Source organism: Hyla sarda, chromosome 1, assembly GCF_029499605.1.
Source record: "Hyla sarda isolate aHylSar1 chromosome 1, aHylSar1.hap1, whole genome shotgun sequence".
NCBI lineage: Eukaryota > Metazoa > Chordata > Amphibia > Anura > Hylidae > Hyla > Hyla sarda.
In genome coordinates this window covers 172,295,741-172,367,829 of record NC_079189.1, presented here as the reverse complement: position 1 = coordinate 172,367,829, position 72,089 = coordinate 172,295,741, and the positions used below count along the sequence as shown (strand labels likewise).

General features: G+C 43.1%; 2 protein-coding genes across 6 annotated transcripts; one reads left to right on the top strand and one right to left on the bottom strand.

The window, feature by feature from the left end:
- Nucleotides 1–15,662: 15,662 nt before the first annotated feature.
- LOC130361259 (uncharacterized) lies at nt 15,663–35,255 on the bottom strand. Its single transcript, XM_056564039.1, has 5 exons — nt 35,011–35,255; nt 28,631–28,780; nt 20,327–20,455; nt 20,099–20,236; nt 15,663–16,201 (listed from the first exon to the last, which is right to left on the bottom strand). The coding sequence occupies exons 1-5, from the start codon at nt 35,011–35,013 to the stop codon at nt 16,112–16,114; spliced, it is 510 nt and encodes a 169-aa protein (XP_056420014.1). The 5' UTR covers nt 35,014–35,255; the 3' UTR covers nt 15,663–16,111.
- Nucleotides 35,256–35,324: 69 nt separating this feature from the next.
- Nucleotides 35,325–43,938, top strand: BBS12 (Bardet-Biedl syndrome 12). Of its 5 annotated transcripts, none has more exons than XM_056564004.1 (2): nt 35,325–35,454; nt 41,907–43,938. In XM_056564004.1, exons 1-2 carry the CDS (start codon nt 35,383–35,385, stop codon nt 43,899–43,901), a joined length of 2,067 nt encoding a protein of 688 aa, XP_056419979.1. In that variant the 5' UTR covers nt 35,325–35,382; the 3' UTR covers nt 43,902–43,938. The 5 variants fall into 5 exon arrangements, with proteins under 5 accessions (XP_056419979.1, XP_056419994.1, XP_056420003.1 ...); XM_056564019.1 differs by having other exon boundaries at nt 35,412–35,624; XM_056564028.1 differs by having other exon boundaries at nt 35,413–35,597.
- The last annotated feature ends 28,151 nt before the right edge of the window (nt 43,939–72,089 follow it).

Genomic DNA, 72,089 nt, shown 5'->3' with positions numbered 1-72,089 from the left:
TGTGGGGAGCTATACTGCACCTAATGTGGGGAGCTATACTGCACCTAATGTGGGGAGCTATACTGCACCTAATGTGGGGAGCTATACTGCACCTAATGTGGAGAACTATACAGCACCTAATGTGGGGAACTATACCGCACCTAATGTGGGGAACTATACTGCACCTAATGTAAGGAACTATACAGCACCTAATCTGGGGGAACTATACTGCACCTAATGCGGGGGAGCTATACTGCTCCTAATGCGGGGGAACTATACTGCACCTAATGCGGGGAACTATACTGCACCTAATGCGGGGGAACTATACTGCACCTAATGCGGGGGAACTATACTGCACCTAATGCGGGGGAACTATACTGCACCTAATGCGGGGGAACTATACTGCACCTAATGCGGGGGAACTATACTGCACCTAATGCGGCGGAACTATACTTCACCTAATGCGGGGGAACTACTATATAAGGATAGGAGTTATACCATACCACCATCAGTGTCTGGATCATTATATAAGGATAGGAGTGATACATTTCATAAAAAGGCCCAGAAAAATTCTCAGCACCAGGCACATGATGCTCTTTATCCTGAATAAAGCCAAACAGACTACTGGCCAGCGGGCACACTCCACTGTGTGATCAGGATGCTGACCCAGTAGGAAACAGAAATATAATACATGAAACTTCATAAAAACCTATAAGAAAACCAAACTCTACAATGTAGAGGAACTCTGGTCAGGATACTAGACAGGGTATTTCTCAAGATTAAAAACAGGATATTTTTCAAGATACAAGACAGGATAAATTCAAAACCAAACTCCACTAAGTGGAGGAACATGACAGGATTCTAACAGTGTGAACGCAGACAAAGAAGAACGGACATACATCCTAAAACCGACTAATGTAACACAGACTAAAAACTACAATAAACAAGACTATTTAACCATGGCTAAAAACTCAGATAAAATATCACAAGATAAATACAAAGGTAAAAAGCTCAAGCAGACCTAATCAGGTAAATTGCATAGACATCATAGCAGCATTATTGCACAACCAATCAGCTCGCTGCTTTCATTTTTAACAAGGCCTCTGCAAAATGAAAGTAGTGATCTGATTGGTTGCTATGGGCAACTGAGCAACTTTTCCTCTGGACAGGTTTTGATAAATCTCCCCCAAAGTGTATTGCACTCAATAACCAGCCACTAGATTACAGACTGAGCTGGAGTTAAATAGCCACACCCACCTAGCACATGGGTGAAAGGCTTAACTCTTCCATGCCTGGAAAGGAAAGCACAGAAATGCATAAAAAATAAGGTCTGAACAGAGCCTAAAACGGAAAAATGCAAAAACAAATAAACGAACATTAGAGAATCCCTCTGGCATGAAGTGTCCCTCAGATATGGCTCTGCTCCCAGCAGAGGAAGAAGGCCAAGAGCAAACAGACCTCCTAGGAACACTGCAGAGTGGCGGCTTCATGTGATGCCGCTTCATGCCTCTCTCCCCTCTGACTAGCCGTATTACCTTAGGTGTACAGTAATCTGAGGGGCTGTCTCAAGTGTATAGTAGCAGCCCAGTGAGGCCACTTATCCTCCATCTGTGTCCACAGGTAGCCAACAGGTCACATTACCACCACAATTTAAAAAAACATCATTGTAAAAATGGCACAGTTTAACCGGGATTACCAAAAAAAGTGGTTGTAATGTGACCTGTTGGACACCTGTGGACAAGGGGGAGGAAAAGTGACCCCACTGGCACAACAACATGCGGACACACTGATTTTTGTAAACTTTTCTTCAGAGTAATCATTAATCTCTATCATTAACCCCTTAAAGGAGTATTGTGGTGCAGTAAAACTTATCCTCTATCCAAAGAATCACAGTACTCCTTTAACCCCTTAAGGACCAAGCCAATTTTAACCTTAAATGGGCACTCTCATGAAAACTAATTTTTGCTATTGCACTCCTTATGGTAAATGAAAAAAAAATGAAGCTTTCTATGTTTTATTTGTGCTTAAAAAAGCTCAAGAGCACATTTTCCCCCAACTCATACACAGACTTTGGACCAAAGTCCAAACACAGGAAGTGCCGCCTGGAGTGCTGAGGGGGGGGGGGGGGGTCCAGCCTCATCCAATCATAGCTCCTCTCACACATAACTACCATATGCTGTTGGTTGGACCCCCCCAGCACTCCAGGCAGCACTTCCTGTGTTTGGACTTTGGTCCAAAGTCTGTGTATGAGTTGGGGGAAAATGTGCTCTTGAGCTTTTTTAAGCACAAATAAAACATAGAAAACTTCATTTTTTTTAAAACAAAGTATATTAGAAATATTTTTCATTTACCATAAGGAGTGCAATAGCAAAAATTTGTTTTAATGAGAGTGCCCATTTAACCTCTTAAGGACCCAGGACGTATGGGTACGTCCTGGGTCCCGGTCCTGCGATATAACGCGGGGTCACACGGTGACCCCGCATCATATCGCGGCGGGCCCGGCGTCATAGTGAAGCCGGGACCCGCCTCTAAGCTGAGCCACGCGGCTAAAAACTAAAGTCAAAGTTGCCGGTTAGCTCAGGGAGCTGTTCGGGATCACCACGGTATAATCGCGGCATCCCGAACAGCTGTAGCACAGGAGGAGGTCTTCTTACCTACTCCTATGCTGTCCGATCGCCGAATGAATGCTTCAAGCCTGAGATCCAGGCTTGAGCATTCAATCGCCGAAAACACTGATTGATCCATTCCTATGGAGATGGATCAATCAGTGTAAAAGATCAGTTAATGCAATGTTATAGCCCCCTATAGGAGCTATAATATTGCATAAGAAAAGTGTAAAAAAATCATTAACCCTTTCAATTATCCCTTCCCCTAATAAAAGTTTGAATCACCCGGCATTTCCAAAAATAAAAAAAACATTATGTAAATAATAATAAAAATAAACATATGTGGTATCGCCGCGTGCGGAAATGTCCGAATTATAAAAATATACCGCTTTTTAAACCACTCGTTCAATTGCGTACGCGCCAAAAAATTCCAAAGTCCAAAATAGCGCATTTTTGATCACTTTTTATACAACAAAAAAGTGAATAAAAAGTGATCAAAAAGTCTGATCAGAACAAAAATTGTACCGCTAAAAACTTCAGATGATGGCGCAAAAAATGAGTCCTCAAAGCGCCCTGAACACAGAAAAATAAAAAGGTTATAGGGGTCAAAACATTACCATTTTAAACGTATACATTTTCCTGCATGTATTCATGATTTTTTTCGGAAGTGATACAAATTCAAACCTATACAAGTAGGGTATTATTTTAACCGTATGGACCTACAGAATAAAGATAAGGTATCATTTTTGACAAAAAATGTACTGCGTAAAAACAGAAGCACCCAAAACTTACAAAATAGTGTTTTTTCATAAATTTTGTCGCACATTGATTTTTTTTCCTGTTTCACCGTAGATTTTGGGGTAAAATGACTAATGTCATTACAAAGTAGAATTAGTGACGCAAAAATTAAGCCATTATATATAATTTTAGGTGAAAATTTTTAAGAGTTATGATTTTTTTAAGTTAAGGAGGAAAAATTTAAAATGAAAAAACGGAAAAAGCCCGGGTCCTTAAGGGGTTAAGGACCAGGCCAATTTTATTTTTGCGTTTTCGTTTTTTCCTCCTCGCTTTCTAAAATCCATAACTCCTTTATATTTCCATCTACAGATCCATATAAGGGCTTGTTTTTTGCGTGAACAATTGAACTTTGTAATGAAACCTCTCATTTTACCATAAAATGTACGTCAAACCAAACTAAAAAAATTTTAGGGAGGAAATTTTAATGAAAACCACAATTTTGCACATTTTGGAGGGTTTTGTTTTCACACTATACACTTTGCGGTAAAAATTACATGTGTTCGTTATTCTGTGGGTCAATACGATTAAAATGATACCCATGGCTAGATACTTTTAGATTTTTGTACCGCTTAAAAAAAATCTATAACTTTTTGTACAAAATCAGTAATCTAAAATCACCCTATTTTGACAACCTATACCTTTTTCATTTTTCCATATATAGGGCGGTATGAGGGCTCATTTTTTGTGCCGTCATCTGTACTTTTTATTAATAGCACATTTGCATACATAGAACTTTTTGATAATTTTTTATACATTTTTTTTTTTAGAAAATGTGACAAAAAAGCTGCATTTTGGGACTTTTTTAATTTTTTACGTTTACGCCATTCACCGATCAGGATAATTAACATTATATTTTGATAGTACGGACATTTACGCTCGCGGAGATACCAAATATGTTTATTAAAAAAAAATACGCTTTTTTGAGGTAAAATTGGAAAAACGGACAATTTTCATTTTTATTGGGGGAGGGGATTTTTCCCTTTTTTTTACTTTTTATTTTTCAAATTTTATTTTACACTTTTTATGTCCCCATAGGGGACTATCTATAGCAATCCTTTGATTGCTAATACTGTTCAGTGCTATGTATATAACATAGCACTGCTCAGTATTATCGGTGATCTTCTGCTCTGGTCTGCTCGATCTCAGACCAGAGCAGAAGACCCCGGGAGACGGCCGGAGCAAGGTGAAGGGACCTCCGGCTGCCATGCTGGATGATTGGATCGCTGCGGCAGCGCTGCGGGCGATCTGATCATCCATTAAAAGTGCTGCACTGCCGCAGATGCCTTGATCTGTATTGATAACGGCATCTGAGGGGTTAATGGCAGACATCCGCGCGATCGCGGATGTCGGCCATTACCAGCGGGTCCCCGGCTGTTACTAGCAGCCGAAACTTGCCGTGTATGACGCAAGCAACGTTCTGATGCTAGCCGTCATAAACAGGACGTAAATGTATATCCTGGTGCGGGAAGTTCCGCCAAACCAGGACGTACATTTACGTCCGTGGTCGTTAAGGGGTTAAAGACTCAGGGCATATGCACTGCGCCTGCTTCCACTGTACTGTATGAATCATTATTCACCTTCTTTTACCAATTTTTTCTGCTTTCTGTGTGCTCACCCACGGCCTTTGTTAGCATTAAAATGAATGGGGGTCAATTGGGGAATATGGAGAAGACAGGGGAGCTTGGCCAGCCAGCTTCCCTGCCTCCAATGCACGCTGTCGTGCATTAGGAATAAAACTATTTACAAGCATAAAACTGCACCTAACCAATGGATTTCAGTAACCCCTCATTTTACAGCTCTTCACTTATACTATAACCCAGTATACCCAGTATGGGTTTAGTGCAAGTAAACTAGCTGGGAAATTCTTTTTAACCTAGCTCTATAAGGGGTTAAAAACGAAGTCATGCGCTTTCCAGTAAGACCCTCGTCTTACTGGAAAGGGCATGACTTAGTGAGAAAGGGCATGGCTTGTGTTCAACTGAAAATTGTGCCTGGCAGATCCCAGCAGTAAAGTACAGGGGTATAAGGGGTGAAAACTTAGGGGCTACTTAGACAACACCCTCAAAAGAGAGAGATTTCTTTCATTGCCTTAGAATTAAACAGTATTAGTTTTTTATATATCAACTGGATCCAGAAAGTTAAACAGATTTGTAAATTACTTCTATTAAAACATCTTAATCCTTCCAATAATAATCAGCTGCTGAAGTTGAGTTGTTCTTTTCTGTCTGGCAACAGTGCTCTCTGCTGACATCTCTGCTTGTCTCGGGAACTGCACCGAGTAGAAGAGGTTTGCTATGGGGATTTGCTTCTACTCTGGACAGTTCCCGAGGCAGGTGTCATCAGAGAGCACTTAGAACAACTCAACTTCAGCAGCTCGTAAGTACTGAAAGGATTAAGATTTTTTTTATAGAAGCAATTTACAAATCTGTTTAACTTTCTGGAGACAGTTGATATATAAAAAAAAGTTTTTTCCTGGATAACCTTTTTAATCTGTGCCAACATGTGCAAACTATAAAGTACATGGCAACAAGATCAGATTAGAAAACTACTGCATGGTGCCCATTTAAATCTAGTGTTTCTGCATTTATATGGCCGTATTCACATCTGCAGAGTCTGTTCCAGTGACAAAGAACAGACCTGGATAGTCCTTTATTTGATCTGGGTGCATTCTTCCTCCCTTACCGCAAGCTGCTGGGAAACAAAAGCAATCCTTATTTCTTCTGCAATACTTCATGGAGCCCTCCCACTCAGCCCAAAATGATGTCGGCACACTGCTATTGTGATCTGTAAATACTCATTTTTGTATTTACAGACATAGTGTCAGCGGTGGCAGTTGAAAAGAAATGGTAAAAAAATAAAAAGTAAAACAAAAATGACGGTGCTATGTGACCTAATATGGCATGGGCTTCATTGGTGATGTGGAAAAGGAAAAGGGGCCTGGCTTAAAAGTAGATGAAGAAGCTGGAATAGCGAGGCAATTGTTGCCTGTGCACTGCACCTGCTACTAATAAAGTTGTGTTGGACTGTTGATGAGTGCTGCAGTGTTTTCACTCTTTTCCAGTGTGTCTATTATTATTTTGTTGCTGCAGGCTGCAGCCCTACAGCACCTATTTTATATACACCCTGACAACAAAGAACTTTGAAACTTTGTCAGACACAGCCCTCTGAGATGTTTTGTCCCATCACAAGTCTGGGCTAATGGCTGTCAGATCTTCGTCATTCTGTTATAACCTAAAATTGAATATGAATCCCATAAGAAATAAAAGAAATGTGTTTTGTCTGTTCACTTATGATTTCTTCAAATATTACCAATTGCCAAAGGGAATGCAAACTTTTGAGTACCAATGTAAGTTGCACATTTGAGAACCATTTAGCAGTTTAAGGGGCCATTCAGGGACTGTGTGTTGTGCACAGGTTGTCGACATATATTGGAAACCCGTCAAAAAAGTTTGTTGGTGCATACAGCAATGTAATCTTGGCAGACTTTTGTCATTCATTGACCAAATGCAGTCTAAGGGTACTGTCTCACGGGAAATACGCTGCGCATTCTTCGCTACCCAGTAGCAGCCCTGTGTGTTTAGTGAGGTTTGAGGGTGGGGCCACGCGTCACACTCATGCCGCCGGCACGCTACATAACACTGACTAGATTTTGTCTGAGCAGGACTGAAATGTGCAGCAGACCACATGTTTGAGTCCAGCATAGAAATTGTACGCATTGTGAAACGTCAAATGGGCAATGGGTTTCTCTGAATGCATAGCAGTATACATCATCAAACCTTTTTGACAGGTTGCCGACAAATGTGGTGTAAATTGCCCCAAATGCTGACAATAATTGCTGAAAATAAATGTCATCTGGCATGTATTCTTTCCTGTTAAAGCTTGAGCCGAAACAGAGGAGGCAGCTTGTTGAAAGGTTCAAATAGCACAAAGTCTCCTGAGAACTGTATTTTAATGATGTAGGAAAAACAACTCATCACTGGAAACACACACGGAGGATGTTTTTGTCTACACATAAGACACTGACCCAGGAGGGCCAAGTGCCAAATTATATTTAGTCCACTTTTAATAGCCGTGCACTCAGGAAGCAACGAAACCTTGTAAAAGTAGCATAAGATCTGATGTAGCAAGGCTGTGACATTAAAATGTAATTATCCTCTATGACGTTGATTGTTTTGGAGCAATGCATCCCATTGTGTTTAATAAAGAGTGAAATGTTATATCTCCGGGGATAACCTTCATTTACACAACAGTTGTCTCTCTACTGAACATTTTTCCTACAAGTCATCATTTCTGCATATTCGCATAAGGACTGTGTGGGGGGAATCATTTCTGGTAAGACATCCACCCACACAGATCCCCTGCATAAAATAGAAAGTGGATTATTAAGGCTTTCAGTCTGATGAGTCACAAGTTTTTTTGTTGTGCTACCTTCCTAATGCAATATTCTAATCCTGAGTGAATACTCTCTCCATCTGGCTAGAAACCATCATTTCACAATTTCTAAAACAACTGACATAAAACGGCAGAGGTCTGCAACATAGGCGTAACTACCAGGTTAGCAGGCATAGCAGCTGCTATAGGGATCAACACGTAATGCCAATTTCTGCTTAAACCTAAGGTGCAGTTAGTGATGACTGTAGAAAGTGACATTGGTCCCCTTGCCTAGCAAAACAAAATCGATTAAAAAACAATTAAATTTGATAAAAAATTCATATGAATCTCCTAATTGTAAAAATAGGAAAGTAATTAACTGTTTTTCTATTCCTGAATAACCTACTGTGACCACAATGGCTGGAAGGCTTTCACCAGTGCTTTCACACTCCTTAAAAGGGTACTATCCTAAAGGGGATAATATGTCTGACCGTGGGGGGTCTGGCCGCTATCTTCGGGTTGGCATCATGGCGTTATGAACAAAGAAGCTTGGAGCTTCCGTGTTCATGATGTCACACCACACCCCCTCCATTCCTGTCTATGGGAGGGAATGTAACAACTAATACATAGCTGCCATGCCTCCTCCCATAGACCTACATGGCAGGGGCATGACGGCTGTGGTCGCCAGTCATCCGGCACCGAATGGCGTTCACTCCATGCACCGGATCACTGGGGTGGCATGCCAGAAATCGCGGGGGATCTCAGCAGCGAGACCTGTGATCAGACATCTTATCCCCTATCCTTCAGATAGGGGATGAGATGTCTAAATAGGGAGTATCCCTTTAAGTCAGTGCAGTGATTAGAGCGTTGCCCTTACTGATGGTATTTGTAGTTCCTCCTGAGTACTCCCTATCTAAGTGTAGTCTCTACAGCTACTAGCACAAAAATAACCTTTGGAACAATGTTTTATGCGGAAATAATCTTTAGTCAGGAATCCTGGAAAAATTCAAGCCCAGGGCAATGCATTGTAGACTGGTGTGGTACTGGGTACTGGTGTGAGTCCTGTTGTCTGTATGATCTTGTAAGGCCTTTTTACTTGTATTAGCACTTTCTGGTTTGCTGACTGTCATGGCTCGACAATCTTTTGCATTTTATGTACTTAAGAACATTACTGCAGCCAGCGATTTACTGAGCTGCAGTATGACACATAGGGCTGGGGTGCATTTATAGACAACAGTCACAGTGCAGCTTCAGGAAGACGATCGCTGTGAGGAACCTAAGCAGGACAACTGAGGCATTGCGGAATTGCTGAAGGTAAGTATTTTTTTTTTATATCCCACACAATGGCCATAATTAGAGAGAAAACAAACTCCCAACAGAGTTCTCCTTTAAGGCTCTTGGTAACAAGTCTAACTGGTGATCTAATGCAGTATTTAATCTGTTCCAACCCTCCAGATTCTGTGCCTTTAGGACTATGGTGTGGTATTGGGCCCATTGTACTGCTGGGATGCAATATGTAAGAAGCCCCAGGACTGGCATTGTCCCCTCATGGTAGAAGACCTTCTCATAATCAGGTCTGTTATTGTGGAAACTACCCAGTTTTTCTTTTGTGTTGGTAGGAAACAGGTCTGTCTCTCCGAGTCCAGAAGGATTCCCCGAAACTGACATTGGCTACTGGAAATTCATGAGGACTCTAGACCCAATAAAAATCCCCTCTAGCTATATTGCCAGCCTTTAATACCTTTGGTGTGGTTTGAAAATTGGCACATGGTTCCAGGCATCGTGCAGATCCAGTTTCGTCATGAAGCAGCCTTTGAAGAGATTAAGAATGGCTGATGGAATGATCTCTATCCTGATTTTTTGGTACTCTAGAGATTGATTCAACAATTTCAGATTTATGATAGTACAGAATGAACCATTCAGGTTTTTCCCCCTGAGAATGTAAAAAGCCGTCGCTGGGACTGAAATCAAGACATTTTTCTCTTGCAAAGATATAATTTCTTTTTCTAAGGCTTCCTGCTTCAATGGATTTCCAGGTAAATATTTTGTAACAAATCTTACTTCTGGATGAGAAGACAGAAAAATTCTTAATCCATTTTTTATTGTTTGCTTAATCCACACCCTTGAATTTATTGAAACCCTTTACCACTTCTGGAGGCTTTTATTTAGGGCAGCAATAGCTGGGAACCTTTTCTTTTTATCTGACGCTATTTCCAGTAAGGTGTCTAATTCTGATTCAAACAACAGATCCCATTGGAAAGGAATAGGGCAAAGTCTGGATTTGAATGTGACATCTCCTTTCCATTCTTTGAGCCAAAGGGCTCTTCCAGCCAAGTTGGGCAGCGCTGCTGTCATGGCCGTTGGGCACAGTGCGTGTGCTGATGCATCAGACAAAAAAAAAATCCACTGCACCACCTAGAATAGAGCTGGAAGCCAGGATCTGTTCTCACGGGGCACCTCTTCCAGATGTTCCTCTAATTCATCTATCCAGACTCTGGAGGCACCCAGCTACCAAGGTCGTGGCCATAACTGGCATGAAAGATGCAGCTGTAGCTTTCCGACTTTTTCTAATAAATCCGCTTTAGGGTGCGTTCACACGCTTTTACTAGCAGCAGGTTTCACACTGCGGGAAACCTGCTGCGAGTTACGCTACCATTGATTTGAATGGGTCCACAGACAGCCTGCAATAGTGTCAGATTTGTGGACTGTCCGCGGACCCATTTAAATCAATGGTAGCGTAACTCGCAGCGGGAAACTCGCTGCTAGCTATTAGCGTGTGAACGCATTCTGAAGGTGGATGGTACAAAAAAAAGTTTTATCCGGCTTTCTCTATTCGTTCTCCATAAGTCTGCAATGTTCTTTTGGATAGGGAAAACCTTCTACATTTTCATTTCCACAGGAGATGAATTATCTGATTCACATTCTCATTCTCCTTTTTCTCCCTAAGGCCATGGTCACATGGGGGAAAATGTGCAAAATGCCTGTGCGGACGTACCGCACATTTTCACGACCCGGCAGGCGCAAGGACCGCTAGTTGGAAATGCACCATCTCATAAACAGCAATGTATTTCCAAGCAGAATCCGCAGAAATAGACAGGTCTATTCTTTCTGTGGATGCCGGAATTGGGATTTCCACCGTGTACACTCTGCAGAGGAATGCCTGTGTGGAATATTTCTGCAAAATTCCACATTCTGCCGTGTGAACATACCCTAACTCTGATCCCTAGAATTTTATATGGAAACTTCTAGCAATTACTTAACTTGATTGCTTCTTGTAAGTACCACAGAGCTTCTTTTTGCATAACCCGCATTCCTTACTTTTAGTTCTAGCCTTTCTGTGAGCCTTCTTGTCCTGAAATTACAATAGTACACCATCAATCCCCATAAAAAAGTTTTTTTAGAGGTAGATACCCTCTTACCTCACCATGTTGAAGTCCGACCTTAAGGATAGCTGCCTGGGTCTCAGCGTGCCATAATTGGTCTTCCTAGCAATACAAACCAAAAAGTGTGTGCTTCATCTTTACTTCTCCAACCGATTATGCTTTTCTCCACTATTATTATTATTATTATTCAATAACAGAGTGTGTTATAATTAGGTCTAATGAGTGATGCAAAACAAAAACATTGGGGAGATTTATTGAAATCTGTGTAGAGGAAAAGTGCTGCAGTGGTCCATAGCAACTAGTCAGATTGCTCCTGATTGGCTATTATGCACAAATGCACCATTGTACCATTCTTGCTCTACAGATTTCGATAAATCTTCCCCCCCCCCCCCCCCATGGGGTTTCTCATGATTTTAATAGAAATCCCTCCAGATTTTGTGAAACTATACATATATAGCTGCAATAGCTGTCTTGTTTACTGTTTATGTCCTACTCTCCATAGTAACACTGTTAATTTAATAAAAAAGAAAAAGCATCAAACAGGTAAAAAGGCATTATAAGCATGCAAACATAGATATGTATGTGTAAGGAACAGCTTGTGAGCTCCTCCTACTGGATAATGTGGAGGCTACAAATAAAATAAAAAAAGGGATGAAAATAACTAATGTCCCACATGAGGTATTCTCACGTGGGAAATTTGGTATTTATGGCATATCCATAAATGTCAGGGGCAACATAGGGAAGAATGGAAATGCGCGTTGGGGTGTGTAGGGTTGATGGTTGCCATCGGTTCTGTATCTCCCTGGTTATATAAATACTACTTGGTGTTTTTGTGTAATTAACTCCTTTTTTTTTTAAAGTAATACTTTGTTTTTTTTACTGCTCTGTTTATATTTGTATGGCCAAAGACTAGTAAGAATAATCACGAAGGCGGCCGGAAGAAGCATCATCTGACAAGAAACAGTTTTGTCGTCTCGCTCTACCCCGCACTCTGTCTCCCTCCCTGCCCTTCCCAAAGTTGTATTCAGTTTTTGTACAGTTGAAAATGAAATAAAAGCAAAAAGAAAAGAAGGATGGTGAGAGCAATGTGATTATAGCTGCTATACATGCATTGCTGTGCTGAGGCATTGCCTGTCTTCCCTCTGTGATTTATATTTGTATGGTCCTTAAGAATATTGAATTGATTTCTACTGTATGAATTTCATGCACTTGCAGCAGTTCCTGTTACTTTTATGTAACCACTTTTAGGAACATTCTATTTACCATTTACTTTGTTGTTTGCTCTATCTCAAGCCGCCTGCATTGGCACTAAGGCTTGGTTTTATAATTGCTACTGATATCTATATACTTGGTAGCTTGGTATACAGCTTTTTATTGATACTATAATACAGTGTTATTAAGCATCTGTTTTGGCATGTAAGGATAGTAAGATAACTCTTTGCCATTATAACATTATATATTATTATACACACACATGGTGTAGTTGTCTGTTGTAGGGTACAACTCCCATTGAAGTCTATAGGAGTTAAGCAAACAGCATAGAGCAGTTTTTGGCTTCCCAACCACCTCCAGAAGCCACAAGCAAGCCAGAGTGGGCCAGGTAGCAATTTCTCAGATGGGAACACCCCTTTAGGATGGGGTCACACACAGCGCATTCACAGCATATTTTCCCAGAGCGACTGTAGAGCAAGCTCCCTGCTTCTGTGTGTCCACTAGTAGCAGCGGATTTCATGAGCTAACATACAGAGCTGCCCAGCCGCTGCAGGGTGCTCGCTCTTCAGTCGCTCTGTGACTGGCGGCAGCGCATAGGCTGCGTCAAATAGGCAGTGGATTTAATATCAACTATAAACTCTGCCCCCAGACATATACGAAGGTACAAAAACCAACAACATATAGCCCTAAGGGCTACAGAAACATTCAAGGTCTGAATATAAAACTTAGACTTTCATAAGATTATAACTTAAAGGAGTAGTCTGGCGCGCACTTTTCTCATTTTATCCCATCCGGGCTGCAAAATAAAAGAAAACAAACTTTCTCTTACCTGCCAACGAGCCCCCGGAGCTCCGGTACACTCCGGTACAGGTGTTCGGTCCCCGGGCTGTTTGCTTCCTACTTCCTGTTAGCCCGTCACGTCACATGGAGCTTCAGCCTATCACCGGCCGCAGCAATGTCCCGGCTGGTGATAGGCTGAAGCTCCGTGTGACGTGCCGGGCTAACAGGAAGTAAGAAGAATACAGCCCGGGGACCGAACACCTGTACCGGAGTGTATCCGAGCTCCGGGGGCTCGTTGGCAGGTAAGAGAAAGTTTGTTTTCTTTTATTTTGCAGCCCCCCTTTTGGGATAAAATGTGAAAAGTGCGCACCGGACTACTCCTTTAATATTGTATTAGTGAGTAACAAAAATAAGAATAAAACCCCAATCTACCATGTCTCCTATATTAGTGACAAATACGGGAATAGGAACAAATGGAGGTGGTACAATCCAGACACAAATGAGATTTATAGGCATTAACTAGCCTTATTAATATATACACTTGCAGAGTGTATATGCCACCTGTTTTAGACTGTGAACAACCACTGTGGCCTCAGCCACTATCGTATTGCTCTCTGAATGCATAATCTGACTAATACCTAATAGGAAACATGAGACTGTTGCTAAAATCTAAACTGCCTAACTACATGTTTCGCCACTTGATGTGTGGCTTTATCAAGGGGACATACTGACAAGGCTAGTTGTACATTACCACCTTCATTGCCCCTATTTCAGTATATGTCACTAATATAAGAGACATGATAGACTGTGGTTTTAAAAGGGGTACTCTGGCGAAAAACATCTTATCCCCTATCCAAAAGCGGGACCCCTGTGATCTCCGGCGCAGCACACCTGTCATCCGTGCACGGAGCAAACTCTGCTCCATGCCGGATGACTGGAGACTACAGCCGCTGCGCCCCTCCATTCATGTCTATGGGAGGAGGCGTGACAGTTACGTACTAGCCGTCACGCCCCCTCCCAAAGACATGAATGGAGGGTGCATGGTGTGATGTAACCAACACAAAGCTCCAAGCTTCCCTGTTCCGGATGCTGCCGGCATGGGGATCCCGGGGGTCCCCAGCAGTGGGACGCCCGAGATCAGACATCCAAAGATTAGGGGAAAAGATGTTTATTGCCGGAGTACCCCTTTAATCTTATTTTTGTTACTCACTAATAGACTTTTATTAGATTATGACTTAAAATTGTAAGTTTTATAATCAGACCTATTGCATTAAAGATTTCTGCAGCACTATGTTGTTGGAAACAGGCAGTGGATGCGCTGTGTGTGACCCTACCCTTATTAAGGTCTATTTACACTTAGTATTCTGCACAGGATTTGAATCTGCAGATTCTATACAGAAGCTTTTATTGTAAACTAATGGTTTGAACACTGCTTTAAAGGGGTACTCCGGTGGAAAAAAAAAATTTTCTTAATCAACTGGTGCCAGAAAGTTACTCTAAACAGATTTGTAATTTACTTCTATTAAAAAATCTTAATCCTTCCAGTACTTATTAGCTGCTGAATACTACAGAGGAAATTCTTTTCTCTTTTGGAACACAGTGCTCTCTGCTGACATCACGAGCACAGTGCTCTCTGCTGACATCGCTGTCCATAGCAGCATATGTTTGCCATGGGGATTTTCTCCTACTCTGGACAGTTCTTACTCAGTAGTATTCAGCAGCTAATAAGCACTGGAAAGATTAAGATTTTTTAATAGAAGTTATATACAAATCTACTTGTGAGTAGAATAGAAGACAATTGCACTCAATCTTCGTTTATGTGCTTTATTTCTTCAGAACGAGGGGTACAGTTTGCGGGTGCACCCGCAAACTGTACCCCTCGTTCTAAAGAAATAAAGCACATAAACGAAGATTGGTGAGTGCAATTGTCTTCTATTCTACTCACAAGTAGATTTACCAATTGCATTGGACTATCACGATTAGCACCACCATATTGTGCGCCATTTACCCCCACACCTGCATAATGGACTCCCTATGCTGCTGAATATACATAGGGAATGAGAAGTGAAAGTAGTGCCAGTTCACATCTACAAGAAGGTTTATTTACAAATCTGTTTAACTTTCTGTTACCAGTTGATAAAAAATAAAAAAAAATAAAGTTTTCCACCGGAGTACCCCTTTAAATCTGCAACTTCAAATCCTGCACATCAAATATGCGCAGGATATTGTACGTGTGAATAGACTCTTCGCGGTATGTTCACACAAGCATATATTGCTGCAGATTTTGCTGACTATTGAAGTTAATGGATAGGAAAATGCGCTGCAGAAAATACACACGTGTGAACATACCCTTAAACTGGTTATCCAGACTTAAAATTGATGGCCTATCCTCATGACACGCTATCAATATTATATTGGCAGGAGTCTGTCCCTTGGCACCTCCACCAATCAGCTGTTTGAAGGGGGCAGTGCTCATTCTGAATATTGAAATTGAGGCAACCCAGAACCAAACCAAGTTAAAAAAAGAAAAAAAAAGTTTATTACAAAATAGGTCAGGACAGTATTCTACAGTGCATTTTCACAAAAACAAGGCCAAGAGTAAAGAATAAACCACCTGCCAGTCATCCAATACAAAGCAAGAAGCAGGGGCCAACACACACACACACACAAAACTGGAGAACCCAAAAAGAAATAACTAAGCTATTGTCCATTTAAGGAAGTAGCGGAAGTTAATTCATCAACGTGTAGTTGACAAAACAAAACACAGCTAATAATATACATAGGATGTACAATACAGCCAGGCTCTGAATAATGGCACATTCCAAAGGATCCATTCAAAGGCCGGCATAGAACAACAATACATATAGCTTCAAAATAAACAAGTCCTGATGCAAATACGAGGACAGCTCATTCCAAATAGCTTTTTTTTTTGTTTACTTTCTTTTATATCTTCACAGTGTTAACATGTTTCCTACAAATAACTTAGTAAAGGCTTGTCTTTCTCATGATCCTAAGGAATTCCTGTTCATTGATTTCCCCATCTCCATCACGATCGGCTTCGTCAATCATTTCCTAATAAAAACATAAGAGTGGAAATTGTGAATCCATTGACCGGAGGTGTCGGCAAGATACAGCATTGGGTGGAAGCAACAAGTCTTAGACATTCAGAATATAGACAGCGGGGGAGGTTTATCAAACCTTGTGCAGAGAAAGAGCGGAGCAGCTACCCACAGCAACCAATCAGATTGCTCCTTTTATTTTTAACCCCTTGCCGGAGCTGGCAGCTTTTGCCTTAATTCCAGAGCCCTATTTTTCAATACTAACATGAGTAACTTTATGTGGTAAGAACTTTATATTGCATTTACCCGTGTAAATGATGCGGAGATTGTTTTTTTTCGTGACACATTGTACTTTATAGTAGTGGTAGATTATGGTTGATACATTCAACGTTTGTGAAAATTTTTAGAAAAAAATTTGAAACATTTTTATTCTACATTTTAAATTCTCTGCTTGTACAAAAGATAATTGTACCAAATAACATTAGTTATTGATTCCCATTTACTAGGGCCCAGATTTATCAAACTGTGTGAGAGAAAAAGTGGAGTGATTGCCCCACAGCAACCAATCACAGCTCAGCTTTCACTTTACCAGAACTCGTTAGCTGAGCTGCGATTGGCTGCTGGGGGAAATCACTTCACTTTTTCTCTCACACATTGATAAATCTCCCTCAATATGTCTACTTTATGTAAACCATTTATTTATTAAACATTTATTTTGAAAAGTTAGAGAGCTTTAACAGCCATTTTACATGTAATATCACTTATTTTTACGGAAGCAAGCGCAAAAAAATTTTTTTAGACATTTTTTAAAAGGAAAGGGATGGGAAAAAATTCATTTAAAATTAATTTTTAATAATGTGTGTGTTTCAAATTTTTTTTCTCTATGAATAGGTGTATATATACAGCAGTGCAGGGGACCAGAGAAGAGTGGCCGCATCTATACATTATACAGGAGGATTGCAACGGACCCGGGGCGATCTGTCAATTAGTACAGGTACTACTACTACTCACATCATGAAACAGTGTGTTCAATGCTGGGAGTAGTAGTACTACCTAAAAAAAATGTAAAAAATAAAGAATAAAAAGTGAAAAACAAACACACACTACATTTTTGTTATCGTCAGCTACATTTTTAGTGCCCTGCCCGCACCCATAAATTGATCCCCGTTTAAAAATGTGTTATATACAATTTTTTCCATCACTACTGTATCTTTTTATTATAATTTTTTTTAATGCTACCCTACTAAATTTAATTAAAAAGGTATCTCCATCACTTTTTTGGATCGCTAAAGTCCAAAAAAATTATAAAAACCTTCTGCAAAAACACCAAACACTCATGCCTGAGTAGAAATTAAAATCAGTTTCACATTGCCCGCTCGCCCGACGTTTTGCCACAAGCTGTGGCTTTCTCAAGGGCTAACAGGCAACTGGCGTGCAAACAAGCCGCACTGGGGTTTATGTAACCTCCTAGCCATGATGTCATCCATCCATGTCATTTCCTTATGGTGTTTATACTTTTAATTGGTTTATTCAATGACATGCAGGAGTAACAACCTATCACAGCATAAACCCCATCCAATTGTTTCGTACCATAATCCATTGCATCATAATTGTCACCTTGCTAGACCAATCGTATCAATCCTAGTCTCCTTACATGGTTGTGATACGTCCCAGTCACTCCTACGTAGCTGCGAAATATCCTGCACCAGCAGTTTGCGGACCGACGGACCGATTCACATGCAATTGCAAGCATGCAGTAGCATGCAATCACATATAGGTTTTTCAATAATGAGTTAAGTTTTAATCATGGCTCATTAAAAGTTATGTTTTAACATTGTTTATTTTTATTATGTTTACATGTTTTTATATAGGAAAAGGGGGTGATTTTAACTTTTCTTAACATTTTTTTATTTTATTTTTTTAACACTTTAATAGTATCTTAGGGGACTTTTAGGATAAATAATTAGATTCCTCATACAGGTCAATAGAGTTCTATTGAACTCCATTGATCTGTGTGCTCTGCAATCCATTGATAGAGCCCAGTCCAGCCAGGCTCTATAAATGACAGAGCCGGGACACCAAGGAACAGAGGTAAGCCCTCCGGCTACCTCAATAGTGGATTGACCCCCCCCCCCCACCACCACCACCATAGCACTGCACGGTGGGCGATCCATCCCACTAGCCCACCAGGGAGCATTTACATGTCCCTTTAAACACCACTGTCAGCTTTGACAGCGGCAATCTAAAGGGTTAATAGCCAGCCATGGCGATCGCCGCATGCTGACTATTAGCGGCTGCCCCCAGTTACTGAAATCAGACCTCTGAGCGCCGCTGTGCATGTCGGGGGGCCCTCAGGTTCGGCCCTGCTTGCTCGAAGCCTGAAAAATTCACCTGCCCGGCGCCAGGAACTGCTTGTCCCAGGCATCGGGCGATAGGAATTCCACATTCCTGTCCCTTACCAGTTTTTAAAAAGAATGCCGTGCTATTATTGCTGTCAAATTTGATGTAACTGCAGACAATTGCAGCAATAGTATTTGGTGCTGCAAACTAATGCGAACCAAAAGGCTATTCAGTGTCACGAACACTATCTTGCCAAAAACAATTCACTTCTTTAACTTTGACACAGAAGAGATAAATACAGGCATATGTAAGTATACACCTGCCACGTAAATCAAGGCAAACCATACAAATATATATTGCTACCCTAGTTGTAATAGCTAACCTTTTGCAAGAGACCTCATACTATTTTCAGAGACTTAATGGCAATCTGGGACAGTAGGCATGTCTTGTACTACTTATTAACCCCTTAAGGACGCAGCCCTTTTTCACCTTAAGGACTGAGCCCTTTTTCGCAATTCTGACCACCGTCGCTTTACGAATGAATAACTCGAAAACGCTTTTACCGAATACTCTGATTCTGAGATCGTTTTTTCGTGGCATATTCTACTTTATTTTGGTGGTAAATTTTCGGCGTTACTTGCATCTTTTTTTGTGAAAAATTTCATGAAAATTGCAAAATCTGAAGGGACAGATGTTACAGAACTACAACTCCCAGCATGCCTGGGCAGTCTAGGCATGCTGAGAGTTGTAGTTTGGCAACATCTGGAGGACTACCATTTGGGCACCACTGTAACAGTGGTCTCCAAACTGTGACCCTCCAGATGTTGCAAAACTACAACTCCCAGCATGCCCAGACAGCGTTTGGCTGTCTGGGCATGCTGGGAATTGCAGTTTGGCCTTCCTAGTGGTTGTCACAGTAAAAATCACTTTACTTTCACCTTCATTCCCCCCCCCCTGTTGTTTCCCTACCTGTACCAGCGACGATCGGGGGTCCCCACGCATCTTCTCCTCCAGGTACCAGCCTCCATCTTCTCCCCACGTTCCCCACGAAATCCTGGGGTGGGCAGAATGGGGGTTGCCATGGCAACCCACTGTCCTGCGCTGCCATTGGTCAGAATCAGTTCTGACCAATGGCAGGGGATAGGAGGAGATCGCAGCACTGCGACCTTGCTCCTAGCCCATAGGATTATCAGGGCTGTCACTGACAGCTCCGATCATCCCTATTTTCCGGATGATCGGGTCACCAGAGACCCAATCAGCCCGGAATAGCAGAAAATCGCATGTCTGAATTGACATGCGATTTTCTGCAATCGCCGACATAGGGGGGTCTCAGGACCCCCCTGGACGATGTGCCGGGATGCCTGCTGAATGATTTCAGCAGGCATCCCGGTCCGGTCCCCAACCGGCTAGCGGCGGGGACCGGAATTCCCACAGGCGTATGCATACGCCCCACGTCCTTAAGGACTCGGGATGCAGGGCGTATGCATACGCCCGGCGTCCTGAAGAGGTTAATGCAACAATGTATGCCACATAATCTTAACTCATCCTTTATCATAGTGCCATAACATACCTGTAATTCTTCGTCTGTCAGGTTTTCACCCAATTCCTTGGCAACTCTCTTAAGGTTTTTAAAGGAAATCTTTCCTGTGCCGTCATCGTCAAATAACCGGAAAGCTTTCATAATTTCTTCTTTAGAGTCCTTTTCACTCTAATATTAGACATAAATCAATGCAGAGTTGTAAAAAGAAGTTGTACAAAGAGAATACAACAAAGCCTAAAAACAACATCTTCTACTTACCATCTTATGAGTCATTAGAGATAAGAAATCCTCAAAGTCAATGGTGCCAGAACCATCTTTATCAATGTCTGCTATCATTTTTTTCATTTCCTCCTTCTTTGGCTCAAAACCTAGGGCACGCATGGCAACCTGGATGAAGACAAATATCATTTTTTTCAGAATTCTTCAGATACATCATCTGTTGTGGCACATCATAACTATGTTCACATCAGCATTGTGGAGCTCTACAACTGCTGATAACGGGGCTGGGACAGAGGTTGTGACACCTGACAGGTCCCATTCACTTTGAATGAGGTTCATCAGGGTTTTGTTAGATCTGTTCTGTTAATTGGTTCAAAGCGGACCATCGTCTGTTGAAACCATCGTATGTTGAGGGTTTCGTACATGGATGCGCAATTATACTCACATGTCCCCGCCACTCCGGCCCATCAGTTCACTGCTCCACTGCTGCCTTATAACTACGTCGCCCCTGCCCTGCGCCGTCGCTCTCCGTCATCACGTAACTGCTCACGCCACCCTTATTGGACGATGGGGCGGCGTTAGCAGCGATGTTCTGATAGCGAAGGAGAGTGATGGCACAGGGCGGCAGGGACATGTAAGTATCATTGAGCGGGGCACATTAAATGCATCTGTTTCCATCTACAGACCCATATGAGGGCTTTTTTTTTGCAGAATTGTACAGTGTAATATTTTTACACAGTGCACTTCAAGGTAAAAATGACATGTTGTTATCTCTATTATGTGGGTCAATATGATTATTCCTGAACTTAGGGTGGGTTCACACTACGTTTTGTCCCATACGGGAGCGCATACGGCAGGGGGGAGCTAAAAGCTTGCGCTCCCGTATGTCACCGTATGCGCTCCCGTATGTCATTCATTTCAATGAGCCGACCGGAGTGAAACGTTCGGTCCGGTCGGCTCATTTTTGCGCCGTATGCGCTTTTACAACCGGACCTAAAACCGTGGTTGACCACAGTTTTAGGTCCGGTTGTAAAAGCGCATACGGCGCAAAAATGAGCCGACCGGACCGAACGTTTCACTCCGGTCGGCTCATTGAAATGAATGACATACGGGAGCGCATACGGTGACATACGGGAGCGCGAGCTTTTAGCTCCCCCCTGCCGTATGCGCTCCCGTATGGGACAAAACGTAGTGTGAACCCAGCCTTATTCCTGATTCCCTCTATAATATGGCCTTACAAAAGCAGGAGCATGAGCAATAACTGCAGCTACAATGAAAAATGATTAGACCCATCTGTCAAGAGGAAAGCACACAACGAGTCCCTGCTATTACATCATCTGGATGTCTATGGATTAACACTTCTCACCCCAAGGCTCTTTTGGAAAACCATCTTTTTGCAAAAAAATTAATTAATAAATAGAGAATAAATTATATATATATATATATATATATATATATATATATATAACTCAACGTGTGTGTGTGTGTGTGTGTGTGTGTGTGTGTGTGTGTGTGTGTATGTATGTTCCAGCATCACGTCCAAACGGCTAAAGATATTAACATGAAACTTGGCACACATGTTACTTATATGTCAACAACAAACATAGGATAGGTGATTTAACCCTTACTCACCCCATTTGCCAGGGGTGTGGTTTATGTTTAAAGTCCCATACAAGTCAATGGGAAATATAAGTTACCGCATGACTTCCAAACGGATGGAGATATTTCCATAATACTTGGTCACGTTACTTATATGCCCACTTAAAGTATAGGATAGTTCATTTAACCCTTAACTACCCCAATTTGTGAGGGTCGGGGTTTTTGTTTAAAGTCCCATGCAAATCAATGGGAAATGTATGTTCCCACATAACTTCTGTACGGCTGGAGATATTTCAATAACTGGTCACATATTACAGGTCGGGATATGAGGTTGGGATAGGAGATCGAGATAGGAGGACGGGATAGGAGGTCAAAATAGGAGGACTGGATAGGAGGTCGGGACAGGAGGACTGGATAGGAGGTCGGGACAGGAGGACTGGATAGGAGGTCGGGACAGGAGGACGGGATAAGAGGTCAGGATATGGGGTTGGGATATGACAACAATATATGAGGACGGGATAGGAGGTCAAAAGCTTCCTCCTTTGTTTATTTTCCTCCCCAACAAGGATTAGGAAGGAAAAAACCGGGCAACGCCGGGTACTCAGCTAGTATATATATATATATATATATATATATATATATTTATAAAACTCAACGTGTGTGTGTGTGTGTGTGTGTATGTATGCATGTATGTTCCACAAAAACTTTCAAACGGCTAAAGATATTAACATGAAACTTGGTACACATGTTACTTATATGTCAACAACAAACATAGGTAGGTGATTTAACCCTTACTCACCCCCATTTGCCAGGGGTGGGGTTTATGTTTAAAGTCCCATACAAGTCTATGGGAAATATATGTTACTGCATAACTTCCAAACGGCTGGAGATATTTCGATAATACTTGGTCACATGTTACTTATATGTCCACTTAAAATATAGGATAGTTAATTTAACCCTTAACTACCCCCATTTGTGAGGGTCAGGGTTTTTGTTTAAAGTCCCATGCAAATCAATGGGAAATGTATGTTCCCAGGTCGAGATAGGAGGTCGAGATGGTCAGGATAGGAGGTCGGGATAGGAGGTCGGGATAGGAGGTCGAGACAGGAGGTTGGGATAGGAGGTCGGGATATGAAGTCAAAAGCTTCCTCCTTTGTTGATTTTCCTCCCCAACAAGGATTAGGAAGGAAAAACCGGGCAACGCCGGGTACTCAGCTAGTATATATAAAACTCATTGGGGTAGATTTATCAAAACCTTCCAGAGGAAAAGTTGCCCAGTTGCCCATAGCAACCAATCAGCTCACTTCTTTAATTTTTAACAAGGCCTCTGCAAAATGAAAGAAGCGATCTGATTGGTTGCTATGGCCAACTTTTCCTTTGCACAGATTTTGATAAAATTTCCCCCATTGTGTGTGTGTGTGTGTGTGTGAGTACGTATGTATGTATGTATGTGTGTATGTTCCAGCATCACGTTCAAACGGCTAAAGATATTAACATGACACTTGGCACACATGTTACTTATATGTCAACAACAAACATAGGATAGGTGATTTAACCCTTACTCACCCCGATTTGCCAGGGGCCGGGTTTATGTTTAAAGTCCCATACAAGTCTATGAGAAATATATTTTACTGCATAACTTCCAAATGGCTGGAGATATTTCGATAATACTTGGTCACATGTTACTTATATGTCCACTTAAAATATAGGATAGTTCATTTAACCCTTAAATACCCCCATTTGTGAGACTCTGGGTTTTTTGTTTAAAGTCCCATGCAAATCAATGGGAAATGTATGTTCCCACATAACTTCCTTACGGCTGGAGATATTTCAATACCTGGTACACAATATTACGGGCCGGGATATGGGGCTGGGACATGACAACCATATATGAGGACGGGATATGAAGTCAAAAGCTTCATCTGTTGATTTTCTTCCACAACAAGGATTAGGAAGGAAAAACCTGGGCAATGCCAGGTACTCAGCTAGTCATATATTTATTTATATATATATATATATATATATATATATATATATATATAAAAACTCAAATGAGAGCTACTAACACACACACATTTTTTTTTTAGGGATGCACCAAAATTATCAGCCGAAGATGCCCCTTTAGGCATTTTCAGCTGACTAAATTTCTTGCCGAAAATGTTGGGGGGCGTGGCTTAACCCCTTCTCGGCCCATGACATACATAAACGTCATGAGTCAGGTGAGGACATGACGTGGACCTGTGGGTCAAGTCCGTGTCATACACGGGAGATGCCTGCTGCTATCAGCAGCTGACATCTGCCTCTATTGATGGACATCAGAGATTGCTCAGGTGTCAGTCATCGACCATACCCCGCAGCTCCCTGCTAATTCTTGTAGCGGGGGGGGGGCACTGCTAACAGCTGACATGCAGCAATTGTTGCGGCTGGCTATTAACCCTTTGACAAAGTTGACAGTGGTGTCCAAAGATGCACTCTAGAGGCAGCCGGACTAAAAAAAAAAAAAAAAAAAAAAAAAAGTAAAATAATAGTTTAAAAAACACCCATTAACCCCTTCCATATTAAAAGTTTAAATCACCCTCCTTTTCCCATTTTCCATGTAAAAAATATTTTAAAAAATGATAAAAATAAACATATTTGGTATCGCCAGGTGCGTAAGTGTCCCAACTATTAAATTATTATGTTTCTGATCCTGCACTGTGAACGGCGTAAACGGGCGGGGCAATACATTTTCAGTTTTGGGCAAACACAGCCTAAATTTTTGGTTTCGGACAAAAATTTCCCTTTTGGTGCATCCCTACTATAATATATATATATTATATATGACAATGGAGAAGGAAGACAGTACAAGTCACTGTGCAAGTGACCATCCAGATGACCAATCCAGAATATCCACATCAAACAGAATAAAGGTCCCAGCAACGAAGTAGCAGGCTCCCAAATAGTGCAAAAGGTGTTGTATTTTATTGGTAATCCCAAACAGTACGTGCAACATTTCGGCTACATAATTATACTTGACAAAGGCTTTTGCACTATTTGGGAGCCTGCTACTTCGTTGCTGAGACCTTTATTCTATTTGATATATGTATGTAGGTATCTCAACATTGGAAGTTCCATCATGACTTCCAAATGGCAGAAGATATTTTCATGAAACTTACTACACATGTTACTTAGATGTTAAAGGTGTATTCCGGGCAAAAACATTTTATCCCCTATCCAAAGGATGTCTGATCGCAGGGGGCCTGCTGTTGAGACTCCCGCGATCTTCCTGCAGCACCCGCATTCTATGCGATCACACCCCCATCCCATAGACATGAATTGAGGGGGCGTGGCGTGACGTCACGTCCCCAGTCCCGGAGGTTTCCGAAACAGGAGATACAGCACCCGCATAGAATGCGGGTGCTGCAGGAAGATCGCGGGAGGGGGGGGGTCTCAGCAGTAGGCCCCCCGCGATCAGACATCTTATCCCCTATCCTTTGGATAGGGGATAAAATGTTTTTGCCCGGAATTCCCCTTTAACTAAAAATATAGTTTAATTAAATCAAACCCACCCCATTTGAGAGGGTGTTTTTTTTCTGTATAAAATCCTTTGCAATTCTATGAAACTTCTGTTAAATCTCAAAACTGTCAGGCAGGCAGGTGCAGAAAATAGTTAGTGCGGGGGACAGAATATGACGACAAGAATGTCGTTGTAGCTTATCCTGTCCCACAGGGTTTCGAACGGGCAACACCGGGTACTCAACATAATTCATGTAATGACGCAACCAATTGCTGGCCTCAGCTGTCACATGTCCTATATGCATGTAGAGATGACATGAGGCACACAACTGGCTGCAGCATCATGTGAACAATGCATGACATGTAATTGCAGAAGGCCTAGCAGAGGATAAAGGAGTGAGGGTTGATTAAGAGGTGAGTAAAGTTTTTCTTTTTTCAGGCCAGTTTCACCAATATTCAAAAAATCCTAGAAAACTTGCCGGTGGAAATTTTTTTTTTTTTAAATCAACTCGTCCAAGAAAGTTAAACAGCTTTGCAAATTATGGTGTCTGGCACTATTCACAGTCTTTGCCAGTGTCTGCCTGCAAACTCACAGGTTCCGGTAACAGAGGTGTTAACCAAGCCGTATTCCGCCCTGCCTGGCGGCAATCCTACCTTTAACCATCTCCCACAGCCTACACTTCCTACAGTCCAGGTCTCCACGTGGGACGCCATCCCTGGATCCCCCGCCGCTCCCGAGCGCACCATTGCCGCCGGACTTACTGCCGCTCCCGTGCTGACTGACACTCTTGCCGGAGTGTCACAATAATACCATCAACAGACAGCCAGTGAGCGAGTGAGATCTGCAGTACAGAACATCACATCACATCACGCTCCCCTGCCATCGGAGCCAGTGGCACGTAACATCATACTGCGCCTCCCCCTGCCATCAGGGCTGCAAGGGAGACTGCAGTGCCGCCGCCCCCCCCCCCCCCCCACTATCGGGACACGAGAGGAGTGCAGGGCTGTAACCCACAGTAAAGGGCTATCAAGCCGCCAGAAGCAGTGGTGAGAGATACTTTTAATATCATTTGTATCTTTTTTCTGGAGATTGACTTTATGTTACAAGCATACTTACTCTGCTACAAAACAGGACTTCAATTTTTGTTTGCGGTTTACATCCATTTGTATTAGTTTGATATCCCACGGGGCCCGGTGGGATTATCATATGGTAGTGCCAGTCAAATGTGTTAATTCAACATTTTATCCTTATTCTATTTATATTTAATTAAAAATAATTTTATGAGTAACACTGATATATCGCATTTTATTTCCACCTTTATCATTATGCACCAAGGTTGGTGAGGTCCTAGAGGTATAAGCTATTATTTTGAATACATTTTTACCTTGTTGCCGGTGGGGTCCGGCTATAGCTTTAATTACCTCGGTCCTTCTGTTGTGAGCTGCACCTAACTTTTAGTTTTCTACTTCTATTTAAAAATCTTGATCCTTCCAGTACACTACAGAGGAAGTTATTTTCTTTTTTAACCCCTTGCTGCAGAACGCCAGGTTTATACAGCGCTGCGGCACGGAAGGGTTATGAAGCGAGCTCAGGAGCTGAGCTCGCATCATTCCCGCACGGTCCCGGCTGCTATCAGCAGCCAGGACCCGTGGCTAATGCCGGACATCGCCATTCCGGCAGATGTCCGAAATTAACTCTTTAGTTTAGTTTTATTGCGATGTCCCGATCAGCCCGACTGAGCTGCCGGGATGCTTTTACCTTCACTTTTAGATGAGGCGATCAACTTTGATCGCTGCGTCTGAAGAGTTAATGCCGGACATCTGCCAGAACGGCGATGTCCGGCATTAGCCACAGGTCCTGGCTGCTGATAGCAGCTGGGACCGTGCGGGTATGATGACAGCTCAGCTCCTGAGTTCACTTCATAACCCTCCCATGCCGCAGCGCCGTATAAACCCGGCTTTTTGCGGAAAGGGGTTAGCTAGGACGCAGAGGGTGCCTTACCTGCCTCCTGCGCGTCCGAACGGCGACTGAAATCCAGGCTTGAGCAATCAACTGCCGATAACACTAATCAATATAAAGCTATGGCTTTGTAGTGATATGTGTAAAAGATCAGTGTTATAGCCCCCTATGGGAGCTATAACACTGCAAAAAAAAATAAGTGAACAAAAAAAGTTAAAGGGGTGTTCCAGGATTTTTTTTTTATTTGACTATGCAACAGGGGCTGTAAAGTTAGTGTAGTTCATAATATAGTGTCTGTACCTGTGTGTGGCGTTTTTTCTTCCATTTTGTCGCACAATGATTTTTTTTTTCAGTTTTGCCGATTTTTGGGTAAAATGACTGATGTAATTACAAAGTAGAATTGGTGGTGCAAAAAATAAATCATCATATGGATTTTTAGGTGCAATATTGAAAGGGTTATGATTTTTAACAGGCAAGGAGGAAAAAAAACGAAAGTGCAAAAACACTATGTCCTTAAGGGGTTAATTTCTTTTTTCTGTCTAACCACACTGCTCTCTGCTGACACATCTGCCCATGTCAGGAACTGTGCAGAGCAGTAGCAAATCCCCATAAACCTCTCCTGCTCCGGACAATTCCTGACATGGACAAATGTGTCAGCAGAGAGCACTGTGGTCAGAGAGAAAAGAAAAGAACTTCCTGTGGAGCATACAGAAGCTGATACATTCTGGAAGGATTAAGATTTTTAAATAGAAGTCATTTACAAATCTGTTTAACTTTCTGGCACCAGTTGATTTTAAAAAATTGTTTTCCACCAGAGTACCCCCTTTAATGATGATCTGTGGTATAGAAAAAAAATAAGAGTTTCATGATACAATTTTGTAGCCGCCCCTTGAGAAAGAGATTTTACTACTGGACTGAGTATGTGAAATCTTTCCTGAATATGTTACGTGAATGCTAGGCTATACGAGGCATGAATCCCAACCAGGGAGAGGGTAAATATGTGGCTGAGGGGGCATTTACACCGCTTTTTGAAATAAAATTACACACCCAGCTGACTATTTAGGGAAAAGTGTGCATATGTAAACAAAGATGGAGCCTATCCCATGCATGCCATATCAGAAAAAAAAGGTAAGAAGGCATATACAATAAGCTTTACATTGATTTCTAATAGTCTTTGCTGCACTATATAAGCAAAAAATAAATAAGTGAATTCTCGGAATACTTCTTTAAGTGTAGGCTTCTCTTTGTTGTAGGCTTCAGTGAGACAAATGCTAGATTTCAGAACTCACCTTCAGTTCCTTAACATCAATAGTACCGGACCCATCAGTGTCAAACAAATCAAAGGCTTCTCGGATCTCTTGCTTTTGTTCTTCTGTTAATTCAGGTTTGGCTCCGGTTTTCTTACGTTGGGCAAGACCAGGTTTTCTCGATACAGATGCCTAATAAGTAATGTTAAAATGTTGGAATATGTAAAATAAAAGAAAAAATTTAATACAAAGTTCCAGAGTGGAATACAGTGCAAGAGCGGAAACGATGCATGCCTCATAAGCCGTCACTTTAGGACCCTTTATGTATTCCCCCGAAACAGGCTGTTTCACGCTGAGGTGTGCTTCTTCAAGCCGGTATACCTCAGCGTGAAACATCATGTTCCAGTTTGCCCTTGTCTCTGCAATCGCTTCCACTTACAGATGACCGAATAAAACGGCAACGGATGGCGACTGCAGTCTCATTTCTTTCTCGCAGTTACAAATGTTTAACCCTTATTGTGCATTCAATATCTGGGTGTAGAAAATCCAGGGGTTACTGGCGCAATCCGGCAAAGATCACAGTCTGTGATGTATGGATAAAAAGTTCATTTATTCCGGTTCCATTGTGGACATTGCACCTCCGTGACCAACTATATTTCCTGAGACCCCAGTCCTTCCCTCTTATTTTATTCTGTATACCCTAGTCTTGCTAAAGCCGGGTCACTGTTTTCTTCACTTCATACAGTCCCATATATTTATGATGGGAAAATAATCCTATTTTAGCTTTTCTTAATTTAGAGCAATCGAAATTCACAAATTAATCTGAAATACAACACTCGTATAGAAAGACAGAGGTAGTTGTGTAAACTCTCCTGAAGACAAACAGCTTTGACACAGACACATGCTACTACTACGTGATACACTATACAAAGCTTATTACATAGACCAGTGTTTCCCAACCAGGGTGCCTCCAGTGGTTGCAAAACTACAACTCCCAGCATGCCCGGACAGCCTTTGGCTGTCCGGGCATGCTGGGAGTTGTAGTTTTGCAACAGCTGGAGGCACCCTGGTTCGGAAACACTGACATAGACAGAAAGCCTCAGAAGCCATGTCATGAGTTCCTGGGCTGCAGCTGGAAATCTGATATTCTACAGGCAATAGGATAACTATCATTACCATCAGCCCAGTCTGCACTCCAAAAACGGGGTGTGCTGGTCGTACTGGAGGCACAAAGAAACGAGGAGCAGGCACAGGATTGGAAGGATTCAGCACAGAAGATGAAGATCCCATACTGATTGACTCCTGTGATATCAGAAGCTGCTGACAGGCTATGGAAACCTAGTGCTTGTTCCCCTCATCCCCTGAGGCTTGTATACCCAGAGTAACATCATCAATCATTGTGCGGGCACAGTGCACATTACTACAAGACACCTTTACAGGGGTTTACTAACGAAACATATCAATCATTGAATATATATATATATATATATATATATATATATATATATATATATAAATAAATAATTATACCACTTATTGATATGTATATACAGCATATCACTCATTGCCAGGGATGTCATACCAATACACCTGTGGTTCGCAACTAGGGTGCCTCCAGCTGTTGCAAAACTACAACTCCCACTCTCACCCTTATGCATTGTTTCCCAACCAGTGTGCTGTTAAAGGAAAGTTGTCACCCGTTCACCCACAATAAACCCGATACACCGGGTTATAGGGGGAGATTTATCAAAACCTGTTCAGGGGAAAAGTTGCCTGGTTGCCCAACCAATCAGATCGCTTCTTTCATTTTAAACAAGGTCTCTGCAAAATGAAAGAAGCAATCTGATTGGTTGCTTTGGGCAACTTTTCCTTTGCACAGGATTTGATAAATCTCCCCGATAGTGCGGGTGAACAGGAGGCCGGTGCGGGGTTTCTGACCTATAAACTTACCTGCATTAAGGTTCCCAGTCCCTTTGAAGTTCGGCTTCTTCCAGAGCTGAATTGCGCGCTGGAGGCGGCCCCGCCGGCTGGATTTGAATATTCATGGAAGTTGGTCACGTGTGAACTTATGTCTACTGAGTGCTCGCTTGACCAGTGCCCATGAATATTCAAATCCAGCCGGCGGGCCGCCTCCAGTGCGCAATTCAGCTCTGGAAGAAGCCGAACTTCAAAGGGATTGGGAACCTTAACGCAGGTAAGTTTATGGGTCAGAAACCCCGCACCGGCCTCCTGTTCACCGGCACTATAACCCGGTGTATCGGGTTTTCCTTTAAGGCTGTTCAGGCATGCTGGGAGTTGTAGTTTTGCAACAGCTGGAGGCACACTGGTTGTGAAACACTGCCATGCACGATAACGGTTAATAATCTATTGTGCTTTATAAGAGAAAACCTGTAGTAAATGATACTTCACATACTGTAAACATGCTCCCATCCACTACACATGCCTGCCTCAGATACAGATCTTACTGGCCAACATTACAAATGTTAGCATGGCAGTCCCACAAAAAAAGGCATCGGTTATGCCAACCCTGCTGAGAAGTGCCCATTTTACTGTTGCTGTCTTGTTCCATGCTGTCCTGGGATGCTGCACAACAGTTGTCCACCTGTGGCTCTCCAGCTGCTGTCTAGGAGTGTAAGGGCATGCTGAGAGTTGTAGTTCATTGCTGTATACTACCATGTCTAATGCACTGTATGTATGATGATGACTGCTGTATACTATATCCTATGCACTGTATGTATGATGATGACTGCTGTATACTATGTCTAATGCACTGTATGTATGATGATGACTGCTGTATACTATGTCTAATGCACTGTATGTATGATGATGACTGCTGTATACTATATCCTATGCACTGTATGTATGATGATGACTGCTGTATACTATGTCTAATGCACTGTATGTATGATGATGACTGCTGTATACTATGTCTAATGCACTGTATGTATGATGATCACTTCCGTATACTATGTCTAATGCACTGTATGTATGATGATCACTTCCGTATACTATATCCTATGCACTGTATGTATGATGATGACTGCTGTATACTATATCCTATGCACTGTATGTATGATGATGACTGCTGTATACTATATCTGATGACTGTATGTATGATGATGACTGCTGTATACTATATCTGATGACTGTATGTATGATGATGACTGCTGTATACTATGTCTAATGCACTGTATGTATGATGATCACTTCCGTATACTATGTCTAATGCACTGTATGTATGATGATCACTTCCGTATACTATGTCTAATGCACTGTATGTATGATGATCACTTCCGTATACTATGTCTAATGCACTGTATGTATGATGATCACTTCCGTATACTATGTCTAATGCACTGTATGTATGATGATCACTTCCGTATACTATATCCTATGCACTGTATGTATGATGATGACTGCTGTATACTATATCCTATGCACTGTATGTATGATGATGACTGCTGTATACTATATCTGATGACTGTATGTATGATGATGACTGCTGTATACTATATCTGATGACTGTATGTATGATGATGACTGCTGTATACTATATCTGATGACTGTATGTATGATGATGACTGCTGTATACTATATCTGATGACTGTATGTATGATAATGACTGCTGTATACTATATCTGATGACTGTATGTATGATGATGACTGCTGTATACTATATCTGATGACTGTATGTATGATGATGACTGCTGTATACTATATCTGATGACTGTATGTATGATGATGACTGCTGTATACTATATCTGATGACTGTATGTATGATGACTGCTGTATACTATATCTGATGACTGTATGTATGATGACTGCTGTATACTATATCTGATGACTGTATGTATGATGACTGCTGTATACTATATCTGATGACTGTATGTATGATGACTGCTGTATACTATATCTGATGACTGTATGTATGATGACTGCTGTATACTATATCTGATGACTGTATGTATGATGATGACTGCTGTATACTATATCTGATGACTGTATGTATGATGATGACTGCTGTATACTATATCTGATGACTGTATGTATGATGATGACTGCTGTATACTATATCTGATGACTGTATGTATGATGATGACTGCTGTATACTATATCTGATGACTGTATGTATGATGATGACTGCTGTATACTATATCTGATGACTGTATGTATGATGATGACTGCTGTATACTATATCTGATGACTGTATGTATGATGATGACTGCTGTATACTATATCTGATGACTGTATGTATGATGATGACTGCTGTATACTATATCTGATGACTGTATGTATGATGATGACTGCTGTATACTATATCTGATGACTGTATGTATGATGATGACTGCTGTATACTATATCTGATGACTGTATGTATGATGATGACTGCTGTATACTATATCTGATGACTGTATGTATGATGACTGCTGTATACTATATCTGATGACTGTATGTATGATGACTGCTGTATACTATATCTGATGACTGTATGTATGATGACTGCTGTATACTATATCTGATGACTGTATGTATGATGACTGCTGTATACTATATCTGATGACTGTATGTATGATGACTGCTGTATACTATATCTGATGACTGTATGTATGATGACTGCTGTATACTATATCTGATGACTGTATGTATGATGACTGCTGTATACTATATCTGATGACTGTATGTATGATGACTGCTGTATACTATATCTGATGACTGTATGTATGATGACTGCTGTATACTATATCTGATGACTGTATGTATGATGACTGCTGTATACTATATCTGATGACTGTATGTATGATGACTGCTGTATACTATATCTGATGACTGTATGTATGATGACTGCTGTATACTATATCTGATGACTGTATGTATGATGACTGCTGTATACTATATCTGATGACTGTATGTATGATGACTGCTGTATACTATATCTGATGACTGTATGTATGATGACTGCTGTATACTATATCTGATGACTGTATGTATGATGACTGCTGTATACTATATCTGATGACTGTATGTATGATGACTGCTGTATACTATATCTGATGACTGTATGTATGATGACTGCTGTATACTATATCTGATGACTGGATGTATGATGACTGCTGTATACTATATCTGATGACTGGATGTATGATGATCACAGCTGTATACTATACCTGATCACTGTATGTATGATGATCACAGCTGTATACTATACCTGATGACTGTATGATGACTGCTGTATACTATACCTGATGACTGTATGTATGATGATCACAGCTGTATACTATACCTGATGACTGGATGTATGATGATCACAGCTGTATACTATACCTGATGACTGGATGTATGATGATCACAGCTGTATACTATACCTGATGACTGGATGTATGATGATCACAGCTGTATACTATACCTGATGACTGGATGTATGATGATCACAGCTGTATACTATACCTGATGACTGGATGTATGATGATCACAGCTGTATACTATACCTGATGACTGTATGATGATCACAGCTGTATACTATACCTGATGACTGTATGATGATCACAGCTGTATACTATACCTGATGACTGTATGTATGATCACAGCTGTATACTATACCTGATGACTGTATGTATGATGATCACAGCTGTATACTATACCTGATGACTGTATGTATGATAAACACAGCTGTATACTATACCTGATGACTGTATGTATGATGATCACAGCTGTATACTATACCTGATGACTGTATGTATGATGATCACAGCTGTATACTATACCTGATGACTGGATGTATGATGATCACAGCTGTATACTATACCTGATGACTGGATGTATGATGATCACAGCTGTATACTATACCTGATGACTGGATGTATGATGATCACAGCTGTATACTATACCTGATGACTGGATGTATGATGATCACAGCTGTATACTATACCTGATGACTGGATGTATGATGATCACAGCTGTATACTATACCTGATGACTGGATGTATGATGATCACAGCTGTATACTATACCTGATGACTGGATGTATGATGATCACAGCTGTATACTATACCTGATGACTGGATGAATGATGATCACAGCTGTATACTATACCTGATGACTGGATGTATGATGATCACAGCTGTATACTATACCTGATGACTGGATGTATGATGATCACAGCTGTATACTATACCTGATGACTGTATGTATGATGATCACAGCTGTAAACTATACCTGATGACTGGATGTATGATGATCACAGCTGTATACTATACCTGATGACTGGATGTATGATGATCACAGCTGTATACTATACCTGATGACTGGATGTATGATGATCACAGCTGTATACTATACCTGATGACTGGATGTATGATTATTAGTGAGGTCTGCGCAGAAGCGTTCCATCCACTACTGTATATATGAATGAGAAGATAACGTACCATTCCCTGGAAAGCTGCTGCGGTGACGCTGTATGATCCGGGAGAGGAGTCCTGTTGTACTGGCGTCTGTTACTGGGATACGACTCTCCAGCCCGGCGCCACACTCTGCCCCCCGGGACCCGCCCAACCTTATCCCTAGTCGGACCCGCCCACAATCATACAAGTGTCAGCACAATGGGCGCCGCGTTGCCCGCCATTCCAACACACCGTTAGCAAAACAGACGCCAATTACAACGTTTCCATGACACCACCGGGCCCCTTTCTAGAAGCCACACCCCCAGTCGTGTCGTCATATTATTGGGCGGTGCCATCTTGCCCTTTCCCTACGCGCAGGGCCCTCGTAACAAACAGAAAAGCTGCGTCCCCGTTACCATGGATGCCGAATGGTTACGCACATGCGCAAATGATTTGATTTGCAGACCATGTGATCAGACGCGTTCAGAGGTGGGAGGTGACCATTACAATCATTTCCGGTTCACCAAGGACAGAGGGAAATTGTAACCAATCAGGACTGTGTTTCCATCAGCTCATCCGCTCTGCTTCTTGATGGGATCCCGGAAGCACATGTCGTGGTTATCATGACAACGGTAGAACGCTTGATTTTTGGAGATCGGGTGAGAGTGCTGGACGCAGCAGTGTGGAGGGGGGCTGGGAGAGGGTTACAGTGCTAATGGGCAATTTGATATTCACCATCACCTATTGTTAGTAGTGTTGGTTTGTTCCATGAGGTATTGGGCATAATGCATGAAAATATTGGACGAAGAAGGAGCGGAAGTGAATTGGGCTTAAAGCAACACAAGGTGGTAATGAGGAAAGTGCTCAAGATTATGGCCAAGGTTGGTTAATGCAGTGTTTTTCATACCATGTGTCTTCAGCTGTTGCAAAACTACAACTCCCAGCATGTCCAGACAGCCTTTGGCTGTTTGGGCATGCTGGGAGTTGTAGTTTTGCAACAGCTGGAGACACATGGTATGAAAAACACTGTTTAGAGCACTAGTCATTGGTTGTTACAGCTGCACTTAGAAGGGATACATTGACCCAGTATATGAATCGGAGACAGAAAGCGGTTTGTTTTGGCCAATAGCAGCCAATCACAGCTCAGCTTTCATACTCAAACAATAGAGACAATAGAACAGAGGAACATTAAAAGCTGCAGCCCTTCTTATTGGTTACCCTACCGGCAGCACAGATGTGGAAAAGATAAAGTCACTATATATATATATATATATATATATATATATATATAATATTATATTGTGTGTATATGTAGTGCCACTGCATATGATGGCATGTGTAGGGTGCTTCACCCATTTACCTTCAAGACTTTGTTCTCGGACACTGATTTTGCCAGATTCTGGAACAATGTTCATCTTTCAGAGCCACAACCTTGTGGGACAGCAGACTGCAGAAAGACTTGACCCTCAAGAACCAAGACCATTTTCACCTTAACCCCTTAAAGGGTAGCTCCCACCGTCTTTTTTTTTTTTTTTTTCTGTCCCTGCCTATTGCCCATCTATCCCTAACCCTCTCCCTGCCTTTAATTTTACTATATAAAAAATGCCTTCTGTCTGCCTGGCAGTGTGCTCACTACCAGGCAGACTTCCCCAGCAGGCACCACGTCACTGATGCCTGCTGGGGGGGACTTCCGCCCTTAGTTCATCTACACAGGGTGCCTCCAGCTGTTTCATCACTACAACTCCCAGCTTGGCCTGACATCTATTGGCTGTCAGGGCATGCTGGGAGTTGTAGTATTGAAACAGCTGGAGGCACCCTGTGTAGATAAACTATTAAGTTACATGCGGCGCTAGCCCGTCCCCTCCGTCTCCCTCCCCCCCCGCCCCCCGACATACCCCGTTCCCTCCATCACAACACCCCCCCTCCCCCCCCCCCCCTTTACACTTACTGCAGAGTCCGGCAGCGGGCGTGCAGGGACAGCGGCGGCGATGTGTGGGAGGAGTGGCCTCCCAGCCAGTGGATCAGACAGGCAGGGAGCGAGCGCAGGCTGAATGAAAAAGGACCGATGCCCGGCCAGGCTGCAGCCGGCCACTAAGAGGGAGACCCCTAGTGGCCGTTTTTCAAATGTAAATTAAACTATTTTAATTTAAAAAATAATAATAATAAAAGTATATTAGAGATATGTTGTAGTGCATAAGTACTACAACATATCAAAAAATAAAGTTGGTGACAGTGCCCATTTAAGGACTCGGGCTTTTTCCTTTTTTTTAATTTTCAATTTTTCCTCCTTAACTTAAAAAAATCCTAACTCTTTACAATTTTCACCTAAAATTCTATATGATGGCTTATTTTTTGCATCAATAATTCTACTTTGTAATGACATTGTCATTTTACCCAAAAGTCTACGGTGAAACGGGAAAAAAAATTAATGTGTGGCAAAATTGATGAAAAAACACTATTTTGTAAGTTTTGGGGGCTTCCGTTTTTACGCAGTAACTCTCTGCTTGTAAGGAACATAGACATACCAAATAAATTATACATTGATTCACATACACAATGGGGGACATTTCCTAATCTAGTCTATTCTGGGTATGCTTATAGACCAGCGTATGTGATAGTCTCCTGTCTATTGTGCTCCTAATTTATCAAAGGTCTCACAGCCCTTGATAAATTCTGTGCTCAGACTTCAGGGTCTACAGCTTAAACTGCATTTAGACCTGCTCCAACATGGTCTGACATTTCAGCGTATTTTGGGCAGATGCTACTTATCGCACTTGATAAATTCAGCACCAATGCATTTCCGTCTAAAATAGACTTGCATGCATCATGGACTAAAAATCCTCTACAGCAAAAGTCGGGAAAAAAATTGCACATATTTAGACTGCGACTTTCTGTGCGACAAATTTAGACAGGAAAAACCAGTCTAAATCATTTGATAAATCTCCCCCAATATGTCTACTTTTATGTTTCCATCATAAAGTTGACATGTTTTTACTTTTGGAAGACATCAGAGGGCTTCAAAGTTCAGCAGCAATTTTAAAATTTTTCACACTTTTCGAAATCTGAAGTTTTCAGGGACTAGTTTAGTTTTGAAGTGGATTTTAGGGGCCTTCATATTAAAAATACCCCACAAATGACCCCATTATAAAAACTGCACCCCTCAAAGTATTCAAAATGACATTCAGAAAGTGTATTAACCCTTTAGGTGTTTCACAGGAATAGCAGCAAAGGGAAAGAGAAAATTCAAAATCTCCATTTTTTACACTAACATGTTCTTGTAGACCCATTTTTAAATTTTTTTTACAAGGGGTAAAAGGAGAAAAAGCCTCCAAAATGTGTAAAACTATTTCTCTTGAGTAAGGAAATACCTCATATGTGGATGTGAAGTGTTTTGTGGGTGCACTAGAGGGCTCATAAGGGAAGGATCGACAATGGGATTTTGGAGAGTGAATTTTGCTGAAATGGTTTTTGGGAAGCCCCTGTGGTGCCAGAACAGAAAAAATAAAAAAATAAAACACATGGCATACTGTTTTGGAAACACCCCTCAAGGCACATAACAAGGGGTACAGTGAGCCTTAACACCCCACAATAAGCCTTTTCACTAAAATGCAGTTTTTCCCCCCAAATATACATTTTTACAAGAGGTAATAGGAGAAAATAAGTTCAGCAGGCATCCCAGTCCGTGCATGGTGGGGACCGGAATTCCCACGGGCGTGCAGGTACGCCCTGGGTCCTAAAAGGGTAAAGGGGGTACTCTACTATTTTTAAAAATTTGTCTGTAGGATAGGAGATGTGTCTGATCACAGGGAGTCCAACCTCTAGGACCCCCTAGCAATCTTCAGAACTGGACCCCTGTGCATTTAGCGGTGTCTTGGCATGCGCTCCATGCTTTCTCTATGGGAGTGCCAGAGACACACAAGCATTGTACTCCCATAGACAGTGCATGGAGCCTACACACTTCTGATGGAGATCAGACACTTATTTCCTATCTTGCGGATAGAGGATACTTTTAAAGCACCACCTTCATCTGAATTAACGTCAGCGCTGAACCTTTTACTTCATAGATTTATACAGTGAAAGGGTCAGATTTGATTGACAGCCAGGGAGAGGGGCTATAGTAGTGAAACCTAGTGTGATCTAAACTTTTAACATGTCTGGACACCATGAAAAATGTATAAAATGACAATAGCACTTTAACGTTACTGCTAACTCAAACAGTGACTCCGCTCGGCTCATTTTTGCCCCGTATCCGGTTTTGTGACTGGACCTAAAACCGTAGTATACTACAGTTTTAGGTCCAGGCAAAAATGAGCCAACCGGAGTCACTGTTTGACTCCGGTTGGCTTATTAAAGTAAATGGGTTTCAGCGCCAATCCGGCTGGGGTATGGGAGCGCCTGGTTTTCCCGTTCCCCAGCCGGATCCAGCAGCCGTAGGCTGCAGACATGATTTGAATGCAGCCTTATTCATGTGATCATGTTGTCCATGTGTGCACTACAACCTTCTGCTAGATCAAGCCTTTATGTATAGGTTGTTAAAGCGGACCTCTCAGATCCCGCAAAAATGTTTTACTCAGTACCTAATCCTGACCATGTACATCTAATTTCATGCCTCTGGCACCTATACAGGTATATATAAAACTCAATGTGTGTGTGTATGTTCCAGCATCACGTCCAAATGGCTAAAGATAGTAACATGAAACTTGGCACATGTGTTACTTATATGTCAACAACAAATATAGGATAGGTAATTTAACCCTTACTCACACCCATTTGCCAGGGGCGGGGTTTTTGTTTAAGGTCCCACACAAGTCTATGGGAAATATGTTACTGCATAACTTTCAAACGGCTGGAGATATTTCGATAATACTTGGTCACATGTTACTTATATGTCCACTTAAAATATAGGATAGTTAATTTAACCCTTAACTACCCCCATTTGTGAGGGTCGGGGTTTATGTTTAAAGTCCCATGCAAATCAATGGGAAATGTATGTTCCCACATAACTTCCGTACGGCTGGAGATATTTCAATACCTGGTCACATATTACAGAACAGGATAGGAGGACGGGATATGGGGTTGGGATATGACAACCATATATGAGGACGGGATATGAAGTCAAAAGCTTCCTCTGTTTATTTTCCTCCCCAACAAGGATTAGGAAGGAAAAACCGGGCAACGCCGGGTACTCAGCTAGTCTATATATATATATATATATATAATATATATATATATATATATATATATATAACTCAATGTGTGTGTGTATGTATTAGGGATTGACCGATTATCAGTTTGGCCGATATTCACGATTTCGGACATTATCGGTATCAGCAATTACCTTGCCGATAATGCCCTGCTCGCCTCCCCGCCCAGAGACCGCCACCACCGCTGCCGCCCCATTGCCTCCCCCATACCCGGTTTTATAATTACCTGTTCCCAGGGTCCGCGCTACTTCTGGCTCCTGCGACATCCTGTGGCGTGCTGCGCAGCGCAATGACGAGTGACGTCCTCAACGCGACGTCACCGTCAGTGCGCACAGTGACAGCTCAGGACGCTGCCGGAGCCAGAAGTAGCGCGGATCCCGGGAACAGGTAATTATAAAACCGGGGATGGGGGAGGCAATAGGGCAGCGGCGGTAGTGGTTGGACTAGGGAGGACCCCAGGACAGGCAGGGGGAAGCGGGCGGCGGCGGGGGTCTCTGGCCCTGCAAAAGCCGCTGCAGTTCATTGATTTAAAGCACCCACATTAAATCATTGATCTGCAGCGGCTTCTGCCGGGGTGGGGGGGGGAGAGTTAGGGTAGTTGTGCTGGGAAATGGCCGATAACTTATAAAAGGTCATAGATTATCGGTATTTGCCCTAAAAAATCGATATCGGTCGATCCCTAGTATGTATGTGTGTATGTTCCAGCATCACGTCCAAACGGATATTCCATATCGGAATATCGGTATAAGTTATTGGCTATCGGCCTGAAAGGTCACAGATTATCGGTATCGGCCCTAAAAAATCGATATCGGTCGATCCCTAGTATGTATGTGTGTATGTTCCAGCATCACGTCCAAACGGCTAAAGATGAAACTTGGCGGACATGTTACTTATATGTCAACAACAAACATAGGATAGGTGATTTAACCCTTACTCACCCCCATTTGCCAGGGGTGGGGTTTATGTTTAAAATCCCATACAAGTCAATGGGAAATATATGTTACCGCATAACTTCCAAACGGCTGGAGATATTTCGATAATACTAGATCACATGTTACTTATATGTCCACTAGAGATGAGTCTCCTAGGACTGTATCCACCTTTTCCAGCCCACGGGAGCACCTGAAAGCTGAACTAATTAATGCAGGAAAAGTCATCAACTGCCAAGCCAAGAAGTCGAATCGAATTTACTGTAAGTTCGCTCATCTATAATGTCCACCCTTAACTACCCCCATTTGTGAGGGTCGGGGTTTTTGTTTAAAGTCCCATGCAAATCAATGGGAAATGTATGTTCCCACATAACTTCCGTACGGCTGTAGATATTTCAGTACCTGGTACACATCTTACACGTTGGGATAGGAGGTCGGGATATAAGGACGGGATATGGGGTTGGGATATGATGGGATATAAGGACGGGATATGAAGTCAAAAGCTTCCTCGTTTGTTTATTTTCCTCCCCAACAAGGATTAGGAAGGAAAAACCGGGCAACGCCGGGTACTCAGCTAGTCTATTTATAAAAATATCTTTTTTTTTTTTTTTCTTAGCTCACAGTGTTAAAAGTGTTTTTCTTCTCCTATACTTGCCCGGCAGCTGAAATCTGCATCACAAAACAGTGACTGTAGGCATACAACTGATTGCTGCTCGGCAAAAACAACCTCATGTACCAACACGCAATTGGAAAATCTATTTACAGCTATTTATGACCAATAAAATAAATGCATTCTGTTTAACCTTAGGCCATGGTGTCCGCAGTGAAATTGAGAGACCACTTGGAACTGATTGAATTATTCAACATATCAACATCAGTGAAGACCCTCCTAGGACCACGGAAATCATACAAGTTTATTTACAATGAAGATACTCAAGAAAGCACTTTAACTTGCTCCTCCTTTAGACTTTTGGAGAGTCTAGAGTTATCTAGTGCAGCGGGACAAATCTTTAATGAAACAATTCAAGCCCATCATAAAGAGTACAAAACTGGTACGACAACTCTGTTTTTCCTTGTCGGAGTATGGAGTAAAGCTGTCCTGGAATGTCTTCACCACGGAGTTCCCATTTCATTGATCGTCTCAGGAATGTTAGAAGGTCTAAATTCCTGTATTGAAAGTGTTAAGGAATTATACATACCAATTGATAATATAGCTACTATAAAGCAGAACACACGTCACAGGACTTTAGTAGCAGATGAAAGGAATGGTCATGTTTCTCATAATGAAAATCATTGTTTCTCTTCTTCTAGAGGTGGAAACATTGGCCCTGACACATGTCCAGGACACATTGCTAACACTGTAAAGCACATAGATGTCACTCCGCCCGGTAAAGGAAACTTAAATAGTAAAAGTTGCCAGATGAGCAAACTGTCTCATAGTAGACACTTCTCTATTTCGAAAATAAGCAGCTTTCAGAATCCTTCCCAACCCAGTAGCCACAGTTTAGAAGATCTAACAAAGTCTTTGAGTCATGGGAATTGGGAGGTAATGGAACTTGTGGAGAAGGCTGCCACTCTTCTGTCTGAAAATTCTCATGAAACATCTCTGACCAAAGATGTCTTCCAGGCTTCCTGTCTAAATATTTGCTTTGTAAAAGGTGTATCAGAAGTAAACTCAAGTGCTGCATTTGGATATGTGACTTTAGTAAGACCAGAATATGTTACAGTTGTCAAAAACTTTGAGGGAAAACCCTTGAAAGTTCTTCTTTTAGATGGAGAATTGACAGAAAACTATAGACATATTGGCTTTAATAAGGCAACAAATCTAAAATTGGTGTCTGAGATAGCAGACCATGAAAGATCAGCTGAGGATTTATGGATAAGTACTGCATGTCAGAAAATAGTTCAAGCCAGTATAAACTTAATTTTAGTGAGGGGTGATGCCTGTCCACAACTCATAATGCAGTGCCTTCAGAGAAATATTCTTATTATTACTCATGTAAGGTCAAATGTTCTTCAGGCTTTTAGTGAGTGCACAGGGGCCGAGCCCGTGGCTTACCTCACAGAGATGAGTCCTCATAGCATAGGCTGTGAGGTGTATGCCACACTTTGTCCACAATGGAGTTCACAATCAAGCCAAACTGCTGCTATAAGTCTCCATGCACACAAGATAAATCTGGCCACTGTAGTGCTCAACTGCAGACTAATGCCCAAAGTGCAAGTGATGGAAGACCAGTTTTGGGCGTGCTCTTACAAACTACATAATGCTTTTTTTGACCGAAAAGTATTTCCTGGTGGAGGTGCAGTTGAACTTTTCTGTCTTCATCATCTCCAAAAGCTTGAGACAATGCTAGAATCTGGGAGCCCATCTCACAGCGGTTCACAGTCCTGCATGTCCTCATGGTTGTCGTCCTCTGCCATCCATTACAAATCTTCTGTCTATAAGTGCCTTGCCAAGGGCTGGATAAAATATCTTTCTACTCTTCTTTTTAATGTTTGTCAATTTTCTTCAGAATTAGAAGCTATGACCTTCATACAGAATGAACTCCAAAATGTTGGTACTTACTCGTCTCCTTCTTTGTACATGTTCAATGAATACTCCAGAAATGTTCTATTTATTGATGACTCAGGACTTCCCATTGAACATAGACAGGTACCAGTGTATGATAATGTTATTCCAAAGGTTGAGGCATGGCGTAGTGCTCTGCATCTAGTTCTCACTGTGCTTCAGTCAGATGCTGAGATCATTACACGTTCTATTAAACAAAAAGATTCCTTAGGTGGGGACTATGTATTCCTCTGATACTTATGTAGCATACCATCATTAAATAATATATTAAAACAGATGACTATTGTCCTGTGCCTCTTTTTTATTTTATTTATTTATTATGGCTGGTAGTGGGAAATCAATAATTCCTTGCCTCACCACAAATTTTGCAGGAAGGAACACAAAGTAAGAAACATGACCCAAGCTTAGAGCTGAACAGTGCACGCCAGGAGTTGTAGTCCCCTCCCAGCTCCTCACAGTCAGTTCAGTGCGGATCGGACAACACTTCCCAGAGACGCTGTGCGGCCGGACATTTCTCTACGCCATCATGCATTGGAGTTGGTTGCTGTGGAAACGGTATTGCGGTATGTGAAAAATTCATATCGTAAGGCAAAAACACACCGGTATTTGGTATGAGCAGTAAACCGCCCAGGGGGTTATGCATATGGATGAGCTGGGCGGAGCGAACGCCCGGCCGAAGATGACGTCGGAGTGCCGGGACCTCGGGTCCAAGCTCCGCCCATGCCCCCAAAGAGCTAATTTGCATACCCCGAAAAACAAGCAATAACGGCGGAACGGTGTGGCGATTTCAGATGCCGTAAGTATAATTTTGATCAGTATCACCCGCACTACAAGCCTGTATGACAGGTAAGGTTAAAATGGGCTGTGTCCTTAAGGGGTTAAAATAATTCACAGATTACATTATTCACCTTTGTCACTAGGTAAAATAGGTTTGATGAGAGACACTAGATGCCCAAGGCATCAGAAAGAGGGGGCAGGATAAGTTCATATGTCCCTTAAAGGGGTACTCTGCCCCTAGACATCTTATCCCCTATCCAAAGGATCGGGGATAAGATGTCAGATTGCCGCGGTCCCACTGCTGGGGAGCCCTGGGATCGCTGCTGCGGCACTGGGCTATCATTACTGCACAGAGCGAGTTCGCTCTGCACGTAATGACAGGCAATACAGGGGCTGCAGCATCGTTACGTCACGGCTCCGCCCCTCGTGACGTCACGGCCTCAATAAAAGTCTATGGGAGGGGGCGTAGCGGTCGTCACAACGGGCCGTGATGTCACGAGGGGTGGAGCCATGACATCACGCTGCTCCGTCCCCTGAACTCGCTCTGTGCAGTAATGATAGCTCGGTGCCGCAGCGGCGATCCCGGGGCTCCCCAGCAGCGGGACCGCTTCGATCTGTCTGACATCTTAGGGGCGGAGTACCCCTTTAAGTGTGAGAAGCTACAACAATTTGGGTAATAAGTACTTGAAAAAATGAAAATAAATTTTTCAGTTGTGATTCCTTGGGCTGCAAGAACTCTCATCTTAAATATCGGGCTGGAAGAGATTAGAGATTATAGAGATATTATTATAAAACTTTTGGGGGTTGGCCAGACTGATAATACTAAGGGTAGGTTTTTTGCCCCCCCCCCCCCCCCTTCAGATTATGAAATCGTTGAAATAGGTGGATAGAGTGAATACATTTGAATTAATAGGATCCAAAGGAAGGTATACAAGAGACTAGAAAAGAACTGGAACAAGTGGAGACCTTTTTTTTTTTTTTTTGTTCTCCACTAGTGTAGAAGGGGAGGGGGGCTAAAAATATGTGGAATTTTTAGATTGATATTATCATATGTATTGTATATTATTTATATGTGGGGAAAAAAATAATGAAAGGGCCAGGGTGGTCCAGAAAGGGCACATAAGTACACCCAGTGGTAGTAATTTGAGAGGCTAAGCGGATGGTAGGCAATCCTACAGGACCAAACCCATTGGAACCTGTCTTAGGGTAGAGTCACATGTAGCCCATCCGCTTCGTATTTGACACTGCGGATGCCCTACTGCCCGTCCCGGGGTGAGCCTCCAGCTGTTTTCCCTGTGTTCGTAGCAGCAATCCGCCACTAGGAGTAGACACAGAGGGAGCTGCTTTGCAGTTCTCCAGGAATCGCGGCCTCTCCCCCTGCTCCTTGACTTAGTCCGAGAGTGGCCACAATGTCTGGAGTGCAGTGTGCATGCTCACGCACGACTTGGGGCTCCCTCTGTGTCTGCTCGTAGTGGAGGATTGCTGCTGCGAGCAGGACATGGGGAATACAGCTGGAGGCACACTACAGGGACGAGCAGTAGCGCATCCGGAGCATCAAATATGCACTGGATGTGCTATGGGGGACCCTATCCTTACTCTGTCTTGTGTCATCTTTAAAAATAGAGAGCAGTGTTGTTCAAACGTTTGGTGGGAAAGTATGGAAGTTTACATGCACAAAGGTCTGGGCAGCCAGTCAGTACTTTGTAACACCTTCTTTCTAATAATCACAGCCAACAGTTTTGGTTGTCAGTCTTTTTCAATAAGCTTCAATTCATGGGACTAAAAAAAGGCCATTCCACAACCAAGAGTTCCCAGAGTTACATAAACAGAGTAGTTCACTGGGCTATGTTGTTTGCATAACTATTATTTAATTCAGTGGAGTTACACATATTGCATAACTCGCCTGCCTGCGCTGTTCTTGACGTTCTGACCACCTTCAGTGGCCAGAGGGGGGCAGGTGAGCCTCAATCTTTGCAGAGCTGGGACAAACATCCCTTATCTAGGGAACATTTATGGCGTATACGGATACACTATGAATTGCCCAAATTGGAATACCCCTTTAATATGCAACTGTCGTTATAGAAAAAAATATATATTAAAAAATCTTGATTTTAAGACTTTTTGTATTTATTTTATTAGCTTATTTGGCACCCTTCTACTAGAAGATGGTATATCTATGTGTATGTAAAATTGTGTGAGTGTATACAACCTAGAGCCATAGAATGTAAAAACAATAAATGCACCTCTCTAGGTCAGTGTTTCCCAACTAGGGCACATACAGCCGTTGCAAAACTACAACTTCCAGCATGCCCAGACAGCCAACCCTGGTTGGGATATACTGCTCTAGGTATTTTTCTGGTCCTCTCTGTGTACCCATTCACATGAATGTACATACTAAAGAGGCAAGCCATGTGGCTGCTCTGGGCCCTTTGGTAGGGGTAGCATTATCCACATGCCCTTGGTAAGACAACCCCTTGGAGCTATATACCTGAAAAACAAACGTGCAATTATGAAATGAATTTGCACAAGATTAAGGACTTATTTTTGTTAAATGCATTAGATGTGTTCTGCCACTAGATGGCACACCAATCTATTTCCTTAGCTTTTACCATATGTTGTGCCTCATTTGCCTTGTGTTTTTTCAGCTCCTCTATTTTTACACTATAAACATGGCCACATACCATCAGTTGTTTCTATTATAAGGCAATTTCCATTTTTGTAGAATGTCATTAAAATCCTATTAATCATGTTTTAAATGCTTTCTCAAGCAAACCTTTTTTCTTTTATTACTGTACTGTGAAAAACAAGATGCAGTTTAGGCTGAGTTTACACTTAAATGGTACATGTCACCATTGATGAAATTTAGCCTATTTGAATTACCTTTAATTCTAATATACTTCTTAATAACATTTTGTAACTTTATGTGTTAAATTAACCCTTAGAAGTTTGACCACGTGGGATCCTTCTTTTGGTCCTGCTTGTAGATTATCTCCTGGCAGAGACAAAAGTCAGGAAATACAGGCAGGACCTCAGCCCAGCACAGTGTACAGAGCTAAATATTTCAGCTGCCTTTCCACAAGCTGAGCTAGACTGTAGGGCAGAGCTTCCCAACCAGGGTGCCTCCAGCTGTTGCAAAGCTACAACTTCCAGCAAGCCTGGACAGCCGAAGGCTGGGAATTGTAGTTTTGCAACAGCTGGAGGCACCCTGGTTAAGAAATACAGCTTTAGAGTCATGATGCCTCTAGAGTCATGAGCTTAATATTGTGCTAAACATTGTGCTATGTATTTCTGCTCCCTTTTGCAGCTGTAGAGAGACTGTAGAGTTCAGTTAGAGTTCAGAGCTGAGGGGGGGTGGGGTCTCAGCCAATCACAGCTCATCACACACTGAACTGCTCTTGGCCAGTGGTTCTCAACCTTTTTCGCGACTGTACCCCAAAGGGTAAAATTATGTCCGTGGGTACCCCTCTAGTGTAAGTTCATGCGGAACTTACGTGCGAGGGTTACTCGCAGACAAAAGAAGCCATAAAAGTACTTCATTTCATAATGGCATGTGCTTACCTTTTTAATGTGATACTTAACCCCTTAATGATGCAGAGTATTTTCCGTTTTTTGCATTTAAATTTTTTTCCTCATCACCTTCTAAAAATCATAACGCTTTCAATTTTGCACCTAAAAATCCATATTATGGCTTATTTTTTGAGCCACCAATCCACAGCAAAACGGAAAATAAAAAATAATTGTGCTACAAAACTGAAGAAGAAAATCCATTTTGTAACTTTTGGGGGCTTCCGTTTCTGCACAGTGCATTTTCCGGTAGAAATTACACCTTATTCTGTAGGTCCATATGGTTAAAATGATACTCTACTTATATAGGTTTGATTTTGTCGGACTTCTGGAAAAAAAATCATAACTGCATGCAGGACAATGTATACGTTTAAAAATGTCCTCTTCTGGGGCGCATGCGCGCGGCTCACGGAGTAGAACGTAGGTGATGTGAGCTCCGCGCCACATGCGTCTTTAAGCCTCACTTAGCGCCGAAATTCGGCTCCAAGACGCTGATCCACTTACCCATCGGTTCCTGAATATGCCCCGGTCAGGCAGAAGGGGATCTCTCCGCAATTCTCAGGTCCTCTCTCAATCAATTCCGGACTTATTCCGCTCCGGGGCCCGCTCCAAGATGGCGACGGTGAGAGACGCTTCTCCGGCAGGCCTTTCTGATGGGGAGGAGCTTGCAGAGCCCGCTGACTTAACACCAACGGCCATGTTTCGGAGCATTAAGAAGATGTTCCACTCAGCTCTGTCTAAGGCGGTGGATGATTTTACCTCCCAGCTGCAGGACTTTGGCAGTAGAGTTTCAGACAACGAGGCTAAACTGGATGTGCTGGCGGACGCAGCGGAGGAGGACAGGAGGGACATTGATGACGACACAGCTGCGGGACTTTGAGCTCAAATTAGAGGACCTCTAAAATCGCTCACGGAGGGCTAATTTGCGGATACGCGGTCTCCCTGAACCCGATGTGGACCTTACTAAAACGGTAACAACTTTATTTTTTGAGCTTGCCCCACAGTTGGAGCCAGAAATGCTCAGTTATACAGGGCGTCCTTTACCACTAAGTGTAGAGGAGTTGCTATTTTCTTGCACAACTCCCTTCCACTTGAAGTGATGGAGGCGAAATATGATCCTGAAGGTCGTTATCTAATCATTTTAGGCACTCTGTATGGGAAGAATATCTGTCTTGTGAATACTTACGCCCCCACCGACAACCCTATTTTATTCTTTAGAGATATGTGTTCCATTCTTGACTCCCTGACATATGAGACATTGTTGTGGGCAGGTGATTTTAACTTTGTTTATAATGGCAAGTTGGACTGTTCTAATACAGTTCAGTTTCGTAGGTCGGGGACTCAACAACGCCTATTATCCAGTCTGTTTGCTATGCACTCTCTTGTGGACACATGGAGGGAACATAACGGTACCAGTAGAGGTTACACCTATTATTCCCCGGTCCAACACCACTACACGAGGATAGACTGGATCTTGGTCAACGCTGCGACGGTGTCTCAGCTGGTCTATGCTCGTCATGTACCCGTGTCATGGTCGGACCATGATCTGGTATTGTCAGTCTTAAATTTTATCTCCACTCTCATATTACCATTTAGGTGGAGACTTAACGAGTCTTTATTGACTATGCCTAGAATTAAAACCCAATTGGAGAGTGATATAGCTTCCTACTTCTCTTTAAATAGCTCCCCACAATCGTCTCCACATTGGACGTGGTTGGCCCATAAGGCTTACATCCGCGGACGCCTGATCTCTACGGCCTCGGGTATTAAGCGAGATAGGTCTAGAGTCCAGGCGGCCTTGGAAGCCAGGCTGTCTAGATTGGTTTTTGCCCATCAGCAGGATCCTACCCCCTATCTTTATAAGTCTATTGCGGATACTAGGTTGTAATGGGATGCCCTGCTTTCTACTAAGGTTGAGAAGGCTTTGAGGTGGACGGGTGAAACCTATTATAGGTTGGCTAATAAACCTGACAGGTTGCTCGCGGCTATGCTTAAGAAAACTTCCTCGTTTAACCGGGTGCATAGTGTTCAGTTGAGACCTGGCCTCCGCACATCCCACCCTGATCGTATTTATGAGGCTTTTTCTTCCTTCTATTCTCACCTCTACTCGGCTCCTCCTTCTCCCCCTAATTATTCTGCTTCTTTTAATGCCTTTTTCTCTCAATTGTCTCTCCCATCTTTATCTGCTTCGGACCGGGAGGCCTTGAATGGACCCATCACGGTGGAGGAGGTAGAACGGGCCATTGACCATCTTAAATTGGGCAAGTCTCCCGGCCCGGACGGATTTTCTGCCTCCTACTTTAAAACCTTTTCCTCTTTGCTAATTCCCCATCTTGTTTCCTCTTTCAACTCTCTTTTTTCTGGTGCCAAACCTCCCTCTGAATTTCTTGATGCTTTGATCACTGTCTTGCCTAAACCCTCTAAGGAACACACTCTACCCTCTAACTATCGTCCTATCTCTCTTCTTAATGTCGATTCTAAACTACTTACTTCTATTCTTGCTTCTAGACTTAATTCCTATTTGCCCTCTCTTGTCCACCAAGACCAGGTGGGATTTATCCCAGGCCGACAAGCCCCAGATAATATTAGGAAGATCTTGAACCAACTATTCAGATGTAACTAAAACTCCCATGCTTGCCCTAGCGCTAGATATAGAAAAGGCCTTTGATACCGTCTCGTGGCCCTACCTGTTTCAGGTACTGTCGAAATTTGGCATTTCTGGTCCCTTTGTTAGCATGTTGCGTAGCATTTATTCTGCCCCAACGGCCTACTTGAAGCTGCCCTCCACTTCACCCTCATCTATATCTATAGGGAGGGGAACGCGCCAGGGATGCCCCCTCTCAACGGCGCTTTTTGCACTCGTGATGGAGCCCTTAGCGGTTGCTATTAGAGACAATGTTAACATTAAGGGCCTTGTGGTGGGTTCGATGGAATATAAAACTAGTCTATTTGCAGATGACCTTTTCCTGACGTTAACGAATCCTTTAGTTACTTTACCTAATTTACTCACTCTCTTGGATAGGTTTGCTGGGCTGTCGGGGTTGAAGGTGAATGTGGCTAAATCGGAGGTTATGTATTGCAATGTCCCACCTTTGACTCGTCAATTGATTTCATTAAATTTTGGGTTTCATGATTCCTCCCAGGGCCTGTCCTATCTAGGTGTTAATCTTACTACATCCCTTAAAACTTTATATGCGGCGAACTATCCTCCACTATTTCGCTCTATTAGAGCGGATCTCACTAAGTGGACAGTACCCCATATCTCGTGGATAGGTCGCATAAATGTATACAAAATGGTTATTCTTCCACGCATCCTGTATTTGTTCCGTTCCCTTCCCATCCCGGTAGTGAAAAAAGACATATGCTATCTTCAACACACTATTTCCCATTAAATCTGGAATGGTGGACGACCCCGCATTAATAAGACTGTTATGCATTATCATAAAAGGGTGGGGGGTCTATCGGTTCCCAACTTGCTGAAAAATTACTATGCTGCTCGCCTAGCCCAATTGGCCCTAACACACGCCACACAGAATGCCCCTAGATGGGTGGGGTTGGAGGCGTCCCTTATCTCTCCCTATTCTTTTTCCGCCTTGATGTGATCCTCTTGTCCTGTCTCAGCTCTTCTCTCCTCTTTGGCGCAAATCACTCTGTTTTCCTTGTCTTTTTGGCGTCTGGTCCGCTTCAAATTCCGTCTGCAGTCCCCTATACCTCCCCTCTTCCCCTTTCTTTCTAATCCCTCTTTTCAACCTGGCATTTCCACCGCCTTATATTCCTGGTGGCGCTCTGCTAAACTAACTAAATTATCTGACCTGCTGGTGGGTAAACAATTGATCACCATAACACAACTCTGCTCTATACATACACTCCCGTCTGGGGAATATTTCCGGGCCCTTCAAATCCTATCATATTACTCCTCGTTGGGACCTAGGGGCTTTAGGGTGAACACTACATTCTATAAAGCAGCCTTGCTTTATGGTCCTACGTTGCCAGGCATGCTTTCTCGCATTTATGCTCATCTAAATGCCCCCCCTACTGATACTAAATTGCGCTTCATGGTAGCCTGGGAACGTGACCTACGTGTGACCCTATCTTTGCCCCAATGGCATGCTTGTTGCACGGCTATTAGTAAGGATAGTTGGCAGGTCTCCTTAATGGAGACATCTATTAAAATCCTACATAGAGTCTATACGGTCCCTTCTAGATTGCACACACTTTACCCATCGGTGTCTCCTCTTTGCTTCAGGGGATGTCAGACTAATGGTTCTATGCATCATATTTGGTGGAGCTGCCCTACAGTAGCACAATTGTGGAGAAGGGTTCATACGGTCCTGGTAGATTTATTTGGTGAACGCATGCCTAGTTCCCCATCTTTTTGTCTTTTAAGCAACAGACCCAGTAGGATGCCATTCCGCACCTTTCGAATGGCTCAATTCATTCTTATGGCTACCAGGATACATAAAGCGGCCCAATGGAAATCCCCGTTATTGTCATTTCAGAAGGTTATCGATAGAGTTAACTTTATTATGCTTTGTGAAAAACTGTCTGCCATTCGTGAGAACAGGGTCGAATATTTTGATAAATTATGGGAAGAATGGCAGGCCTCCTCTTATTGCCCACCTATACAGAATTGCCTTTCTCTATATTGAACTGGGGGGCGGGGAATTTTCCTAGGTATTATATGTGCTTGAGGCGACAGTTTGGGACGACCGATCCTGCCATTAACCTGTATCTGTATTGTTTCTATGCATATGTGATATATTCTTTGTTTCTGTGCGAAGCAATGAGATGATGTAACCTCCATGTTCTCTGTTTTATCTGTTATTATGTGATTTTATGCCTGAAGAGGCATTTTACTATTTAAATTTTGCCTTTTGTACTGCTATCATTATTCTTTTCAATAAAAGATTCTTGGTTTGACTGTTAAAAATGTCCTCTTCTGACCCCTATAACTTTTTTATTTTTCCGCATATGGAGATATGAGGGCTAATTTTTTGCGCCGTGATCTGACGTTTTTATTGGTATCATTTTTGTTTTGATCGTACTTTTTGATCACTTTTTATTCACTTTTTTATGGTATAAAAAGTGACCAAAAATACTTTGAACTTTGGAATTTTTTTTACGTGTACACCATAGACCGTGTGGTTTAATTACTATTATATTTTTATAGATCGGACATTTACGCACACGGCGATACCACATATGTTTATTTTTATTTACACTGTTTTATTTTTTTTATTGGGAAAAGGGGGGTGATTCTGAATTTTATCATGGAAGGGGTTAAATGATCTTTATTAACACTTTTTTTTCAGGGTTATAGCTCCCATAAGGGGCTATAACACTGCACACACTGATCTTCTACACAGATCAATACCTGGCAATAGCCGGGCATTGATCAGTGTTATCGCTGCTCGACTGCTCCTGCCTGGATCTCAGGCTCAGAGCAGTCATTTGGCGATCGGACAGCGAGGAGGCAGGTAGGGACCCTCCAGCTGTTCAGCAAGCTGTTCGGGACACCGCGATTTCATTGCAGCGGTCCCGAACAGCTCCACTGAGTTAACTGGCAAAGTTTACTTTCACTTTAGACGCGGCGATCAACTTTGATCGCTGCGTCTGAAGGGTTAATACCAGGCATCACCGCGGTCCCCGGCCATTGATAGCCCGGCCATTATCCTCCCCCTCCATCTTTTTATCCAAACGTTTATTTATCAGATTTCAATAAAAACAGCACAATAATGAAAATAAGAACAAGGAACAACAAGGATAGGGGGGGGGGCGGAGGAAAGCAAAAGAAAATAATAAGGATATGGGGAAAGACAATAGGACATAAGGACATAAGGTACACCAAAATACACAACAGTATAGTGCACAACAAAGAATGGGGGATGATAACAGGTATGCACCACAAGTTAAAAAGGACATTTGGTGAGGCATAGGTAAAAATCGTAAGGAAGATCTGTGCAGTTGAATCACACCGCCTTAAGACACCACTGTACCATCAGGGTCTCGAGAGTTCCTCCAATAGTCCCATCTTATAAGGAATTGTAGCTCACGTCCAGTACGGTTGGCTATAAGATTCTCCATGGAGTAAGAGAATTCCACCCTTGCCCTCACTTCAGGAACACCTGGAACCTCCCTGGATTTCCAGAGAGCTGCTATGGAAGTCCGTGCAGCAGAAAAAATATGAAAAAGAATGGTTTGGGAGTCCGCAGGTAAATCCTTCAAATTGAGTGCGAGCAATGCCATGCCTGGATCTTTCACGGGGGGATGGGGTAAGATTGTGGAGAGAAATGCGTATATGGAATCCCAGAAAGAGGCAATCAAAGGACAGGTCCACCACACATGTAAAAACGAGCCTACTTGATCACCACACCTCCAGCATGTAGGGTTAACAGTGTTGTAAATATGAGACAAACGTTCGGGGGTATAATACCACCGGTATAGCATTTTAAGGGCAGATTCTAGATGAGTGCTACATTTAGAAAGGTGTAGTGGTATATTATAGATATCATGCCACTGCTCTGCATTAATAGAGATACCCAGATCCCGCTCCCAGGCAGCTTGAAATGAGAATGACTCCGGTGCCAAGGAGGACTGCAACGCTTTATAGGAGATCGATATTCCGCCCTTGGCACCAGAGTGTCGGAGGAAAAAGGCATCATACGGTCTAGGAGTTAACTCAGAAGGCCACTCATGGTATGAAATAAAATGACGTAGCTGCAAAAATTTAAAAAAGTCCCCAGCTGGTATGTCGTACTTGGACCTAATGAACTCAAATGTGCCTAGGGAACCCAGGGGTGAGACATCACCCAAACATGTAACCCCACTATCGATCCAATTTGAGAAGGAAGTATGCGGGAGGAGAAGAGATAAAACAGAGAACGGAGTAGACTGGAAGGAGACAAGAGATAGCAACTTAGAGGACAGAATGAAGAGCCACATATGCAGAGAAGCGGAGACTGTGGGACTAAGGGTGTCCACAGTCTTACGTGTAATCGCCACTGACCACAAGAGGCATCGAAGAGAGGGCACACCCACAATCTCTCTTTCCATAGCCACCCAACGGGCATCTGAATCCCCCCTCCACCACTGCTGCAAGTAGACCAAATGAGCCGCTCTATAATAGTTAAGCAGATCTGGGCATCCCAAGCCCCCCATATGTGTAGGTAGAAACAGTAATCTAGCTGAAACTCTCGCCCTAGACCCCTGCCAGATGAACCTCATTAGAAGGGATTGAAGTCTCTTAATAGAGGAGAGGGGGAACCTGACAGGTAAAGTGCGAAATAGATAAAGGATAGACGGCAAGAGGAACATCTTGGCCACAGCAATGCGGCCGCACCAGGAGAGAGGAAAGCGAGAGTATGCTTTAGTGTCTCGGGCCAGCTGTGTGGAAAGGGAGGAGAGATTAGAGGAGACCAAGTCAGAAGGAGAGGGAGTGGGAAAGATACCCAGATAGGTAATACCAGTAGAAGCCCAGTTAAAAGAAAACCGTTGGGAGAGGGACAGAACAGAAGGTGCACTCAGCTGAAGAGGGAGAACAGTCGATTTCGACACATTAAGCTTGTACATGCTAGCAGCACTAAAGTCGGCTATGAGGGACATTACATGGGGTAAAGAAGAGGAAGGGTGAGTCAGTGCGATCAGGACGTCATCGGCGAAGAGACTTATTTTGTGGGTATCAGACCCCACCTCAACACCCGGGATTAAAGGATGGCATCGGACATGTTCGGCAAATGGTTCCATCACAAGGGTGAATAAAACAGGAGAGAGGGGACACCCCTGTCGGGTGCCGTTAGTGATGGTAAACGGGGAGGACAGGGCGCCCGACGTAAAAACCCTCGCGGATGGCGATGAATAGAGGGCCATGATTGCCGCAATAGCAGGACAGGGGAAGCCAAATTTGGACAGTACAGCTCTCAAGTATCCCCAGTGGACCCGGTCGAACGCCTTCTCCGCGTCCAAAGAGAGGAGCAGAGAAGGCGCCCGACCCCGGTGAGCAGCTGCCAAGATGTTCAGTACCCTCCTAGTGCCATCCGAGGCCTGTCGTCCCTTCACAAAGCCGACCTGGTCAGCATGCACCAGAGACGGAAGGATGTTAGCTATGCGCATCGCCCACAATTTGGAGTATAATTTAAGATCCGTATTGAGGAGGGAGATTGGACGAAAATTAGCAGGTTCAGTGGGAGACTTTCCGGGTTTAGGGAGCGTCACTATTGTGGCGTCTAACATTTCTGACGGGATCGATCCCGTAGAAGCTATAAAATTAAAGACAGTGGTGAGGTGGGGGGCAATAATTGAGCCATGCGTTTTATAAAGTTCGTTAATCAGTCCATCAGGGCCCGGAGCCTTGGCACCTTTCAACGTCCCGATCGCACCAAGCACCTCCTGAGTAGTGAAGGGGAGAGACAAAGCGGACAGATCAGAATCAGAGAGGGAGGGCAAGGAGACTGAGTCAAGAAAAGAATTGATAGAAGTAGGGGTAGGAAGGCAGTGGGGTTCAGAAGTGGAAAGATTGTACAGCGTGGTGTAGTAAGAAGCAAAGGCATCAGAGATGCCCTGAGGATCAAACACCCTGGTGCCCGTAGGCAATTGTAGATAGGCTATACGGCTTCTCGCCTCCTGTACCTTAACCTGTCTAGCGAGGACCCTGCCTGGTTTGTTGGCACACCAATAGGAATTAAGTTTAAGGCGGCGCAGCGCCAAATCATACTTGTATAAATCCAACTTGTGAAGTTTACCAGTCAGGACTGATATACGTGCAGTGAGGTCAGGAGTAGAAGCTAACTTATTTTTCCTATGTAGATCTGCAAGCTCCAATTGTATAGACAATCGTTTCTCCCTTGTCTGACGTCTGTGGTGGGCCGCTTGGCTTAAAAGAGACCCTCTAATTGTGGCCTTGAATTCACACCACATCGTGGCGGCATTGGACACCGACCCAGTATTAGTATCAAAAAAAGATGATACATCCTCGGCTAGGCGGGGCTTGTATGTGGGATGAGAAATGACAAATGGGCTAGCACGCCACAAGGAGGCACGCGGGGAGGAGAACGTCTCCTGTAGAGTAATTGAAATAGGGGCGTGGTCGGACCAGGATATAGCGTGAATATGCGATTTGGAGATTGAGTTGAGAAGCGGTCGACTAATGAGGAAAAAATCTATTCTGGTATAGACCAAATGGGGATGGGAGAAATAAGTAAAGTCCCGGCTACTAGGATGCTGTATCCGCCATATATCAAATAAACCTTCACGGGACAGGGTATTAAAAATGGGAGTGGGTTCAGAATGAGGGACAAGGGAAGTGGAGTCCATTGACGGCCAAAGGGCAGCATTAAAGTCGCCCACCACAATCAGACGAGACGCAGGGTTGGAGCTTGCAATTCTGTTCAATACGTGCTGGACAAAAGCATGTTGTTTTCTATTGGGAGCGTACACGACCACAAGGGTGTGCGGCACCAAATTAAGGGAACAACGCACAATAAGATATCTGCCACCGCTATCCGCCGCCACCTCCACGTCAGAAACAGCAATAGTATTTTTTAATGGCCAGGGCTACCCCCCTTTTCTTCTGCGCCGCATGGGCAAAATAAATGTGCGGGAAGCGCTTATTATGCAACCTCACGGAATCCAATTCCGACAGGTGTGTCTCCTGGAGGCACAGTATGTCGGCACCCAGCCTATTCGACTCTGCCCAAAGTAATGAACGTTTAAAGGGCGAGTTCAGACCTCTAACATTGAGGGAAACAATTTGAATGACCATTACAGAGGTAGAGAGGCGGACCGCGGTGGCAGCTGATTAACCGTCAATAGCACAGTGATGCAAACATAGTGACAATCAGAGAGCTCATACATCATTTGCAGTGCAGGTGTACCTAATGGAGAACACATACAGAAATAAATAACAATATGGTAGAACTGGGGAAAAATAAAAAAAGAACAAGTAATAGCAGGTAACCATAGTGACCCCTGAAGAGGGCCAACATCTGGGAGGTATGGAGAGAGAAACAAAACCGTACCTAGTGAAACATGTGCCTATCCGGCATTCAATATGACATCCTTATAGAAATTAACATAACTTCACTTGGTTTTACGTTTACCATAATGGACCACCGACCAGTCATCTGAGACCTTCTGTAAAGGGAGATTGGAACCGGGAGAGCCCCTCTCGGTCGGCTCAGGGGGAGAAAGATTCCAGGTACGGCAGCACTCAAGAAGCGCCTCCGGGGTGGATACCACATGCTTAGAACCACCATAGGTAACGATAATCTTCGTGGGGAAACCCCATTTGTAGGGTACACCATGAGCCCGGAGAAGGGAAGTGCCTGCCGCGTATTCCCGGTGCTTCGCCAAGGTGGTGGCGGACAGATCCGCAAAAACAGCCAGCTTGGAAAATCTCTCCGGCAGGTTGATAGGGGCACGGGCAGCTAGCATCAGGCGCTCCTTAACGTGGAAAAAATGCACCCTCATGATAACATCCCTGGGGGAGGTTGCAGGAATCGACTTCGGCTTGGGGAGGCGATGAACCCTGTCCAGGAGTAAGTCCTGTGCTGAGGCAGATGGAAGGAGGGCAGCAAAAAAGTCAGTTACAAAGCCAGCAAGATCTTCAGCTTTAACCTCTTCAGGGATCCCCCTTATACGGAGGTTATTCCTGCGGGAACGATCCTCCATGTCAGCTAGCTTGGTTTTTAGGGCCGTCACCTCATCCTCCAGGGTAGTAACGCTGTCCACCACTAAGTTGTGTGCAGAAGTCAGCTCACCCATCTTGTTCTCCACATGAGCAGTTCGGGTCCCGAGCGCCTGGAGTTCTTGGTGAATGCTGTTCACTGCCGAGCGTATCTCGCTGCGTATGGTGGCTGAGAGGTCAGCAGCAACCGGCAGCAAGGCCGCTTCAGTCAGGGCGGGAGAGGCACTCCCGGGGACCAGCCCGCTTCGAGCCCTAGAGTGCGGTGAGGGAGCGGCCGTGGCCAGCGTTGAGGAGGCCGGAGGTATCAGTGGAGACAAGGCCGACGGTCCGGAGCCGCTCGACAGCTGAGGAGACTGACCTCCCGGTGAAGCAGACCCGCTGGAAGCAGGAGAGTTAGGGTGGCTGCTAGCTTCAAGCGCCCCAACAGCAGGCAGGCCGCCGGCGCCATCTTGGAAGTCCGCTGCTGGAAAGAACTGAGTGAGTTTTAACGGGCTTTTCTTGCTTTTTTTCGCCCAAGGCATCTCTCACCAGTCTCTAGAACAGATAGCCGCGCAAGTGTAAGAGGTATATGCAGGATGTAGCCGGTTTGTGCCGCTATAGAGCCGGAGACAGACGGAGCTCACTTATCTAGCGTCCTCTGCCATGCGCGTCCAGGCCACGCCCCCCTCCCCCTCCATCTTAATCCCCCTGTGCCATTATTCCCCCCTCCGATCCCCCCTGGCCAATATATGAGATACATACAATAACACCCTTGCATGTTGCGCTGTTACATTTAGTTTAACATGCCTACCAGGCCTGTGTCTATCTCGTTTGGGGGGAATAGGAGGGCCGCATTGACGGTGATGTCCTTCTGCGCTGTGCTGGCACCTTGGCGCATGACAGGCCCAGCAGCTCACGTAAGGTGAGCACGGCCGCAGCTCCGACCGCGGTACAATATAGTGAGCTACTACGGCAACTGCAGCGTCTAATTCCGGCTCTGCGCTGACAAATACTGGCCCGTATTTGTCAGCGAATGGCCGTACCCCCGCACAACCCTTGGCGTACCTCTAGGGGTTGAGAACCCCTGCTCTAGGCTGTATGTTCAGAGCAGCATAGCAGAGTTAGGGAGGAAGTTCTCCCCTGTATGGCTTCAGATGATGTCACACCTGCTTGGTAACGCCCCCTCCCAATCTGTGGAGCTGACTGAGCAGAAAATACAGAGCAATATCAAGGTAGAAAACAAAAAAATAATAAAGGCAGGAGGTGGTTTATTATGATGGGGGGAGTGAACTGGGAGGATTGTAAAAATTATCAAGATCATGACAGGTCATTCTTAATGTCTATGTAATGTATACATTTTGTACACTTGTAAAAGGGAAAAAATAATATGTAAACGGATGCTAAAAACAGATCTGTATAAACAGAACAGCTTCACTCCTATAAAAGCCACTATTGGACCACCATATATGACTGACTTAAAACAACATTTTTTATTTCAATAATAATAAAGTTTTATTATATATGAAAATTGATATAGTCCACACAGAAAGGAAACGGCAGTAAGGATACTGATAGCTGAACAAGTTAAATACAATCAATAAAACAATGTAATTCTGTCCAAATGCAGCTAAAAAAAAAAGGAGTCAATCCTCATAAAGGGGAGCTAAGGTGAATATCATTATGAAATAACCAAGACAATTGCAGATAAAGCAAAATAATAAAGCATACAGTAAACACCTAGAATAGATATTGCAATTCACTGTGGTGTGATGTAATTGGTGGAGGGGCAATAACATAGACCTACCTACCCCTGTATGTACCCTTCCATTTTGTTAATATGTAAGATGCATACTGTGTTATTACATTTGATTTTTCTATACTGCCCAGCTGCCTATCTCTGTTTAGGCAGAGAGATGTGTATATGATTCTTGTTCATCTATCAGTCTTCTTACCTTCTTCTCCTTTCTGTGTAGACAATTATATGGTTTTTATGTATAAACAAAAACTTTTTATTGACATGCAGTTTTTACCTGATGTGTGGGAACTGCAGCCAAACAGCATCTAAATTGCATGCAGTAAATGTCACCACAGAAGCGCTGTCAGCTGCCTTCTCTGTAAAGCTAGAAATGACACTACACAGACCAGCAGATGCATAAGCACAAACTGCTTAGGTAAGCTCTGCTCAACTTACCACAACAGAGATGACCGCCTTGCCTGCAAGAGGCAAAATAACACTACACGTTCTCTTTCATGTCTTACCATGCTTGTCAGTATGTCGACATATATTTTGGTGGACAGCATTCAGACATATACTGTGGCACCTAGTGACTCAATTCCGTGGTCTGCTGCGCTTTTAAAGAGTACCTGCCACCATGTAAAGAATTTATGTTCAGATGCTGGTATGTTCCCCTCTTTATTTAGTGTCCCCCGCAGTTTTCCTTTTAAAATTTCATCAAGTATTTCTGTATTTATCTTGTTATAAAGTTTGCTTACTGCTTGTGAGCTATTTTGGCTACAGGGGGCCGTTACCTGGCAGGCGTGACCTCTACTGAAGCCTGACGGGTAAGACTTCTGCCCTTCCCTGTTCACAGGGAGCTGCCGGTTCATAAACCCTGGAAGATGCTGTGATTTCTATTCACAACAGAAGCAGAGGGCGTGACTGGAAGAGTTATCATAGGGACTGATTGTATTCACTATAGCCAGTTGGGACAGTGTGGTACAGGAATTCATAACTAAAACTGCAATGCAGTCTGCAGGTGTGTACAGAGCCCTGTCTGCTACAATACAGTGTACTCAGCTCTCCGATATCCCACGATACATGTCCTCCCGGCTGGGCCAGTGCTCTGATGCTTCTCACATCTGCCATGTTGTCCGGGATGACACTGACAGGCCGCACGGTGCCGCCGGGGCTCCACCACAACGCCTGACCCGAAGGGCTGGAAAAGACCGAGTACACAGACAGCTAAACCGGTACAATTAGATCAAAATAATTGTCATTGTAGCAGGCACAGCAGCCGTGTGTGTGTGGAAGCGCACAGCGCTTGCTCCCACCTGTCTGATTGACAGGCGGGGAGCTGCGCTGAACTCATCACTTGTGTAAGATTTCAGACTCATGCCAGGCAAGCATGAGTCCGAAATCTATACAAAGGCTTGCATCCAGGACTGTTAGGTCCCTATTTTAAACACTAAAAATAAATAAAAGGAGGCAATATTTTTAATGACAATCAATTTGAAAGTTGCTCTTTATGCAAACATCTTTTATGTATAAAAAGTTTGTTTGATGAAAGGTACTCTTTAAGTCCTGTTAAAATAGCACATGTGGCCTAAACAGAATCACTAGACGCCCGCTGAATAATGCCTGCTGCTGTCTGCCACTGTATATGTCGGCATCCTGTTCCTGGTGCAATGCTGATGAATACCTGTAGCGGAAAGCTAATAATGCAGTGTCGGCCACGTCCTACCAAGACTGCATGTCGCTGGGTAAGGCATTGTGAATGCTATAGTAAAGTTCAGCATGGCTTACCTAAGCAGTTTGGAGGATACAAACTTTGCCCATAGAATAATAAAATAAGCAACCTGATTGGTTGCTATGGGTAACTGGTCCACTTTTCCTTTCCACAAATTTTGATGAATCTCCCCCTTTGTGCTTATGCTTCAGCCGATTCGAGTAATATCATTGATTGCTTCACACAAGAAAGCAGCTGGTAGCTCTTCTGTGCCGGTTATTACTGCGTACAGTTTAGATGCTGTTTGGATGCAGTTTCGACACATCGGGCAAAAACTGCACAGTGTAAGAACAGCCATTTATAGAAAGCAGGATGTAAAATAGCTCATGTTGATCTGTCTTCTTAGTGTTGTTAGCCACAAACCACAGTCTACACAAACAACTTATTTTTTTCTCTATTTTGGGAGCTCATTAAATAATATTCAGTTTTACCTTACATCATAAGCATGGAAAACAAACTACCCAAATAATAGGAATGTGGATATTGGAGATTTTAATAAACTCATGGCTTTTGTAAGAAAGTTGTTATAACCCTTACCTCTTATTTAATACATAAATCATGTTCACGACGTGAAGAGGTACAGAAGAAAAATTAGAATATAGAAAAGACATTATCTAGTACTTGTGAGCAAAGGATTGATAGCCCCTCATTGGCGACCACCTGATTGCCGTGGGTCCAGGTGCTAAAACCCTAATAAGTAGGCTTTAATTGCCAGGGAAAGCTGCCTATATAAATGAATGGGTGACAATACATTGTTGTACACAGAGTGGCGTTGTGTCTTGAAAAAGTTAAGTCATGTAAAAGTTGTTCCACTTTCCAAGTGTTTTGATTCCCCAGGAAAATTTGGAATGAGACCCTGGACTATCGCATTCCAGACAAGCAAAATAACTTTTACATGACTAAAATAATCAACTGATTTATTAGATTTTGGTTCAGCGAATCTCGCTGTATTCATAAGGAGTCTTCCACAATTGAGGCTAACGTGGCTTATAGAATTGGGTTGCTTAAATTGGTTTTCCCAAAAATTTAAAAATATGTCTCCCCAGCTATCTCAAGCCTGTTTGCAGCTGGTGGAGATAGTTGGGTGCCAATAACAGCAAAGTTGGCTGTGTTACACATTTCATGTAATTCCCATTGACATTAATTGGAGTTGCTTATCCCCACGAGCTACGCTGTTTACGTAACTTGCAGCATAGCTCCCAGCACCACATCTTTGTGCACCCCATATCTCCCAGTACGGCATTTTCCTACCTTTGTGTATGACACTATATACAGTTCCAGCAGTCTATATAGAAACTACTATAAAGTACAATAGTGTCTTAATGTACAGTGACTCTTTATCACCTCTGATAACTCATGTGTATATACACTTCACAGTTTGTAGTATTTACTTTTGATACACAACAAGAAAACTTAAAGGGTAGCTCCCACCATCCTATTTATTTATTTTTTTTGCTGGCCCCCCCCCCCCCCCCCGCTACTATACTAGCCCGTTCCTTCCTCCCCCCCCCACCACGCCAGTGGCCGAGGAGCCAATGCGCTCGCTCCCACCTGTCTGATTGAGCGAGTGCAGCCTAACTGAAAAAGGACTGATTGCCACTCCAAAATCAGTCCTTTTTCAGTAGCCAGTTTTTAAATGTAAATTAAACCTTTTTAATGAAAAAATAATAAAAGTATATTAGAGATATGTTGTAGTACATAAGTACTACAACATATCAAAAAATAAAGTTGGTGACAGTGCCCATTTAAAGGGGTACTCCGCTGCTCAGCATTTGGAACAAACTGTTCCGAACGCTGGAGCCTAGCCCCCTCATGATATCACATCCTGCCCCCTCATGACGTCATGTCCCGCCCCTCTCAATGCAAGTCTATGGGAGGGGGCGTGACGGCCGTCACGCCTTCCCCCATAGACTTGCATTGAGGGGGCAGGGTGTGGCGTCATGAGGGGGCGGGGCGTGACGTCACAAGCTCTCGGCGTCAGCTCCAGCATTCGGAACAGTTTGTTCCAAACGCTGAACAAACTGAAGTTTTAGGGTAGGGATGGAAGTAGGGTTTTTTTGTGGGCCCTTTAGGCCTTTTTTGTATTTGTGGATCTCATTCTGTATCCACAGAGACACAGCACAGAGTAGATATAATACAATAGTACTCCAGTTAGTTAAACTATCTCCTGCCACCTCACTCCATGCTGCTATTATATGCAAGGCTCGTGCATGCATGCCAGTACTGCCTGTATTAGTCTGCTATTGGCTAACAGCTTATAATGTTATTTCATGAATTTCAGGGGCATATCATAATACAGTGAACCCTCTCTGAGAAGACTACTCAAACTGCATTGAAAAGTGGTCTTTTATGGGAGTGTTTTTTTTTTCTTATTTTTGTTTTTGAAATTAGCCAAAATGTATGATGCATTACAAAATCTGTATTGCATTTAGAGTACCCTCAATTACATAAAGGTAGCAAGAGTAACTGTTTACATACATTCATGCATGCTTGTTGGGTTATCCACATTGTCTCAATGCAGTCAGGATGTACAGTGGGGCAAAAAAGTATCTAGTCAGCCACAAGTTGTGCAGTTCTCCCACTTAAAAAGATGAGAGAGGCCTGTAATTTTCATCATAGGTATACCTCAACTATGAGAGACATAATGAGAAAAAAAATCCATAAAATCACATTGTCTGATTTTTAAAGAATTTATTTGCAAATTATGGTGGACAATAAGTGTTACGCCGAGCGCTCCGGGTCCCTGCTCCTCCCCGGAGCGCTCGCGGCGTTCTCCTCTCTGCAGCTCCCCGGTCAGACCCGCTGACCGGGAGCGCTGCACTGACACTCACGACGGGGATGCGATTCGCATAGCGGGACGCGCCCGCTCGCGAATCGCATCCCAAGCCACTTACCTGTCCCGGTCCCCGGCTGTCAGGTTCTGGCACGCGCGGCTCCTCTCTCTATGGCGCGGCGCCAGCTCTCTAAGATTTAAAGGGCCAGTGCACCAATGATTGGTGCCTGGCCCAATCAGTCTAATTAGCCTCCACCTGCTCATACAACCTCACTTCCCCTTCACTGCTTTGCCAGATCTTGTTGCCTTGTGCCAGAGAAAGCGTTTAGTGTATGTCCCAAGCCTGTGTTCCAGACCTTCTGCTGTTGCCCCTGACTACGACCCTTGCTGCCTGCTCTGACCTTCTGCTACGTCCGACCTTGCTCTTGCCTTGTCCTTTTGTACCGCGCCTGTCTCAGCAGTCAGAGAGGTTGAGCCGTTACCGGTGGATACGACCTGGTTGCTACCGCCGCAGCAAGACCATCCCGCTTTGCAGCGGGCTATGGTGAATACCAGTAGCAACTTAGAACCGGTCCACCGGTACGGTCCACGCCAATCCCTTTCTGACACAGAGGATCCACCTCCAGCCAGCCGAATCATAACAATAAGTATTTGGTCAATAACAAAAGTTAATCTCAATACTTTGTTATATACCCTTTGTTGGCACTGACAGAGGTCAAAAGTTTTCTGTAAGTATTCACAAGGTTTTCACACACTGTTGCTTTTATTTTGGCCCATTCCTCCGTTCAGATCTCCTCTAGAGCAGTGATGTTTTGGGGCTGTCGCTGGGCAACACAGACTTTCAACTCCCTCCAAAGGTTTTCTATTGGGTTGAGATCTGGAGACTGGCTAGGCCACTCCAGAACCTTGAAATGCTTCTTATGAAACCATTCATTCATTGCCAGGGTGGTGTGTTTGGGATCATTGACATGCTGAAAGACCCAGCCACATTTCATCTTCAATGCCCTTGCTGATGGAAGGAGATTTTCTCTCAAAATCTCACGATACATGGCCCCATTCATTCTTTCTTTTACAAGCATGATGTATTCTTTGGATGCAACTCAGCATTCTTTCTCCTACATACACGACAAGTTGAGTTTTTACCAAAAAGTTCTACTTTGGTATCATACGACCATATGACATTTTCCCAATGCTTTACTGAATCATCCAAATGCTCTTTAGCAAACTTCAGAGGGGCCAGGACATGTACTGACTTAAGCAGGGGAGCGCATCTGGCACTGCATGATTTGAGTCCCTGGCGTAGTGTGTTATTGATGGTAGCCTTTGTTACTTTGGTACAAGCTCTCTGCAGGTCATTCACTAGTCCCCCACTGGTCCCAGTGGTTCTGAGATTTTTGCTCACCGTTCTTGTGATGATTTTGTCACCACGGGGTGAGAGTGGAGCTCCAGATCGAGGGAGATAATCAGTGGTCTTGTATGTCTTCCCTTTTCTAATAATTGCTCCCACAGTTGATTTCTTCACACCAAGCTATTTGCCTATTGCAGATTCAGTCTTCCCAGCCTGGTGTAGGTCTACAATTTTGTTTCTGGTGTCCTTTGACAGCTCTTTGGTCTTGGCCATAGTGGAGTTTGGAGTGTGATTGTTTGAAGTTGTGGACAGGTGTCTTTTATACTGATAACAAGTTCAGACAGGTGACATGAATACAGGTAACAAGTGGAGGACAGAGGAGACTCTTAAATAATAAGTTACAGGTCTGTGAGAGCCAGAAATCTTGCTTGTTTGTAGGTGACCAAGTACTTATTTTCCACCATAATTTGCAAATAAATTCTTTAACCCCTTCACGACGAGCGACGTACATGTACGGCGCCGCGAAGTGTCACTTGGCGCGCGGCGACGTACATGTACGTCGCGGGGTTCCGGGAGCGCCGCGTCGCCGATAGCGGTGATCGGACCGGGATGACTGCTGTTATCTAACAGCAGGCATCCCGGCACATCGCCGAGGGGGGTCCTGAGACCCCCCCATGACCGCGATGTGCGCAAATCGTAGGTCAATTCAGACCTGCGATCTGCGCGATTCCGGGTCATACGGGTCACTGGTGACCCGGTGACCCGGAAAATAAGAGGGATCGTAGGTGTCCGAGACACCCTCGATCCCCCTAAAGGGATAGGAGTTTGGTGGCAGGGTTGCCACCCCTCCTATCCCTGCTATTGGTCGGCCGAGCGACCGACCGATAGCAGACCGGGGGAGGGGAGGTTAAAGTTCGGTTCCCCCGCTTTGCCCACCTATCGGTGTCCAGGCAAAACGGGGGAACCGTCCAGGGAGGGTCGGCGCCGAAGGTCCCTACCTGGATCTGGGCATGCTGAGAGTTGTAGTTTTGCAACATCTGGAGGGCCACAGTTTTGAGACCACTGGACAGTGATTTACAACTTGAACCCCTCTAAATCTTGCAAAACTACAACTCCCAGCATTCAGGAACAGCATAAGGCTGTCTTGGCATGCTGGGAGTTGTACTTGCGTGCCTCCAGCCATTGCATAACTACATCTCCCAGCATGCCCTTCCGCAATCAGTACATGCTGGGAGTTGCAGTTTTGCAACAGCTGGAGGCACACTGGTTGGAAAATACTGAGTTAGGTCATAGAACCTAACTCAAGGTTTTCCAGCCAGTGTGCCTCCAGCTGTTGCAAAACTACAACTCCCAGCATGCATGGTCTGTCAGTGCATGCTGGGAGTTGTAGTTTTGACCCCCCTCCCGTGTGAATGTACAGGCTACATTCACACTGGCGGCAGATTACAGTGAGTTCCCCGCTGCAAATTTGAGCTGCGGCAAATTTTCCGCCGCAGCTCAAACTCCTAGCGGGAGACTCAGTGTAATTTGCTGCCAGTGTGAATGTAACCTAAAAACACTACACTACACTAACATAAAATAAAGAGTAAAACACTACATATACACACGTACACTGCCCCCCCCACCCCCCTTCTCCAATAAAAATGAAAAACGTATTGTATGGCAGTGTTTCTAAGATGGAGCCTCCAGCTGTTGCAAAACAAAAACTCCCAGCATTTCTGGACAGCAATTGGCTGTCCAAGCATCCTGGGAGTTTAGCAACAGCTGGAGGCACTTGTAGTTCTGAGCATTGTAGTTCGCCCGTAGTGCACTTCAGGTCCACTTATGGGGTACCTCCATACTCAGAAGAGATGGGGTTACAAATTTTGGGGGGTCTTTTCTGCTATTAACCCTTGCAAAAATGTGAAATTTGGGGGGAAACCCACATTTTAGTGAATTTTTTTTTTTTTTTTTACATATGCAAAAGTCGTGAAACACCTGTGGGGTATTAAGGCTCACTTTATCCCTTGTTACGTTCCTCAAGGGGTCTAGTTTCCAAAATGGTATGTCATGTGTTTTTTTTTTTTGCTGTTCTGGCACCATAGGGGCTTTCTAAATGCAACATGCCCCCCGAGCAAAATTTGCTCTCAAAAAGCCAAATATGACTCCTTCTCTTCTGAGCATTGTAGTTCGTCCGCAGTGCACTTCAAGTCCACTTATGGGGTACCTCCATACTCAGAAGAGATGGGGTTACAAATTTTGGGGGGTCTTTTCTGGTATTAACCATTTAAAAAATGTGAAATTTGGGGGAAAACCAACATTTTAGTGAAATTTTTTTTTTTTTTTTACATATGCAAAAGTCGTGAAACACCTGTGGGGTATTAAGGCTCACTTTATTCCTTGTTATGTTCCTCAAGGGGTCTAGTTTCCAAAATGGTATGCCATGTGTTTTTTTTTGCTGTTCTGGCACCATAGGGGCTTCCTAAAGGTGACATGCCCCCCAAAAACCATTTCAGAAAAACGTACTCTCTAAAATCCCCTTGTCGCTTCTGAGCCCTCTACTGCGCCCGTCGAACACTTTACATAGACATATGAGGTATGTGCTTACTCGAGAGAAATTGGGCTACAAATATAAGTATACATTTTCTCCTTTTACCCCTTGTAAAAATTCAAAAATTGGGTCTACAAGAACATGCGAGTGTAAAAAATGAAGATTTTGAATTTTCTCCTTCACTTTGCTGCTTTTCCTGTGAAACATCTAAAGGGTTAAAAACATTTACTGAAAGTCATTTTGAATACTTTGGGGGGTGCAGTTTTTATAATGGGGTCATTTATGGGGTATTTCTAATATGAAGACCCTTCAAATCCACTTCAAACCTGAACTGGTCCCTGAAAAATTGCGAGTTTGAAAATTTTGTGAAAAATTGGAAAATTGCTGCTGAACTTTGAAGCCCTCTGGTGTCTTCCAAAAGTAAAAACTCGTCAATTTTATGATGCAAACATAAAGTAGACATATTGTATATGTGAATCCAAAAAAAAATGTTTTGGAATATCCATTTTCCTTACAAGCAGAGAGCTTCAAAGTTAGAAAAATGCAAATTTTTTAAATTTTTTCATCAAATTTTGGGATTTTTCACCAAGAAAGGATGCAAGATACCACAAAAATTTACCACTATGTTAAAGTAGAATATGTCACGAAAAAACTATCTCAGAATCATAATGATAACTAAAAGCATTCCAGAGTTATTAATGTTTAAAGTGACAGTGGTCAGATTTGCAAAAAAAGGGCTTCGTCCTAGAGGTGAAAATGGGCTCCGTCCTTAAGGGCTTATAAAACAGACAGTGATTTTATGTAATTTTTTTTTCTTATTCTGCCTCTCATAGTTGAGGACCTATGATGAAAATGACAGGCCTCTCTCATCTTTTTCAGTGGGAGAACTTGCACAATTGGTGGCTGACTAAATACTTTTTAGCCCCACTGTAGCTCTTCTACTCTACCTCTTACATATATTCAACTGATCTTCTTTTGTGTAGTAGTTTCTGGTGCTTCTGCAGATTTACATACAGTATGTTTTTATTCTGATTCCTACCTCTTAGTCCCAGATTTGATAGTATTCTCGCTCTTGAACTAACAAACACCAATTGCACCCAGTTAACCAGACAGCTTTTTATTCTTTTGTCATCATCCGATTTTTAGCTTTTTCCTGTATTCTAGTGCCCGCTGCGACATTGATCACGGCGTCTAAAGGATTAATGACTGGCAGTGGCAGGATTATCATTAGCAGTGAGTGTCTGGCTACTGACAGAAGCGCAGCTCCTTCTCTTGAGTGCTTGCGTTTGCACAACCAATTGTACTTTGTAATTAAACCTTTCATTTTATCATAAAATGTACGACGTAACCAAAAAATTATTATTTACGGTGAGAAAATTGAAACGAGAACTGCAATTTTGCAACTTTGGAGAAAGGTTGTTTTTATGCAGTGCACTTTTACTATAAAATGGCATATATAGTTTTCTATGTTTGTACTACTTAAAAAAAAAAAGTAAAACTTTTTAAACAAAGTTCACGGCTGTATGGGGCTCTTTTTTTGCGACATGATCTGGAGTTTTCATCGGTAACATTTTTTTTACATTTTAAATGGATTTTTTCTGACAAAAAAAAAAATCAGCATTTCTAGCATTTATTTTTTATGTTTACTCAGCAATACCAAAAATTTTTTATTTTTTTATTTTTTTCATAATATGGGAGAAGGTTTGTGATTTAAATTTTTATTGGAGGACGTGCTTTTACATAATTCTAAAAACATCTTCATATTTTTCCCACTTTTTAAATCCTCATTGGGGACTATTATATGCAATCATTAGATTGCATTCACTGTACAATATAATGCTATTTCAAAGCATTGTACAGTGTGATCAGCGCTCTACTGATACAGCCTGACTATGCCAGGCTGTATCATAGGTGTGATGATCCAGCAATGGGAGAATATGTAGGAGACCTCCACATTTTTAACTTATTAGACCTCTACGATCCCGCTGCGGTGGTCGGATGAGCAGTAGGAAACAACCAGCACCAGACTTTTATTTTTTTAGATGCTGTGATTTGCAATGATCACGCCTTCCAAAGGGTTAATGATGGGCATTGGATGGATCGCTAAAGCCCACCATTAGAGGTGAGTGTCTGGCTGATAGTAGCCAACACTCTCCCTCTGGGAGCAGGGACAATGGCCACTCTGTATAGGTATTGAGGCAGTGATTTCACAGTTCTGCACTATTGTAATTTTTTACAATGTGAATTCAACTTAAGAAAAGTCAGACATGATCGCACATCCACAACATCCACACCTTGATCTAATGCTTCTCAGCAACATTAATTAAACAGGTAAAGTGCAAACCAACTTGTCACGTCACGGCCACCTGTAAGTAGTGGGTCCCTAGCATCCCTAATATAAAATGGCGCAACACTGAGTGGCGACCACCACCGTCCCAACACCAGTGCCCACAGGGGGAAGGGCCCAACTGACAGAGCAGCCCCAATGCCACTCAAACCAGTCCCTGGGCCGTACCACCCCACAGACACAGCTCTGGGGCAGCAACGGACACCAAACAGCACTGCACCAGGGGGAACAGATGTAAAAAGCTCACTTGCCATGTGCTCCCAGTATGAGACTGGGAGGCTGCCAGGAGGAATAGGGCCCTAAAGCAGCTTCCTGCCAATTATATGGGCCTGGGCTTAGGGGGAAGGGCAGAGTGCAGACCAAGGAAAAAAGAGGGCATAGAAAACACAATGTGTTACAATTTTTTACAATGTGTATGATTAAAGCAATTTTAAATTAATATTGTTTTTTTTTGTTTTGTTTTGCTAACTTTGCACAAAGAAAAACTTTTTTTTTTTTTAATAATCTTGTTTTGTGTTACCTTTATTTTCATTGACAGTGCTGAGAGATCTTTTTTGCAGGTACATTTGACTTTTTAACAGCCAATATAATAGGTAATCCAGTTGGTGGCCCACTAGTAAGTCCCAATAGATGACAAAAGATTGCAGACCTGAAAATTTTTATTAGGCTAGGTTCACATATGTCTGCCATCCGGCATAGGTGAACTCAGCCTAAATCTCGACACAAATGATGCTGCAACTGATGACAACATGCATCATGCATCAGTTGTATGGCATCCAGCATCCATTGTTTCTGGCACCATACAGGGGAACGCAGTAAGCCCCCTCCCATAGACTTGCATTGAGAGGGTGGGGCGTGATGTCATGAGGGGGCAGGGCTATGACGTCACGAGCTCCAAGTGCCAGCTCCAGCGTTCG

Bases quoted from the DNA above. Each gene is read 5' to 3' on its own strand.
- BBS12 (XM_056563997.1), top strand. From the start codon at position 35,751: ATGCATGAAAATATTGGACGAAGAAGGAGCGGAAGTGAATTGGGCTTA. The intron at 35,847-41,906 runs GTTGGTTAATGC...GTTTAACCTTAG, and splicing joins TGCTCAAGATTATGGCCAAG to GCCATGGTGTCCGCAGTGAA.
- LOC130361259 (XM_056564039.1), bottom strand. The intron at 20,237-20,326 runs GTAAGTAGAAGA...GTCTAATATTAG, and splicing joins CTCTAATGACTCATAAGATG to AGTGAAAAGGACTCTAAAGA. The intron at 16,202-20,098 runs GTATGTTATGGC...TGTTTTTATTAG, and splicing joins TGACAGACGAAGAATTACAG to GAAATGATTGACGAAGCCGA.